This window comes from Rousettus aegyptiacus, unplaced genomic scaffold (assembly GCF_014176215.1).
Source record: "Rousettus aegyptiacus isolate mRouAeg1 unplaced genomic scaffold, mRouAeg1.p scaffold_m13_p_10, whole genome shotgun sequence".
In the NCBI taxonomy this organism is placed as follows: domain Eukaryota; kingdom Metazoa; phylum Chordata; class Mammalia; order Chiroptera; family Pteropodidae; genus Rousettus; species Rousettus aegyptiacus.
The window spans coordinates 13,636-84,241 of NW_023416285.1; the positions used below are offsets into that span (position 1 = coordinate 13,636).

The 70,606-nt window shown below is 51.2% G+C and overlaps 2 protein-coding genes and 1 pseudogene across 6 annotated transcripts; 2 read left to right on the forward strand and 1 right to left on the reverse strand.

The window, feature by feature from the left end:
• The first annotated feature begins 17,640 nt into the window (after positions 1 to 17,640).
• Positions 17,641 to 19,617, forward strand: LOC118608631 (annotated as a pseudogene).
• Positions 19,618 to 33,172: 13,555 nt separating this feature from the next.
• PIGG (phosphatidylinositol glycan anchor biosynthesis class G) lies at positions 33,173 to 56,341 on the forward strand. Of its 5 annotated transcripts, none has more exons than XM_016159308.2 (13): positions 33,173 to 33,565; positions 34,430 to 34,635; positions 40,050 to 40,259; positions 41,494 to 41,682; positions 42,567 to 42,708; positions 44,185 to 44,397; positions 48,210 to 48,427; positions 48,764 to 49,045; positions 49,772 to 50,229; positions 51,028 to 51,219; positions 53,412 to 53,721; positions 54,696 to 54,859; positions 55,917 to 56,281. In XM_016159308.2, the coding sequence occupies exons 1-13, from the start codon at positions 33,412 to 33,414 to the stop codon at positions 56,155 to 56,157; spliced, it is 2,979 nt and encodes a 992-aa protein (XP_016014794.2). In that variant the 5' UTR covers positions 33,173 to 33,411; the 3' UTR covers positions 56,158 to 56,281. The 5 variants fall into 5 exon arrangements, with proteins under 5 accessions (XP_016014794.2, XP_016014795.2, XP_016014797.2 ...); XM_016159309.2 differs by having other exon boundaries at positions 33,412 to 33,565; positions 56,044 to 56,341; XM_016159311.2 differs by lacking the exon at positions 33,173 to 33,565 and adding an exon at positions 33,572 to 33,806.
• A 9,764-nt stretch (positions 56,342 to 66,105) lies between these two features.
• TMEM271 (transmembrane protein 271) lies at positions 66,106 to 68,059 on the reverse strand. The gene has a single exon (XM_036227350.1). It carries the CDS (start codon positions 67,965 to 67,967, stop codon positions 66,855 to 66,857), a length of 1,113 nt encoding a protein of 370 aa, XP_036083243.1. The 5' UTR covers positions 67,968 to 68,059; the 3' UTR covers positions 66,106 to 66,854.
• Positions 68,060 to 70,606: the final 2,547 nt, after the last annotated feature.

Genomic DNA, 70,606 nt, shown 5'->3' on the forward strand with positions numbered 1-70,606 from the left:
CAAAAAGCTCACCAGATGGCAGCATTGAATAAATTTTATGATAAGCACTTATGTGTTGTTTTGAAAATACCTATGAGATGGCAGCAGAGAACACTTTTCATGACTCTCTCCTGTGTTTACCAAAATGCACATGAAATAGCAGCAGCCAAAAGTTTTCATAACATTCCCTAGGGTGTTATTTCCAGAATGAACGTGAGATAGTTGCAGAAATAACATTTTATGACATGCATTGTGGTGTTATTCCTGAAACGCCTACCAGATAGCAACAAGAAAATCTTTTTTGCATACATTCTGCTATCATTCCTAACATGCATATGGGATGAGGGCAGAAAAATATTCATGACTACCCACACTCTAGTGTTATTCCCAAAATGCCCACCAGATAGCAGCAGAGGATGACGAATCACATTTCATGACCTAAACTCTGGTGCTATTCCCAAAATGCACACCAATGGCAACAGAGAATAGCTTTTCATGTTGACGTTCACTTTTGTTATTCTAAAAATGCACACGAGATGGCAGCAGACAAGAGCGTTTCCCTGCCTTAAGGACTCTGCCCGCTTATTCAAATAAAGTTCTAGATCCTTGGTATTAAGCTAAGAAATAAATCCTGTTTTAGGCTCTTCCCACGCCTCATCTAACCTACTTCTTCCATTCGCCAAACGAGGCAGGAAATATATTATCTCCACTTTACATGTGTTTAGATTGAAGACTGATTCTATCACAGTTCTGAGTCCAGGATCCTAACCTAACACAGGATCCTGGAAAACTAGAGTAATCCAAATAGCACTTGCAGCTTTGGGTTGAATCTTGGTCATTCTCTTTGAAGAAAATCTGCACAAACCTAATGGTCCAGGTTGCCATGTACTCACCCAAGCTAGTTTTTGTAGTGGGACTTGGACAGGAAGCTGGGAATGGGGACAGATGACATGGGAGAAGGTGGCCCGAGCTCTCACTGGAGTGCAACCAGCACCAGATTCCTATAAGAACAACTTCCCCACCTCCACTTGCTGCTGTCTTCCAGACTTTGAAAATCTTTTCTTTTTTCAGTCTAGAGAGCTGGCTGGCCTTTGCTCATGTGCCCTTCCTCTAAGGCCTCAACTGACAGCAGCTTCCAGGCTGCTCAGAATGCAGTCGAGGGTGGCAGTTTCCTTGCGGAGGAGTGCCTGAGTCCTAGACAGGCGCCGAGCTGACTCCTGGCCCCACCACCTACTGCTGTGTGACTTCAGGCAAAGAAATGGAAACTCGGCCTCCTCATCTGGCAGATGGAGACAACGGCTCCTTGTCAGGGGGCTGTGAGGGTTCACTGGGGTGGTGACGTCAGCTCCTGCCCAACATGCGATGAGCACTCAGTCTGTTGAGATCTTGCCTCCAGGTCTATCTTCTCTTTGGCTCAAATAATTTTTTATGAAAATTCTCTGCAGGTTTCCATGTTCTTACATCGATAGAGACGAGATAATCTTGAAGGATCCAAAAGTAAGGAAATATCAATAAGAAAAAAAATTACATGAGATAGAAAAATGTCCAAAAAAAAAAAAATCTGAGCCTATGGAAACAGCCCTCAGTAGCCAAGCCTCTGGGCTTCAAGATGTCCTTGCTGCATTTGCCTCCTCGCACGCTAGACTATTTCCCCCTCTCATCTCAGACATGCTACGTCACAATTCTGCCTAGGCCAGTCGAAGACTTCCCGCCATCTTATAAACATCTGCCAAAATGGATCCAACCGGCATTCTCAGTCACAGACACAAAGATCTATGCAAAATCATGTCCGCTGTAGTTTTTTTAAAAAACAGAGGGCTGGAAATAACCAAAATGTTCATTTTTGGGGAATGTGATTAAATACATGATGGTATATCCATGGAATGGCAAACCCTGATGTCTTTGTAAAGAGAGGAAAGACTAACAGTGTGTGCTGATGTGAAATGAGCGCTATGCGCTGAGTAGAAAGAACAAAGTCCAGGGCAGGGTGTGTCATCTGCAAGGTGCGTGTAACACCCACGTGCACCAGGGTGTCGTGAACGTAAGTCAAGGGCAGTGCGACTCACAGGTGGGGGCAGGGCTGAGGCCACAGTCTGGGTGGGAGGAAAGATACTGCGGCTGCTCTTCACCCAGAAATGGTGATAAGGAGACATGTTCTTCAGGGGTAAATATGGAAAATGTATATGGAAGAGGCATTTTAAGAACTTGAAAAATATATCAAAAGAATAATATACACATATGATTTATAGAAACCAGACAGTACCAAAAAAGTATGTAGTAAGAAAAAAGCCCAGTTCCCTCCTCAGAGACAGCGGCTGGTCCCCCTGGCAGGACCCATGTTGTCCCAGTGACTTCTCCACTCAGAGATGGGCTCGCTTTGCACCATCTGCTCCCACTCATGCCCAGCCCCCGTGATCAGTTGGCCAGAGGTCAAGGTGTCATACATGGTGAGGGAGTTTTCTCTCTGTATCTGAGTGAAGCCCAGGTCTGGTCCCCTTGGCCTCACAGAGGGGCTATTTCTCTTCCTCTGAGTCTCTGCTATCTTTCCTTCCTCTTTGAATGAAAGGTGGGCCTGGGCAAAGGGAGGATCGTCCTACATTAGGGAGGAGGGGAGACAAGCAATAGCTTAGGAAACCAGGAGAGGGGAACCTTGGTGATAATAAACACCCCATATTTACATAGAACTCGAAGGATCACCAGTACCTGGACTTGCTGTGTGGTCTTTTGTTAACTGCCAACCTCTCCGCACAGTCTCATCTGCTTTTAACATTGAGGGAGAGTATCTAACACTCTTGCTCTTATAACAGCTGTTACAAATCATTTTCAAAGCAAAATACAGTCCATGAACAAAACCCCACATCCTCTCCAGGCCAGGACCCGTTCTGTAAAAACTCATGCGGCGTCATCACTGCAGATTCCCCAAATCAGAGGCGGGTCTGAGTGGAGAGAGCTGCAGCAGCTAAGGGTACACCCTAAACCCCCTCCAGCTCCTTGCGGCTCAGTCGGGCAGGGTTCTGGGCTTCGGGCCATTGCTTTCCAACCTGTGGAAGAAAAGGACTTCAGGCCCTTCCGCGAGGACGTTCCCATCACAACCCTGCGGGGCACGAATTATGATCTCATTTTACGGACTGAGAAAATAAAGCTCAGAGTGAGGAGACAGGTCACTCGTGGCCAACAACTTCATGGATAAAGTAACGGAGGGGCTTGAACATAGTTCTGCCGCCTACAGCGCAAGTGCCTCTTAACCACTCCACGCTTCTCCACGACCCCTCAGACTGTCCTGGCCCAAAGTATCCTCTACACCCCTGGACTGCCCAGGGGGCTTTAACGCGGGGCTACAGCGGAAGTGCCAAGAACCCCAGCAGGCCCCGCCCTCTGTCTCCCTGCAACCATGCAGCGTCTTCGCTGGATGGCAGATGGGAGCCCGGGCACAGCGTTGGGCTGGGGGGTGATGCCTGGGATGCCCTCTTTGCCTCGATGTCTCTGGGTACAAATGGGAGGTATGACCACACCTCTGTCACAACATGCTGTGGGGTGAAATGAGACGATGCACAGGAAGCCTCTGGGGGGCTCCCGCACACACAGTAAACCCTCGATCTGTCCACTCGCTACACGGTCTGATGGGAACCCAATGCGACCACCAGGCTCAGCGCCGCCTCTGTGCAGCGTCCGCCCCAGCGGCAGCTTAAGACCACCTGTGCCCTGGAATGACTCCCAATTACTTGCTAACTTTAGAAAATCATTGAGATTCACTTTTGCCCCCTGCTCTGATCACCCCCCCACATGCACAGTCCTCCCCCCATACACTTGGAAGGGAGAGGTTTCTAGCACGTGGCCCAAAGCTAGGGAATTCGCCTGGAGACGGCCCTAACTCAAAACTCAAGCTACCCAATGAGAGCCAAACCCCAACACATGACATGACCTCGGTTAGCCCCTTACTATCCATGGACCTCAGGGTTTTCACCTCTGAAACGAAGATCTGGGTTAGATCCCTGAAGTTCCTGCAAGCCTGAGGCGCCAGGAACGCCTCCTTCACAGGTGCACAGAGTTGAGGCTGCCGCGCATGCCACACCCACCGGAAGGAGCGCCCAGGCCTCACCTCTGCATAGATGGTCATGCCAAGAGCAGGGCTGTGGCTTCTCTTCCTGCATCCAGACTGGAAAGTCAGAGGGTAAAGAGCGCTTAACTCCAAATCGAGAAATGCCTTGCTCCGCATGAACGTGAGGGGTCCCCAAAGAGACTCAGTGCCAAAAAGTCTCTGAAGCGATGGGCTCTCCTATCCCCAGGCAGTCTTGGTTTTAGTGTTCCAGAGAAGGCATAACAGACTTGCCTGTGATAAGACGTTTCTGAACCAGTCCGAGCTCAGCATCCCACAGCCACACACCCCTCAGACAAACCTAACACAAATACTGCTTCAATCCATGCATCTCTTCAACACACAACCCCCCGGTACACAGTCCTGGCACACCCTGGACAATCTGAGCACTGGAAATTATGGAATACAGAGGCGCATTCGGTAGAGTCTTCAGAACGTAATGCCAGAGCAGGTGGCCATGCTGACCATCTGTATGCCATGTGGCATGTAATTCACATATAGGTATCTCTTTGGCAGAACCAAGGTGATTGAATGGCTTATCGGAAAGAGGGTGAACGAAAACTGAAAATCTGTCCTAAGCCTCTTGCCCGTTTGACCCAAACACCTGACCCCCGACGTGCTTGTTCTCAGGCTTCCACGGCTTGGCCGAAGCCTACTTCCCACACAGCCACGTTGGGGTTACGGATTTAAAATGTGACTTTAGCCTCGGGAATATTATTTTCCCCACTCAAGGTGAAAAGGCCACAGACACCAGGGCCCATGACCCCGTGGCTCCAGGGGCACGCGAGCGCGGCACGCTCGGCCTGGGGCAGGATTCGAGGGGACTCCACACTTTTATGACATCAATTTCAAGCCGCAATGGGAGATTTCTGAGAAATGTCTCACTTGCTGCAAAAGTCAGGCTTTCCTGGGGCCCTGATATACGGAAGGAAGGTTCAGTCATCTGCGCTCAGTTTCTGCAGAACTTGAGGAGGATCATATATATTCATATATATTCATATATATGCACATATATATATGGTGGATTTGATAAGTAAAAGGCCCTATTGCCCATGGATCTTGTAAAACATGTCGGCTGCTCACACTCTCACGGTTGAGTCTGAGCTGGTCCTTGCAGTGCTTTTCTACACATTTCAGATGGAAAATTGAGCCTCAGAGAGGTGACCACCAAGGCCATAAATGACATAATGAGAATTCAGGGCCACAGCTGTCTGAACTCTGCTGAAAATATCCTCTTTCGTCCAGTTCGAGGATGCCACTGTGTCTTTTCCTCGACTGGGAGCATGCGAGTTGGGACGATGCATGGGGCGCCGGGCATGCCTGGGCGGGCCCGCTCTGGCTGTCTTTGAATCCTTCCTGAGGACACAGAGAGAAGTGGGATATGATAGGACCCCAAGGAGCCCCTTGATTCGGCGAGATCCTCCCCAAGTTCTGCAGAAACTGAGTGCAGATGACTGAACCTTCCTTCCGTATATCAGGGCCCCAGGAAAGCCTGACTTTCACAGAAAGTGAGACCTTTCTCAGAAATATCCCATTGCGGCTTGAAATTGATGTCAAAAAAGTGTGTTTTGCGCGAGCTACCATATATATATATGGTGGATTTGAGAATCAAAAGGCCCTGTTGCCCACGGATCTTGTGAAACATATAGGCCGCTCACACTCTCACGGTTGAGTCTGAGCTGGTCGTTGCAGTGCTTTTCTACCCATTTCAGATGGAAAATTGAGCCTCAGAGAGGTGACCATCAAGGCCATAAGTGACAGAATGAGATCAGGCCCACGGCTGTCTGAACTGTGCTGAAAATATCCACCCAGGGGTACGGGGGAGGAAGAGAGACCTTCCTCGCCCACCTCTCTTCACACCTGGCAGTGCAGTCAGGCCTTGCCTTGCTCTAGGCCAGTCACCTCATCCTGCCCTACTTAGAGATAGAGCAGTGAGGTCACTCTGCAGCCCCTCTGCTCCTCTCCAACTGCTGCATGACAGGGGACCGGCCCCTGCCTGCAGAGACCGCCTGGCGGAGTTCCCGGAGATGCTGGCTCCAGCTCGGAGCCTTTGTGCTAATCCGGGTGCTCTCTCCAGCGCCCCAGCCATCCTCGGGCCTCTTCCCCACAGCATGGCATGGACATGGGCTACTGAGCCGGCTGCACACTGTCTGGTTTGACAGGTCAGGCACCCTCACCAGCCTTGGCAGCGATCAAGGATCTAGAAAAGTTAACTCGGACTTGCAAGGGCACGAGAATTTGTGGTCAGATACGAAACACAAGAAGTTTGAACTCGTCCCGGGGCTTAGACCAGCTGGTGAGACTGGAAAGAAATGAGGGCACGAAGGTGCCATCTGGGGCGGCAGGAGCGGCGCTCCGCCCTCCCCGCCCCCTCGGCAGGCGCTGTCCTGCACCAGACGCCCCTCTGCCTCCCTTCTTCCTCTCTCCCTCCTCCATGGCCAGAGCCAGGGCGCTGATGGACAAAGGACAGACGGGGAAGGCTGAGGATCCCTTTGAGAGGACAATCATCTGGTTCTCTTTGTCCCTCGGCTCCGAATGGCTGTCCTCCCGAAAGCATTTTCAGACTAGCTGAGAGCGACCCTCGCCCACAGGATGCCGTACTTGATTTCTCCTGGTTGGCAAGCTGCTAATTTCTTCATAAATTGTCAGAAGCTCCTTTGGGCTGGGCTCTGTGAGGAGAAAAGCACAGGACGGAGCTGCAGAGCCCTCCACAGGGTGCCCTGCCCAGCCAGGCGTCTGCTTGCGGCAGCCCCGCCTTCACCCCTGGTGGCCCAGACCTTGAGAACATTCTAGAAAGCAAGCGGGTTCGTGCTCTTTCCCAGGTCCTCAGGGGCAGCACCCACCCCGACACAGCTGCTCCACTGCTGTCCCCCCACCTGCCCCTGCACCTGAACCCGCATGCGGGGACGGGCTGGGAGCAGGCAGGGGCCGCCCCAGAAGGCACGACCGGGGGGAGGCCCAGCACCCACCGCTGGCCCGGGTACCCACAGGTCCTGAAGCTCCCAAGGAAAAGCGGGTGCTGCTCGCCCAGGCACACGCTGCCCAGTCAGGTGGCAGCACCCTGGGGCCCTCGACTCACCTGACCGCTTCCTCCTCCTCCTCCACACACACAAGCCGGTGAGGCTGCCGAGCGTCAGGGTGAGTATGAGAAGCAAAACGGTCACCAAAATGGAAAGAGAGTAGACTTCTGGGAGATAAGGAAGGCACGAGGCTGAGGGCTCAGCCCTCTCTCTCCTCTGTCCCCTCCAGCCTGCTGCAGGGCCGGCCTCAAAGCACACGCTCCTCCCAGGGGTGGCTGGTCTCCTCACCCTCGTGAGGTCGCCATCAAGGTGGTCTCCCTGCCCAAATGGATGACCTCCCCCGAGTGACACTGAGAGTATCTGACGGGCTGGGCCCAGACTCTAACTCTGCGCCCTCTGCGCCCTCTGCGCCTCTCAGAGCCTGCTTCCTCACTCGTAAGGAGATGAGATCATCTACATATGAGGATTAATTTCCGATCTAATCACAGTGTAACGTCTGGCACAGTAAATGTTACGTCGATCCGTTCGTTTGTTGTTAGCGCGGCAAACGTCTCTAGCACGCCTACTGTGTGCCAGGCCAGTGTTCCTGCCTCCTCCGCTCTGCCTCGCACGAGCATCTGCGTTTGACGTCTGTGTCACACGTGCAGCCCGACACATGTGCAGTTAACGAGGGGAGAAGGGACAGGAGGCGAGTGTCCAGAGGCTGGCCGCGGTTCCTTATAAATGCCACCTCATTCGATCTGGAACAGTAACTCGGGTAGGTGTTTCCGATGATCATTCCCATTTTCCCAAGAGAAATACTGAGGCCCAGAGAGGTCTATGAATCTGCCCTAACCTTCACACTAACCAGAACAGCAAATATTAACGACCATATAAATAAAACTACCCAACCTCTAATTTTAAAAATGACCCTAAACCTGCCAAGCCACCATCACCTTTTGATAAACAATGACCTTGAGTCTGACACCTAAACACCTTGACACCCAAAACACCTAACAACCTATCCTTACACCTAAACTAACCTCCCATACGAATGCAAACTTTAATTCTATCCTGACCTCAGAATATTTACTGCAGGTTCATAACCCAGCATTCCAGAACCTTTTTTACATCGGGGAACATTACCCTGTGAAAATCTGATGCCTGATGATCTGTCATGGAGCTAAGGCGGCGATGCTGGCACCGGGGACACCTGCAAATACAGACAAGGCTTCCCTTGCTCCCCTGCCGCTCGCCTGCTGCTGACCCGAAGTGAAACTGGCACCATTGCCCCAACTCTCATCCTAACTGTGACCTGTGACCTTCCCCAACGCTTAAAGAATCCCACCACTAAGCCGACACACACACACACAAAAGAGCCTACTTCTAAGCTTAAACATGTCTAGGACCTTCCACCTAAGTAAATTAAAATCATAAACATAATCAGAAACTAAACCCCAATCACTGATTGAGGACATCGATGTAAACTCCTTCCTAACCCTAACTCTGAACCAACCAAAACAAACATCAGCGCTACACTATACAAAAACACTAACACTCTCAGTAACTTTTAATATTGAGTCAAATAAAAATCTTCCAATACACCCTCATCCTCACGTTCAACCTGAATTTTCAACTCTAAATTCAAAGCCTAATACCAATCGCTTTAATTTCTAAGGATAAACCTTAGCCGCTTTACCAAAACTGAATGCACTAAGACTAAGCCTTGAACCTTTTCAAGGATACCTATAACCCAAGACTAAGCTACCCATAGGAAACTAAAAGGATGCTGGACACCGGACAATGGAGCAGGGACACCGACCACGGAACGCCCGATGCCGAAACACCGGACGCCGCGCCCGGACCCCGACGCCGGACCGGAAGCCGGGCCCCGACCGCGGACGCCCGATGCCGGACACCGCACGCCGCGATCGGGTCCCTACCCTAAGTCCAATGCCAGACATCAGAGAAGCCAGAGTCCAACGAGCTGCCGGTGGACCCTAACCTCTAACAGAAAGTGATGCTCTAAAAAAAAAAAAAAAAAAAAATGGGTGCAACAACGACAGTAGACAATGTACGAGGCTCCTGCCTCACACTGTTTTTAAACTTTATCGGAGTGTACAGGCTGTAAAAGACAATGTTAGAATGGCGTATATACATTAAACAGTAACACCCGCTTATTGATGTTAAAGTTTTACTTACTGTTCTTTTATGACTCAGCATAACAGGTATGTTTTCACCTGCACCACCAAACGTGAGGCTGATGCATTGTACTGACATGTAAGGTTGTCGCCCTCATCTCAAAGTATGAAACCTTTTTAGATTTTTTCATGATTTCATGGAGCTTACATTACATGTAGTCTGTCATTGACTGAATCACTACATGACATGATAATATACGTACATGTAAATAGAACTAAATTAAGAGCCCATAATTAATACCAAATAGTTATGATCAATTAACATTACATGATGGAGGACGACTTTATATCGGGTAAGAATCGTTTTTTTCAGTAAATTGGGCTAGGTGAAGGACTATCTGCCAGCAGTTTAATTGAACCCTTAACCCACACCCACATATGAACGTTGACTCCAAATTGGTTAAGAACCTTAAATGTATTAGGAGAAATTTTAAAATTTCAACAAGGTAGAAATAACTTCATATGTAGGATTTAGCCGTGGTTTCTCATATCGGACAACGACGCGAGAGCGATGCGAGGAATAAAAACACGTCCTCGAGATTACAATCTTTTTGTGCCTCTAAGGAACCTACCCAGGGAGTAAAAACACAAGCCATGAAACAGAAGAAAAAGAATGTGTACATTTATGAAAAGTTTCCAAAATCAATGTACCGAGAACTTGCACAACACATTGACCAAAGACTAATGACGAAATTTTCAAAATACACTTCTATAAACACTCTCAAAAACACAAAGAAATGGTCCACGGTCACACATAGATATTAAATCTCAAGCGTGAAAATGAGTGGGAAAACCAGTAAGATGCCTTCTTCACACACAGGATAGCTAACTGAAATTGAGGGGGAAAAAACCAGGCAATGACATAGAGACATTGTAACCCTTAAATCTTGCCTCTACAGATGTAATATACAGCATGCTGTGTGTACGACAGTTTGCCATTTCCCCCAAACCCTGGATATATACCTTAAGAAACTGAAAATGGATGTTGTAAAAAAGAACTTCTCCATGAATATACATAGAAGTGATACTCTCCAAGGAACAGGTGTTAAAATGATTTAATTGTCCATCCAATAGTGAATGAAGAAACAAAGATCAATTCTGTAAAATTACTAAAGCAAAAAACTGCAGAGTACGTAGAAAATGCTATGTCAAATCCACAAACGTAGAATTACTGTAGGATATGGTGGTTCCATTTAGTGTTAAAATGCCAATATTTGAGATGTGAACACATCTCTCTACAGCCATATTCATTGCAGCATGATTCACAATAGCCAAAAGGTGTAAACAAGCCAGGGTCCATTGATACAAGGACCAAATGTGGTATAAACACAGAGGATTAGTATTAAGCCTTAACAACTCAGGTAATTCTGCCCCAGGTTAGAACATGGATGCACCTCGAACTCATTTTAAGTGAGATAAGACCACTGCAGACGAACAAATATTCTATAATTCCCCGTGTCCACCGTAACTACAAATATCAAAATCCCAGACATGAACTACAATGTGGTTTACAGAGACTAGATAAGGAAATGAACAATTACTATTTCTTGGATACAGGTACCCCGGAAAAAGGAAAAAACTTCTGAGAATGGATAGTGTTGATATTTTTACAGCATTGAAAATTCATTAAATGCAATAAACATGTGTGCTTAGAATGCTTTAACTGGTAAATGTTTTTTATGTAGTTCATCAGAGGGGAAAAAGCAAAATAAAATTCTGATAAAATTTACAAAATACTAAAAACATCCAAAGTAAAATGAGCTAACCGGAAAACACCACTCAGTCATTTACAAACCATAAAGATTGGGGAAATAAGTCTCAGGAACCACTTCGGAAAAATAAAAATGGATCAGGCTGAAAAAAACCACTTTCCACGTTGGGACAGGTGTTGGGAGTTTAACAGGTAATTAGGTGGCAACCACAATGATGTCACCATTGAATCACGAGATGACACCCTGGGACGGCACACCTGTTTTGGATAAACCAATAAACCAAACGGGGCTCCTGTGTCTGAAAGAGCAAATCTAGAAAAGCAAGGACAGATGCAGAATCTGAGTGCAGAAAAAAAATTATCTACACTGCTATGGAAAGCTCTCTAAACTATTCATTGGTTAGAAACAACCGTGCCAACGCCATGCCAGAAAACCAGAAAAGGAATTACAGAAGAGCAGTGCGCAGACGCGGTTCACTCAGGCAGGCGAGGAAGCGACTCTCTGGCTGCGCCGCTCATGCGCACTGGGCACACCTGCTGCTGTATCAGCAGCCCTGGACCATGTTGTGGCACGATTAATTCTAAGACCCACAGAGCCAACTGCGATGAATTATGAGCCTGTGTTAGCCGGTGACTGATTCTCTCCACCGCACAGGGTCAGAGGAGGCGGCTTAGAAAGCCTGAAGCGAGCAAGCAGATTCCAACAGCAGAAGTTGGCTGCTGGCGTCTGGTACAGACACCTTGTTTCCGGGGGGCTCTTGAGTCTTACAGCAAACAGGGCCTGGCATACAGTTTTGTAATCTGCCTCCTGGCGGCGATGTCGTTTTTCTTGGGAGCTGGCGCTGCAGCTACGCTCCGTGTCTGTTCGTTGCAACTGGCGTACTGGAAGGGTGTTCCACGCTCACACCAGGTGTCGGGGCGAGCGCCCCAGGATGCAGTTCCCACGGCGCAATGTTTCTACCACAATATTCCGCGGCCCGGCCCCCGATCACACACCAGCCGTGGAGAGAGGGCGCTAGCGCGTCGCAGCAAACACGGAGCCCGAACCGAACCCGCAGCGTTGTCGCCGGGGGTGCCGACGGCCACACGAGAAACGACACTGAGCACTAGCTGGTGACCCAAGAAAACCTTTCCACACCAGCCCTTGCTCTACTAGGGCCTCGGAAGACGGGTACTTCTACGCCAGCCTCTCAGGACTATTCGCACATGGAGAAGCTTCTCCCCACCTGTGCCTCCTGCAGCTCAAACTCCCAGGAAGATTCTGAGGTAAACCAGGTACAGACGCGGTGCCACCTTATCCCAGAAACTCGGCACCACCAGGACCGACGCTGCGCTGACGGAAACCTCCTCAGAACTGCGAGTCGTCATGGCAGCTCTCACCCGAGCCCCGTCCGCGAGCCGGAGGCTCTCGGGCCGGTGTTGCAGAAACTTCTCCCACAGGAAGTGCTTGCTTTAAGTTTGGCCTGAGGTAATAAGTCAGAAAACTGATCTGAAGTATTCGCATACACCAGCCGTGAGAACTCCACGGGCTTGAAGTGTGACCCCTACTCTAGGCGCTCCCGCAGCGCCCTCTGCCGCTCACACGGAGCACAGCTGAAATGGATCCGTCAACTCTAAGGTTAATCTCAGCCGTGCCCCAGGATGACCCCTCTGCCAGTTACAGGTTTGGGAGAGGGGAAAGGACCTAACGACCCCCAAGTCTCACCTAGTCCCTTACACGAGGACCTCCTCCGGCCCCACAATCTGGCAGAAGCCAGGATGGAGCGTGCCCCTCAAAGTCTCTTCTAAACCATTTTTCCAGGACCTTCTAGGTCCCTCACATACCAAGTTTATCCACCAAAAAGAGTCTGCCTCAAGGTCTCTGTCCCCACATTTGCCAGCACCCCAAAGCCCTTCACACACTGGGCTTGTGCGAGACTGGAGAAATCGCCTCCAAATCTCTACCGCCTTGTACTCCAGGCACCCTCCTCCACTTCCCCTCCCTTCCTAGAGCATAAGGCTAAACTAATGATTAAAATGTTACATCGAGCTATATTCAGAGACTACAATATGGTCATCTGCAGTCGGGCCTCGAGGGCACCTGCGGAACAAAGGAAGAGTTCTGCTGGGATTGCTGACAACCCATTTCCCACACTGTGAAGGGGAAAAAGGAAAAACTGAGCCTTTTAAGTGGCAGCACTACACAAAATAAACAGTTCAGTCCCTGAGTCTAAAACCATAGAGAATCTGTGGATCACAGGTTGGGAACTGCTGATGCAGGACAGGGCAAACTTCCCCCAAGTGATGTGAAGACCACGCCCTGTGCCAAGAAAAGAAGAGGATCCTTTGGCGGAGAGTGAAGAAAGAATTCAACACACACACCAAAGTCAGAGTCAAAAGGAAAGTTTATTAGAAAGGGGTTAACACTCCACAGACAGTGTGGTCTCCTCTCAGAGGCAGACCGTGAGTGGGACAGGGAGGGGCACAGTAAAGGCACTAAGAGGGACCAGGAGTGTCCAGGAAATTCAGTTTAAATGTCATTCTTTAGTTCCCATTTCTTCACACTCAGTGAGGAAGGGGAAGGGTATGCAGTGTGAACGGCAACAATAGGTAGAGTGAAAGGCCTGCTGGCAGTTCCCAGCCTTTAATTCTTCGGTTCCCATGGCTTTAGCCATAGGGAATGACTCTCGGTCCATGTTTTGCCCTTCACAGGTGTGGGGAATGGGCTGTCAGCAACCCCAGCAGAAATCTTTCCTTGTTCTGCAGGTGTCCTCCTGGCCTGGCTGCAGGGCTGACCAGCACATTGCGGTCTCTGACTGTGGCTTGATAAATATTTTAATTCTCTTGCCTCCTCCCTATCTTATTCTCCCATCAGAGATTTTATTCCCTTAATCTTAAAGGGATGTTGAGGGACGAAGGTCTGTCTTCTGTAATTTCTTCAAAGCTGAGATGGGGATGTAGTCCCTACCTACAGGGAATAAAAATCTCTGAAAACCTATTCTAAAAGCCCCGGAGGCAGAGAATGTGAGGTTGTTCCAGCATGTAGAATGGGTAGGAAGCCTGACAGCCTAGAACATGTAAACTTAGCAAAAAGACTAAAAAGACAAAAATCAAAATTCATATTAGAAGTAATTGACAGAGAAGTTATTTTTTTGTGGTAGTTTGTTAATTTAAGGTTAAAAAAATCTAGTGAAAGGAAATGGAATCATTCTGAAGAGAGTAGTGCCACAGATACTGGGTTAAAAGGATAATTATTCAGAAAACTTCTCTGATTCTCCAGGACATGTGGATTTATCTAATTTCAGGAACAAGAGCTTAACATCTTCCACAGGTCACACTTCCCGGTTCATTTTCTGGAGGAACCTGTGCGGACGCCTCCCTACATTACTGTCAGCAGGCTTTTCATGCTACATACTCTTATCCTTCCTTGCTGTTTGTCCCTAGCAAAAGAAATAAGTAAACAAAGTCTTTAAACTGTAACTCACAGGAACCAAAGAATGATATATAAACTTGACCCAACACACAAGGGGCTTCTTTCTTCTCTTGCCTTTTTGTCTTTGCTTTCTCTAGTCTTTGCTTTTCTCCATATTTTAATAAACTGTCCTTGACTCTAACTTTGGCGTGCATGTTAAATTCTTTCTATACTCTCCGCCAAAGAACTTCTTCTCTCAGGGCAGGGGCTGTTCTCCCCCCACTCAGAAATTTGCCCTGTCCTGCAAAAAAACTATAACCATAACGCATTCCCCATATTTGATAACCATAAGCCATAACCAACATAAACATAACCGTAAACCCTAAACATAACCCATAATCTATCACCACAAACCATAAACAGCAAACATAAACCATAACCAAAATGTAACCCATCACCTAAACCCCCCAAAATCCATCTCAGCCCCAACCCTGATCCTAGCCATGTAAATGATTAACATCTTTATATAAAACTTCATAAAAAATAAAAAATTAGATCAAGTAAATTATTTTGGCAGTTACACGACAAAATATCAATAAGCCACTGTTTACTCTTATACATGAGCAAGGAATAATTTCAAGAAGAATTTAAGAAAATAATTCCATTTTAGATAACGTCAACATTAACAAAATGCTGTGAAATAGATTTAATCAAAATGCCAGGCTCAAACACTGAAAATTTAATCCATCTCATGGCGATGGAAAGAATTAACACTGTTTAGAAGGCAATACCACATAGCTGATGCACAGATTCAATGTGATTCCAATGAAAATTCCCAAAGGCCTTTGGGGAAAGTGTGCAAGCTGATCCACTAATATAAAATTTCAAGGGACCCCAAAGAGCTGCAACAGTCTTCAAAAAGGAAATCAAAGTTGGAAGCTCATACTTCCCATTTTTAATTCTTAATACAAAGCAACAATGATTAAAACATTGTGATACTGGCATAAAGAGATACAGATAGATACAGATAGGTAATGAGCCAAAACCAGTCTTTTCCGGCCTAAATGCCATCTTTGGCCAAAGCAAAACCTTTGGCTAATTATAATATCATTATAATCTCATCCACATTACTGCAGCTCTCAACATGCACCTGACACTAAGATAGTCCTGGAAATATCACATGAGAAAGGAAAAGCAGAGTACCAAGTCCCCCACCCACTGGCAAAAGACGACAAGACTCCATCAGCGCCAGGATTTCCCAGGCTCTCCAGGAAGAACAAAAAGTTCCTAACCAGCCATCTTGGCGAGACTTTCTCACTCAACCTCTCTCACCTCCCCCCTCCCTCCTTCTCTCTCTGCTCTCTCCCCATCCCTTCCTCCCTCTCCGTCTCTCGAGTAACCACACACTCCACCTCCTCAAGTGTGTACTTTCCCCTTAATAAAACTTGAGCTTGCCTGATTGCTATTTATCTTGCCTTTGGATTCTTTCTTGTGGAATAAAAGCAGAATCTGGTCATGGGACCCACGAGATCTCCAGCTGTTCATCTTACCCTGGAATTCTTTCCAGGAGAATAAGACAAGAACATTTCCATTCTTGTGTTAAGTACATAGCCTCACAAATATTTTTCTCATGTTGATCTAAGTATAGATGAGAGGAAAAGGACTTGAAGCACTACCAGTTTCTACCAAAGACCACAGAAATAGATCAAGAAGGCTGACCGGCTAAACAAAAATAATGTTTATTTCTGCCAGTGGATGACCATGATCTCTCAGGTACAGGAGTTTCCAGGAGCTAGCGGTATCCCAGCCATTAATTTTCCTGCTGAAATAACAAGATGGAAGTTTTCTAGTTTTCAGAAATCCGTCTTAAGCACAAGGAAAGAGGCAGGACCTAGGACCTAAGGAAGACTGCAAAATCTTCAAATCCCTTCGTTCAGGCAGAACTCCTCCAGGTCAATGAGCATATGTATCTATGGAAGGAGCTGCTGGCGGGGGGGGGGGGGGGGGGGGGGAGGGGGGGGCGGGGACGACACGGGGGGGTGGGTGGGAATGCAGGCTGGAATTAAGGAAGAGGTAATTCTCTGTTACATGTAGACTAACAGACCAAATATCTATAACATGAAGCAAAAAACAGACGCGCACATGTTCGGCACTCCTCGCCCTCACTACGCTACACCAAGGAATCAAGGAATTAAAGAAAAAAAGAATTTCCCACCGGAGCCCGGCCCTCTGCTGTGTCAGCTGAAGACAGACAGCCCCTCTCCCCACACTTAGCACTCCTGGCACAAGGCTTCTCCTCGCCTTCCCTTTTCGCCCGGGGCGGTGGTGCAGCGCTAGTCTGCTGAGACTCGAGGACTACCACGCAACGGCCCCACCGGGAGCCTCAAGCGGTTTCTCTCGGCTCCCTGGAAAGGCAGAGCATACCCAGCGTGGGCTCACGACAGACCGCGTAAGCGTGACGTGGGGGCGGCGGTGTCCGCGCCCGCTCCCGGGGAGGGGCGGCGTCACGTCGCGGTCCACACACGGTGGAGACCACCGCCCCCGCACCCCGAGGACCGGGTGGGAGTAAGGGCGACCCAACTCTACCCTGATTGGAGACTCGCCCCAGACCCACCCCTGGGCTCCTCCCCACCAGCTCTCAGCACCTCCCTCAACCTCACGCTGGCCCCACCCTCCAATACCTGGACCTCGGCCTTTTTGGAGCCAAGCGGCCAATGGCCGAGGATGGGAAGGCGCGGGTGAGACCCACGCTGTGTGGGCTGCGTGCCTGGGCTGAAGTCCTGCGGCACTAGGGGAACCAGTCCGTCCCCAATCTTCTCCTGGCAGAGGAGCCAACCGGGCGGAGTTTATTCGGCGCAGGTGTCAGAGACATCCTTCCTGACTCGACTTTGGAAAATCGGGTTTTTCAAGCATAAGCTTTTATCGTGGAAGACTTAGTAGAATTGTGTACATAGGTTAAAACAAATTACATAATAATTTTTGAATAACTAAGTTAATCTTTTAAACACCATTGATATAAAATTATAGGAATGTTAAAGATGCTTATAAGTCTTTTTCAGAATGTCTGTATTTGCTCCTGTGCCAAATCATGCTCTTCTAATTAAGCTTGCTGCATTTCAAGATATGACCAGCTGGGAGGAATGTGAGTTCATTTGTCATGGCATTTTGTTTTCTCTTGTGCTTAGTAACAGGGGCCTCTTGAGTTAGCGACACCGAATTCAAAGTCATTAGGGGGAACCACCGGCAGTGCCTGAGGAGGTGTCATGGGGGGCCACCGCCGCAGAGCAGAGCCCACGCTGCAGGGTAAGGAACATGACAGTCACGGGGACCTTTCCCGAAATGCATCCACCGTCATCACCATCACCACTGGCGCCGCCACTGCCACGTGCATAACAGAGGGATGTGGGACATTTGGATTTGAGACACAAATTTATTTGAAAACCCACTTTGGATTTATGAATGCGATTTCTGATTAAACTAGATTGGAAAATTTTTCATCCTCAATGTATATATATATTTTTTAATTTTGCATTTGACTTAAAACGCCACAAGAAAATTTGCGTATTGCAAGGTAGTCCTAGCCACCCCCTTGATTTGGGAACTCTCTGGTAGGTTCCTGCTGCTTTACTTCAGTGGATGTGCTAATGTGATGGAGGCAGGGGGAGAACTTCCTGCTGGGGCCAGGAAGAAGGCCTCTGAAGGCCCTGGAGAAATGGGGGAAAGAGGTCATCATTCCTAAAGAGGATCAAGAAAAGTTGAAAGACATGTTTAAAATTAATAAGTTCAAGTAAACAGCCAGTGAAATGATTGCAATCAACAAATCTTTACCAGATGTTAGATTAGAAGGGTGTAAAACAAGGGTGTATCCAGAAATCTTCCTACAACAAGTGTGGTGACAGTTTGCCACAATGAGGCTTTGGAGCACAGTTCTTTGAATTGTCCATAGTGTCATTAATCAGTCGCCAAGACACATGCTAAAAGAAATTGTTCTAGTACATGATGCCAGTGAAAGAGACTTTATGAAAAGACCCTAGAGAGTTATGTGAAAAAATTAAAAGTAACAGTGCATGTAATTTTAATGGAATAATATTCAAAATCAATCAGAGCTAGAATAAAAGAAGCTGCTGTCTTTATAAAATAATATTGAATGTAAAGTCTACTTCAAGAAATGCTTTAATTTTAAAAATAAATTAATTTTAAAAAAGACTAGTAAAACAGTAGTATGCCCTACCATTCATGTGATCAGAGATGATACTTTTGAGTGTATTGCAGATTCCTATGATGGATTCGCCTGGAGCTCAATTTTTGCTGATATCCAGTTCCCTGAAGAGAAATGGACAGAAGGAACATTGAACAGACTCTTCCTGTCAGAATACCTACAATGGCAGGAGGCCTTTTTTTCAAGAGGCAGAGATCACTTTCAGGAAATTGGAACATAAGAAGCTGGAACGAATATTTGAGGGAGAGAAAACATAGAAAATTCCTTTAGGATTTGGCAGTGTGGAGGAACTTAGGAAATCGTTTCCTGCTCATGTGCTGGACATGTGTTTAAGAAAGCTACATCTTGTATGTTTCCAAGAGGCATAGGGAAGATTGTCAATATAAATGACAGATGATTTACAGAAGTATAGATGATGAATTTCAGAATTTCTTCTATATCATTTCTCAGGGTGTACAAAGGTAGATTATGAAGACAGAATATCAAGACTTGGTCTAAGACACAAACTCCAATGGAAAACCTTCCTCTTGGTACCTAGAGGCTATTTATCCTGATCCCCAGACTCTACCTCACGATTTTTCTTTGGGAGAGATAAGAAACATGGAAACAAATCAGTGTTTAGATAATATCACGAGAAAAGAGAATGAAAAAGTGAGAATTTTTCACTGTCACAGTATAAAAGGTAGTCAGGTTTTCTCTTATACTTCCAACAAAGAAATTAGAACATACGACCTTTGCTTAAACATCTACAACCTTAATGGCCCAGTCACAGTGCTCAAATGTCACCACATAAAGGCAACCAACCTTGCAGCATATGAACAGTAATTGGTGCCTGGACGAAGTCACAGAAGAGGACAGCCAGGTGCCCAGCATTAGAGGCTGTGATGGAAGCGAGTCCTAGCACTGGCTTCTTCAAAGTGTTATTCTTCCAGAAATATTCTGAGACAAAACTTAGGAAAAAATAAAAAAAAAATAAGGGCTACCTCTGCATACCTTTCTGCCACATTCTTACACAATGAAAACAGGAAAAATGCTTCCCTTATACAGGACGTAAGGTTTCTCAGACACTAAAAATTAGACTCCACTCACTTCTCAACTGTGAACTGGCCTTCTTGTCCAAGATGTGAAATGACAATGTAGCGAGACTGTGTACACAGATGTTTACAAGATTGGAAGAGTCTTTCGTCATTGTAAAGAATATTCAGATGATGAAACAATTGACAAAATGTACATTCTGGAAAGCTGCACCTCTTACAGTTTGTTTACACATCAGCAATATTTGCTAAATGTGCTGTTGTAATGAGATTTCTAAGATTTTTTTTGTCTGATTAGAACTGGTAGCCAGTATATTAAATATTGATATAAAGATATAATAAAAGAACTATAGCTGGATTCAGAAACATGAAAACATGTTTACAAATAAAAATAATAAGACAATATTAAACAGAGTTTAAAGGAAATTAGAACTATGTGAAGTACAATTTGTTATGGTATAGTATCCAATTTCCAAAAGGATTTTATATCTCAGTGGAGAAAAATAATTGATTCAAATTACATTCATTTTGTTTTTATCCATGATAGTCATGGAATTTTTTATTTGTTTTTCCTTGTAGTGCTGAAACTGAGCTAGAAAATGGTTCTTTAACAGTAGTTTTAGTTGCTTTCTGTGATTTTAAAAATTTGTTTTCGAAGGCGATGAGGTGGGATGAAGAGCTCACCTGAACTGGAAAAAGGCTGAAAGAGAGGGAGATTAATGAAGGGTAAAGGGCAGGGATGAAGAGTGTGAAGCTGCTGGAGAAGAACAGGCTGAAGGCTCACACAAAGGGAGTGTCTATCTATTGGCTTGGAAGGAAAATAACTGAGTGAAGGAGTGATAAGGAAGGAAGAGAGAAGAAGGAGGAAGGATTGACCATGAGCAGGAGCTCAGACTTGTCAGAGAGTGAGGATGCAAATGTAAGAGCACACCTTGAATCTGGTCAGGTATTAATGGTGAATGAGGTAGATGGTCATACGGTGACTACAAGGGACAGAAAATCTAGGATGTGGGGTGTTTTAGCTGCTTTCAGCCCTGAGTGTGGCTATGGGTTTGGGATCTCTTGGGAGTAGCCTTGGCTGAATGTTCACTGTTTTCCCAGGTCTTCCAGATCCTGAAGTTACTTCTGAACCTGAGAGTGGTTTCAGCCTTGGAAAAGACACCTTATGACAGAGGGAAGCTGGCGAACTCTATCCCCAACCCTCCAGACAGGTTCATTCACCACAGCTGTACATGAAAGTGGCAATTCTACCAAACTTCCCAGTAAGCCTGGTGTTCAGTGCCTCTTACAAATGCTGCACTTGGAGTGGAATCTCCAAAGACCCTTCAGCCCCAACTCCCAGGCCAGAGTCTGGGATCCCAGTACACCCTGCCTCCCCAGCTCTCCTTGGGGGCTGCAGTCTGGCTCTTGCAAACTTCTCTATGGTGTTTTTATAACCAAGCTTTCTGCTCTCAGACCTGAGTTCCTATTCGCCTGGTCCTCCTGGGCTGCCTCTTTTCATGCAAAGTATTTCACCCTATACGTGGTGACTTATGGAGGCTCTCTAAGCACATTGTTAGTTAAAAACCTGTTCTGGGAAAGAAAGGGAGCCAAGAGGCAAGGATGACATAAGGCATGTATAGGTAAGAGGCAGATGAGAAGTCACTTGATTCAGGTTATGCCAAGTTTTGACCAGGTTTTACCTCGAGGAATTCACATTCCAGTGGCAGCTTCCAGGGAACATGGGACTGCACATGGCTTTGGGTCTGAAACATTCTTTATTGGCTCAGAAGTCTTTGGAAAGAGATTTCCTGGTGATCTACACTCAAGTGTTGTTCCCATAGCAGAAGAGAATACTTTTTCTTGTGACCTGCACTCATGTGTTTCTCCCAGGATGCACGCTAGATGGCAGAGAAAGAAGTTTGTAGTAGTGACCTCCATCTGGTACTATTCCCAATTTGCATACTAGATGGCAGCACACAAGAGCTTGTAATAGTCAACTCCACTCAGGTGTTATTCCCAAGTTGGACACTAGATGGAAGCAGAGAAGAGCTTTTCCTGGTGACCTCCACTAAGGTATTATACCAAAGAAGCAAACAAGATTGCAGCAAAAAGTAACTTCTCATGACATACACGCAGATATTATTCCCAGGATGCACACTGGATGGCAAAAAAGGATAACTTTTCATGATAACATACACTCAGGTGCTATTCAAGAGATGACTATTATGACAGCAGAGAATAATTTTTTATGACATACATGGGTGTTATCCCTAAAATGCCCACCAGATGGCAGAAAAGAATAATTTCTTATTACATGTGCACTCAATAAATGGAAGCAAAAAATAGATTTTCATGACATACATTTGGGTGTTATTCCCCAAATTCCCACCAGATGGCAGCTGAAAATTTTCATGATGAAAGAAACTTGGGTGTTATTTTCAAAATGCACATGATATAGCATGCACTCAGTATTATTCCTAAAATGCCAGACAGATGGCAGCAGTGAATTAATATTTATGACGACAGACACTAGGTGTTATTCCTAAAAAGCCAACCGGATGTCAGCAGAATAACTTTTTCTTACATGCTTTCTGCTATTAGAACAAACTACACAAGATGAGGGCAGAAAATAAATTTCCATGGCATACACTTGAGTCTTAGTCCCCAAAATCCCCACCAGATGGCAGCAGAAAATAAATTTTTCTGATGACATACATCTGGGTGTTATTTTCAAAATGCCCACGAGATGGAAGCTGAGAATAACTTTTCATGACATGCACTCCTGTGTTTTTCCCAAGACACACACAAAAATGGCAACAGATAAAAATGTTTCATAATATGACCTTGTGTGTTAATGTCAAAATGCACATGAGACAGCAGAAATAACTTCGTGACGTGCACTTGGTGTTACCCCCTATGTGCCCACCAGATGACAGGAGTGGATGAATAGTCATGATAACAAACACTGCCCACCAAATGGAGCAGAGAAACATATTTTTTTACATATACTCTGGTGTTATTTCAAAGATGCACATGAGATGGACTCAGAAAATAAATTTTCATGACATACACTCAGACGTTCTTCCCAAAATGCCCAACAGATAGCAGCAGAAAATAAATTTTAATAACATACACATGGATGTTATTTTCAAAATACCCACTAGATGGCAGCAGAGAATAACTTTATGACCTGCGCTGTGGTGTTATTCCAATATTGACCACCAGATGACAGCAGAGAATGAATTTTCATAATGACCTACAGTTGATGACATATACTCAGGTGTTGTTCCCAAAATGCACACCAGATGGCAACCAAGAGTAGCTTTTCATCATGACATTCACTTGGGTGTTATTCTAAATGCACACAAGATGGCAGCAGAGAGCTTTTCCCTGCATTAGAGGCTCTGCCTACTCATTAAAATAAGAATCCAGATTCTTGGTACTAAGCTCACTTTGAAATAAATCCAGCTTTAGGCCTTTCACATGCCTTATATAATGTATTGTTTCCATTTGCCAAATGAGGAAAGAAATGTACTATCTCCATTTTACAGAAATTTAAACTGAAGACTGATTCTAATAGTTCTGAGTCCAGGAACCTATACTACCACAGGATCCTGCTTCCTATACTAAAAGAAGCTCCCTCGCTAGAGCATGGCTCTCCCTTCTAGATTGGAGCTCCCAGCCCCCAGAGTGGAGCTCCCCCGTTGAAGCAAGTCTCCCCCCAGAGCAAAGCCCTCACTTAGATCAGAGCGCTTCCACTAACTGTGAGGCTCTGCTAGGAGTGGGACCCCCATAAAAGGTGGTCTCCCCCACAAGAGTAGGGTACTTTAACAGTGGTTGTCCCCCAAAAAGCAGGGCTCCCCACCTGAAAAGGGATACCCTTCTTTGAGCAGAACTCCACCTTATATAGCAAGACTCACCCCCATAAGAGCATGGTGTCCTACTTAGGGTGTGTCCCCCCCTTCTAGAGTGGGACTCAACCTCTAGAGTGAGGCTTCACCCCCTACTAACAGAGCTTTGCCACAGGAAAAAGGGGCTTCCTTCTGAGAAAGGGGGGGAGCCCCTCTTTATAAAAGGAGACCCTCTCTAGGGTGGGAGCTTGTCGGGCCTGCCATGGACTTGAGAGTAGTAGTTATCTTCACCCAAGGCAAAACCTAAAGTAGGCTTGGAGGTTGGCCCCTTTCCCCAGAGGGGAGTCCCTTTCTCAGGAAATGCAAACCTATAAAACAACTATAACATAACTCAGGAAAAAACTAAATGACCATATATACGACATTGACTTTTTAGATAGAACACAAAATGCATGATTCATGAAATGATTGATAAGCTAATTTTATTAAAACTGCAAAATACTTTGCTCTACAAAAGACAATGCAAGAGAATAAGAAGACAAGCCACAGACTGGGAGAAAATATCTGCAACAGACGCATGAGATAAAGGACCATCATTCAAAATATACAGAGAAAGCTTAAAACTCAACGGTAAGGAAACACACAACCCTATTTAAAAATGAGTGAAAGACCTAATAGACACCTCACTAAAGAAGATATGAAGATGTCAAGAAAGTATATAAAGTGATGCTCGATGTCATCTGTCATCGAGAATGTGCAAATGAAAACAATGAGATACCAGCGTACACCTGTTAGAATGGACATAATCTGGAAGACTGGTAACACCAAATAAATCATGGTGAGAATGTGAACCAAAAGCAAGTCTCATTCATCGCTGGTAAATCACAACACGGTACAGCCACATTGGAAGATAGTTTGGCAGTTTATTACAAAAATAGTTTCACTTCTACCTTACGATCCAGCAGGCACACTCCTTGGTATATACCCAAAGTAGTTGAAAAGACATGTCCACACAAAAATATATATGCATGCAAAAAAATGGGTGTTTATACTACCTGTATTTACAATGGCCAAGACATGTAAGTAACCAAGATGTTCTTCAGTATTTGAATGGATACATAAAATGTGGTCCATCCAGACAATGAAATATTATTCATTGCTAAAAAGAAATGAACTGTGAAGCTATGAAAACTTATGGAGGAACTTTATACTTCTATTACAACATGAAAGAAGCCAATCTGTAAAAGTTACATACATGATATCAACTATATAACGTTCTGAAAAAAGCAGAACCGTGGAAGGGTAAAAACACCAGTGGTATCCAGAGATTGAGGAGGGCGATGAATAGATAAAGCAGGAGGACTTTTTAGAGCAGTGAAAACACCCTGTATGATACTACAGGGACAATACATGACTTTACACACATTTGTCCCAACAGCAAGAGTGACTAAGACGTGTCAGTGTAAGTTCATCAGTTATGAAAAAATGCACCCCTCTGCTGGGGGATGAGATGCTGGTGGAGGCGAGCCCGTGTGGGGCAGAGGGTGTACGGCCGATTCCTTCCTCTCAGTTATGCTGCGATCCAAACTCTGGTAAAAATTAAACCTTCGAAAGGATATTTCTAAGAATACTAATTGCTGTGAATAAGCTCAGTTCATTGAAAGAATATATACATTACACTGTGATGCACAGAATAGACTATGTAATGTTACATGACTAAAAGATATTTCATCAGGTGGCACCTGGTCCAGTCATCATTCTTTATCCACAGGGAATACGTGCCAAGACTGCCAGTGGAGGCCTGAAACCGCAGGTAATATCAAACCCTACACAGACTGTTTTTCCTATACTTACATACATATCTTTTCACTTAAAGGAAGCACTTTAAGGCTTCTCTTTGGCACATCCAAATTGCCAGCTTCCCCACTTTGGTGCTTTGGGGCCGTTATGAAGTACAATAAGGGTCACTTGTAGTGCTGAAATTGAGCTAGAAAAGGGTCACTTGAACACAAGCACTGTGACACCACAATGGTTGCTGTGACAAGCAAAATGGCTACTAAGCGACTGACGGGTGGGTAGTGTACAGAGCACGACTATGGACACAAAGTTTAATGAAAAAAATAACTTGGGCTTTGTAAAATTAAAAACTTTGTAAAAGACCTTGTTCAGAGATCCAAAAGAAAAGCCACAAATTGGAAGAAAATATTAGCAAAACACGTATCTGACCAAGGATTTCTGCTCAAACTATACAAAGGAGTCTAAAAACAAACAACCGCACTAAAACTGGGTGAAGATCTGAACAGCTGCCTGGCCAAGGAGGAAAAGCAGTCTTGAGAAGAAGAGGGGTTCTGTGGAGAGGGACCTCCTGGTGATCCGATCACAGGTCCCTAACTGGGAGTATCATGGTGGGTCGTCAAACCCCAGGTGTGACTTCTTCACTAGGAAGCTTGCCTCTGCCTTAGATAAGCCCTGTCTACTGTCTCTGTGCATCCAGGTGACACCCTTGTGAAATGCCCCCTCTGACCCCTCCTCCTAAAGTGTGACAGTATACGATCGGCACTAGTTTGCAATCCAACCCTGGCTTTGCTTTCCCTCACCCTCATGTCATCTTGCTTACATTCCCTCCTTAAATCCAAATACATAAAAGAAACTGCAAAACAGACGTTCTCTGGAGAATTTGAGAGCTTGCTCCCAAGCATATCTCATCAGTTAGGCTCAAATAAACTCATAGAAAAATTCTCCACATGTTCGGATGTTTCTTGCATCAATAACAGATAGCGAACAAGCTCAAGAAAATGAGCTCAATATCATATATCCTTAGGGAAGTACAGATTTACACAACAACACGCCCCTGCACACCTATCAGAACTATTAAACTCCAAAAAAAAAAGAAAAAAAATGACACCGGCCAGCTGCTGGGCGGTAAAATCTATCGGCACCCTCATTCGTTACTAGCGGGACACACGGCCACTTTGGAAGGTAGCTCTGCAGTTTTTCACAAAGCTAAACAGCTCTCTTCGTAGGGTCTAAAAATCATGCCTCTAGTGTTTATGCAACTGCTATGAAAAACTACGTCCAAATAAAAACTAGCATGCAATTATGCACAGCAGTTTTATTCATAATGGCTCAAAACTTAAAGAAATTAGGATGTCCTTCAATGGAAGAATGCATAAACAACTTGGGGTACATCCACGTGAGGGGGAGCAGGACATGTCACCCCAAAATATACCCCTTTGGCATTAAGGATATTTTGAGCTAGTTAATTTTTTAAAAAGAGCAGATACAGGAGAATCTCTGAAAACTGAGTACAAACCGCCCTTTTGTGAGGGTCGTGCCCGGCACGGAGCCCCAGCCTGCATGGCCAGGTTCAGAGCACGGCCCCGGGGTGACCCGGTATGTGAGCGGCTCCATGGCGACCGGCATGCGAGTCACCCTTGAGACCAGGGCCCGAGGGCCATGGGCTGTGGCCGTCCTGCAGCTCACAGTTTGGGGGCCACTTTCTTTAGGCGAGTTCACAACGAAAGCAGGGGGACCTGGAGTTTTCTAAAAAACGGGGCTGCAAACATAGCTTTTAAGTCATCTAGAAAAGTGCTATGGAGCATCCCTGCGGAAGAGCCCTGGCCTTTCAATGAACTCAGAACACTGGGGACAAAAAAACAGGTGACGAGGTGCGATGAGGCCCGTCAGGCAGGAAAACATTTTAAAGCCACCATTATGACCATTTCATTGAATCCAGGACACCATCTATTGTAAGGTGTACCATCCGCTCACGAACCTGTGCCTTGGGACGGCACTGGTGCGGGATTCGCAGGCATGAAAAAAACAACAAACACGCAAGACATCGACCTAAAAACACATGACTTTAAAAATGCAAAAAGTTGGGGAAAGAGAAGCCTTTTCAGTGAATAGTATTAAAAAAAAAAAAAAGGTAGTCATCTATGGGAAACTTGGAGCTCTCTCTCACTCTGTCACATATACACAAACACAAATTCCAACTGGACCAAAGATGAAACAACATAACAATTGTAGGGGTAACAATGTATAATTTTATATTATCAGGATAGGGAAGGCCTTTCCAAGCATGTCACCAATAGAGAAGCCACACAGAAAAGACTGACTAATAAATCCTACTGCTTAAAAAAAAAAAAAAAATACAGAAACCAGCTGTAAGGCAAATGCTGCGGCATCGTCAAAGTGAAAAAGACAACATAGAAGCTGGGACAGCACGATGTCACACCACGAAGACGAGGGATTCCTCATTGAAAACACTGTAAAGGAAACGTGCGCGAATGCTGTGAACCCCAAAAGGAACACGAGGGCTCTCAGGCCTACGAGAGGGACGCCCCGTCTTTTAGAACGACTGGGACCCCTGCCCCCCTAGTGATGGGCCTCCTTTCTCCACACCCACCTGGATCCCAGGGCTCCACCTCTCCAGATAACTGGCTTGGCCCCTGGGAGAGGACAGGCCCCAGAAGACCCAAGTGGACAGAGAGCAGAGTGGAGGATAAAGGGTCAGGGTGAGAGTGGCAACTGCTCCACCACAGTGACAGGGAGGCCACCGTGGCAGCAAACAAGACAATCGAAAGGGCTAGGCGTGGCAGAAGGGCTGGGGATGATGGGCCACCCAAGAGCCAGGTGGGCCTAAGGGTGGCGGGGATGGACCGGAGTGGCAATGGCAAAGAAATGGTCGAGGTTGACAGAGAGGAAGGTGGTAGGGTGCCGAGCCTCAAAGGAGGATGGTGGAAACAAACGGGATTGACAAAGGGTAAGGAAGGGCCAGAAAGGAAAGTATGGAGCTGGCAATTGAGAAGAGCGGGCTGAAGATGGACACGCAGCGGGCGTCCATCTTGGCCTGGAAGGAGAGGATGAGTGAAGAAGTGATAGGGTGGAGGGGAGGACAGAGGAGGGAGACTAACCAGGGGAGGAGCTCAGCCTCGTCAGAGTGAGGACGTGGGGGAAAAGAGCGAACCTTGAACCTAGTCTGACGAAGAAGAACACTGATGAGGAACGAGGGAGAAGGCTGGGCCGTGGCTGAGCGAAGGGGAGAATGCAGGGTTGTGGGCCTGGGCTGCCGCCAGACCACGGCGACTGACTGCACGTGGCCGACGGGTCTGGGATCTCTTGGGGTAGCCTTGGCTGAATCTTTACTGTTTCCCCAGATCTTTTACATAAGCCTTTAGGCCCCCAGAGCCTGAAATTCCCACACCAGGCCACCCTCTCAGCCTGAGAGTGGCCCCAGTGCTGCCGAAGCAAGACTCTACCCCAGTCATCCAGACAGGTCCACTCAGCACAGCTGTGCGGGCGGGGGGCGGGGGGACTGTTCCAGCACAATTGCCCAAGAAGCTTGGTGTTCAGCTCCTCCTCCAAGTGCTCAACCGGGAGTGGAGTCCCCAAGCCTCCTTCAGACCCAGCCCCCAAGCTAGAGCCCAGGCCCCACAGCAACCGGCCTCCCCAGCTCCCCCTGAAGGCTGCAGTCTGCCTCCTTCAGGCCTCTCTGTGGTCCTTCTACACCCCAGCTTTCTGCTCTCAGACCTGAGTTCCTTTTAGTTTGGTCCTCCTGGGCTGAAAAGTAAATCTTTGGCCTGCACCCCATTGCCCCCAGATGCAGTGACTTACAGAGGCTGTCAAACAAGTGTTACTTCAAAAACTGCTCCGGGGAAGTTGCAGTGGCGTGAGGCATGCCCAGGTCGCACAGGTGAGAAAGCAGTTGATTCAGGGTGTGCCAAGCCCTAGGCCGGGTTCACCTTGTGGACTTCATGTTCCAGTGGGCAGCTTCCAGGGCACAGATGGCTGCACCTGGGGCACCACCTTGGGTCTGACACCTTCTTTGTCTCAGAAGCCTTTGGAGAGAGAAAAGATTTCCTGGTGACCTCCACTCTGGTGTTATTCCCAAAATGCATAGTAGATGGCAGCAGAGAACAAATTTTCCTGGTAATCCTCATCTCGTGTCATTCCAAATACACTCACTAGATGGTGGCAGAGAAGAGAGTTTCTTTGCAAGCTCCACATTAAAATGAGACTCCAGACCCTGGTACCAAGCTCATCGTTAAGAAAAATGTTGTTTTAGGCCCTTCACCGGCCTTACCTCAGCTACTGTTCCCATTTGCCAGATGATGCGGGTACCATTTCATAGTACTTAAACCGAAGACTGATTTTGACACCACCGAAAGTCCAGAACCGAGGCCTGCCTGGGCCAGAAGAGCATGCACACATGGAACCCTGGACAGAGTGATCCAAGTTGTCCTTGCAGCATTGGATTGAACTTGGTCCTTCCATTTGAAGAAAATTTGCAAATAACCTAATGGTCCACCTTGACATACACTCGCCCAAGCTGGTTTTGGGGGTGGACCTTGAGCACATACAGACAAGGACAAGTGGGAAGGAGGGAGGTGGCCTGGGGCCTCACAGGGGTACAGCCAGCACCAGATTCCTACAACGATGACTCCAGACTTCTACATCTACCTGTCCTTTTACATCTGCTCTTCCCCAGTCCAGGGCACAGTCTGCTTCTGCCCATGTTCCCCTCTTCTGGGGTCCCAGCTCCCAGGAGCTCCCCGGCTGCTCAGGATGGAGTATGTGATGGCGGTTTCCTTGTGGGGGAGTGCCTGAGCCCAGACAGGTGCAAGGCTGACTCCTGGCACCACTACCTACTAGCTGTGTGACTTCAGACAAAAAAAAAAAAAATGGAAACTCAGTCTCTCATCTGTTAGATGGGGATAACCGCTTCCTGTCAGGGGGCTGTGAGGGCACGGTGAGGTGGTGATGTCAGCACCTGCCCAAGACGTGCTCGGCACTCCCCCTCCCTCTTTCCTTCCCCGTCCTTCCTCTACTTTCCAGGGCCAGATAAATGAAGACTTTAGCAAATCGTCTCCTTTTGGCAGAATGAGCTCTCCTATGGGTGCCCGAGTAGTCCAAGCCCCCCTAAGTGCTTTGTCCACAGGACGGCACTAACCACAGCCCCTTTCTGGACTCCATGCTCCTGGTCCTCTTCACACTCACAGCTCCTGCCTCAGCTCCAGACCTCTCACTCGTCTCCCTCCTTCCTGTCCCTCTCTTGTCCAGTCCAACCCCATACTGTGACCAGCTTGATCTTTCTCAATTAGGGATCTAATCCCGTCACTTCCTATGCATAGAACCACTCACAGGTTCCCACGGCCTGGAGAATAAAGTCTCTATCATTGGCACAATGCAGAGACTCCATCAGGCTCCGGTTTCTTCTCTCGGTCTTGATTCCTATCATGACACCCCAATTCTGTCACCAGTACCCCAGCTGTCAGCACTAACCTCTCTGGTTGGATGGGCAGTGAGGGCTTTAACAGACAGAGGCACCAGCACTGGGACGGAGCCTGAAGGCAGGAACCTAAACGAAATACGGACTTCTGTGAGCAATAATGAATTGAAATGTGTTTATTAATTCTAACAGTCACGTAAAATACTAGAGAGAAGAAATTAAAAGTCAAGAGTAACATATTACATCAAAGAGGAAATGGGTGATTTCTTAGTAAAAATACACATTAATAAAACAAACCCTAACATAAGGAAAATAGAAACAGACCAATTAATCTTCCAGGGATCTCTTCCCCACTGCAGGCTCTCTCACTGTTCAGGTCTTTCTCTCTCCCAGGACAGGGGAGGAGCAGGGACAAAGTTGATGGGTAGCTCCCCTAAGACCGGACCCAACCCAGTGTCCTCATCTCCCCCACCTGGGCCATGCCATACAGAGGGAGTCTCAGAAATTACAGACTCTGCTGCGTCTGCTAGCACTTTTTTTGATTGCAAGGAACTAGACACACTTACTGAAGTAAAATAAATTAATAAGGCTCTTACGCTGTCGCAGTGGAATCTGGTCCCTCACCAGCCCTCCATCCGAAGTGCCTTCGGGTGGCCCCCGTCACAGACACGATTTCCCTCACTGTCTCAGGAGCCTCCAGTCACCCCAGGCTGACACCCACTCGCCATCCATTCTGCCAGGAAAGGTTTCTTCTTCCCTTGGGTTCCATGAAAAGTGACAGTTTTAAATGTCTTTGCCCTGGCTTGGGCAACATTTTCATCCTTGAACCCATCAGAGCACCCAGGAGGCGGAATGTGAGATTGGCCAGATGTGGGGGCAGCCCTCTGAAACTGTTTGGGCTGGAAGCAGGCAGTATGAGTTCCCAAAGGGAAGCTGAGGCACTGGCCTTGGGCATGAGAACAGGTGTTGGGTCGGGCTGCAGGTCACTGACGGCCCCCTGCACAGCTGCAGGGTCTGAAGCCCACGGGAGAAAGGGGCTCATAGGGTCAGGGCTGCAGCGCCCTGAGGACAGAAGACAGAGGCACTGTCCTCTCACTGTCCTCCCACAGTGGAGGCTCAAAAACTATTCCGTCACCTGGAATCCACTGCTGGCCAGGTTTCCGAAGGCCACGGGGGCTGAACCATGGACGCACGTGGCTCTCCGAGTCCACGAGACCTCAGTATAAAACCACACAATGGGAGACGGTTGCTCCCATATCAGGCAGTCACATGGGTTCATGGGGAGGGTCACCTGGATGTCACTGGGGGTCATACAGGGATCACGGTGGAGTCACACAGGGGACATGTTATGTGGGATCATGGTAGTCACATAAGAATCGCACAGAGTTGGTTGCTTTAAGGTCACATTGGGTCACATGGGTGTCACATGAAGAGTTTGTGGTGGGGTCCTGTGGGAGCTGTGTGGGGGAGGAGGTCACAGGGGAATCACGGCGCCAGCCCAGGGCGTTCCTCCTGGAACTGCTGGACCTGAGTGTGAACAGGAGACATTAGGCAGACCTGGGTAGGTGTCATCTGTACCCTTTATAGCCATCAATGTGTGAAGGCGAGGGTCGGTCTGAGGAACAGCCCCAGGAACCCTGGACCTGAGGGGAGGAGGGTCCTTCGCACAGCTGGGGCAGGCGCGACAGGCGAGATGGACCTGAGGACGGGGTCATGATGCAGAGACCGCGGCGACGTCATTTGGGGCTTTGCCGCCGGTCTGTGGAAGTGTCCCGGTCTGGGGCGCAACGTCCTACAGCACTTGCGTGAGGCGGCACATGCGGCGAGCGCGGGCGGCCGGGCATCCGGCGGCGGAATAGCGAGCACTTTCTACTGCGCGGCCACTGCCGGGTTTCTGCGTGTTCACAATAACTAGAAAGTGCGGTCTTCTAGGAACATCCAGGTCCGCTCCCGCGTCATGAGGCCCTCGCCTGACCGGGGTCCGCCTGGCATCGGAGGCCTGGCGAAGACCGCGAGGCCCAGGTGCGCGGGGACCGGCCCCGCGCCGTTCGGGTTCCGCTGTCCACACCCGGCCCTCCCCCGGCGCCCACGCGAGCTTCCCGGCACCCTCTGCCTCTCTCCTCAGGTTTACGCCTCACTTTTCCAACCTTTTCCTCACACGACTCACCTTGACGGGGAGGCGTCGTGCCCCACCCCTGGGGAACGCAGGCGACATTTCACACATCGCCATGGGCGGGGCCTCACGGGGGGAGGAGCGGGGCGTGCGTTCGCGGCGGCGCGCGGTGGGCGGGGCCTCACGGGGGGAGGAGCGGGGCGTGCGTTCGCGGCGGCGCGCGGTGGGCGGGGCCTCACGCGGGGAGGAGCGGGGCGTGCGTTCGCGGCGGCGCGCAGTGGGCGGGGCCTCACGCGGGGAGGAGCGGGGCGTGCGTTCGCGGCGGCGCGCGGTGGGCGGGACCTCACGGGGGGGGGGGGATTCGCGGGCCGGCGCGCTGGACGCACGTCAAGGAGCGTCAGAAGTCAGGGCCGCTGGGCGCCGGGAAGTGCGCGCTCGTTTGGCGTATTTCTGGTGCGCCGACTGACGTGGGACTCACGGCGTTGGCACCTGTCAGGTCCATCAGTTAGCGTTCGCTCTGAGGCTCTTCCTTAGAGCCGGAAGCAGGTGCCGCTGGGGCGAGTGTCCGACTGGCGCCAGGATTCCCGCCCGGCGGGTGGGCACGATGCGGCTGGGCTCCGGGACCTTCGCTGCGTGCTGCGTAGTGATCGAGGTGCTCGGGGTCGCACTATTCCTTCGGGGATTCTTTCCGGTTCCCGTTCGTTCCTCTTCCGGGACCGAGCACCAAGCAGAGCCCCCAGCGCCTGAACCCTCGGCTGGTACGAACACTTTCCCGGCGTCTCCGCTCCGCGGGCCCAGTTTTGCCCGGAGGAACCTCCTTCTGAGCCCCGCCTCTTGAACTTCTTCCCGGGCCTCCTGGCTGGTCTCTTCCGTTCTGGTCCTCACCCCCAGGACCCCCCCCCCCTTCTGACCGCTCCAGCATCTTTTTCACTATCCTACAAGTCTGTGGCGACCACCCCTGTAAGCCCTACTTCGACCCTCCTCCCTGGTCACCGAAAAGTAAGCTCTTCACACCCGGGCCTCGCTTCTCCAGCTCAGCTTAGTCAGTGACACCCCCAGTTCCTTCCCTGAGTAGGCTTTGAGCCATTCCCTGCTCCTGACATCCTTTTTGCTCAGTGAGTCACAGCAGAAGTTCCTGCCGACTTTTGGCTTTTTTTTTTTTTCCTATGACATTCCTCGAAGACTCCATTTTTACCAGTAGTTAACACTGCATAGACACCTTCCTAGTTCTCATCCACCCAGCAAAATGTACTACGTAAGGGTACTCCGGTTTTGGACAAGGTCCACACAATACCAGCTACTAACCATGTAAACACACTGTAAATTGCTCACCCTTCCATTAAGCAAAGTAATGTGTTTACTTCGAGGATCCTCATGATGGGACTCCCCTGTCCCAGTACTACTCACCATGCTACAGGCAATTAAAACGGACTCCCTGAGCTTACTCGATGCCCCACTACCACCAGCAGTGTCTAGCAGGAATCCACCTTTTTCTTTAGGTCTGTATGTGTAGACATAACAGGGTATGTGCTGGAGAAGTAGGTAGAAAGTAGATTATAAGGTGCCTGAATGCTAAATAAAGTTTAAAATTCAATTTCCTTTATTCTTTCAAATACTTTTAGGAGCCAGTTCCAATTGGACCAAACTCCCACCACCTCTCTTCGGTAAAGTTGTTATTGTGCTGATAGATGCCTTGAGAGATGATTTCGTGTTTGGGTCAAAGGGTGTGAAATTTATGCCCTATACAACTTACCTCGTGGAAAAAGGAGCATCTCACAGTTTTGTGGCTGAAGCAAAGCCACCTACAGTTACTATGCCTCGAATCAAGGTAAAGAGTTTGATGTAAAAGTTTACGAATCATGGTTTGGCTCTTTCAGGGGTTTAGAAGGGCTCTCTGTAGTCTTTTTCTTGGAGTCTAAATAAGTGGTAATTAGTTTGATGCTGTCAGCCTGGCTGGGGCAATAGAATGCTGAAGATGCCTCTCAAGTGTGGTGGAACTAGCACCATGATTCGTGTCCCTGTGGAGGTAGCCAGAGCTCATGCTTCACGGGAGCGCAGAAAGGCTGTAGAGCCAGATCGTGCAGGCCAGCCTAGTCTCAGAGATACCATCCTCCTTGCTTACCTGTTCTTTTCTTTAATTGTCAGTAGTCTGTTTCAATCCTGGAAGGTGCCTGAAGGGTTATCTAGTTCAATCTCTTGACTTTATAGGGGAGGACTTGTCCAGCACTGTAGTATACACAGTAAGCAAACCAGCAAGATCTGGCCTCGACGGTTATCACTGTTTCCACTACAGAAACTCGGTTCAGATAGGTGTTCAGCCTAGCGAGAGTGGCTTTGAAGTACATAGTGCTTTACCCAAGAACTACGGATAAAAGAGTAAAGCTTTAAAACTATTTATTGAAAAACTACTCTGTGCTAATGTTGTAATGGATATACAGTTGAGGGAACGTAGTGTCTCTGCCTTCGTGGAGATTTTAGTCTCTAAGGAGAGAAATAGCCATTAAACAAATGAACATGCGAATAAATGTGCAGTTGTAAAGTGTGATTAATATCTAATGAAAAAGAACAGGATGCATTGCTCAGTGCCAGTAGGAGGGCTCAATTTAGATTCCGGGGGCGGGGAGTTAGGGGGGGTCAGAAAAGCCTGTCCAAGGGAGTTACAGTCAAGTTTAGACTGGAAGGATGCGTGTAGGGGTGGGGGCAGAAAGGGACAGAGGAGCTTAAAAATCTGTGAATAGATTGCATGGTCACTCATGTAAAAGTCTCTGAGCCTTAGTCTACGGCTGACCATGTGACCCCTTACTATTGGATGAAAAGGAGCCATTTCCTGATTTAAAGCTAGGAGGCAGCATTTAGTAGGTGCTCAGTAAATGTTTCCTGGAAGAACAAAACGGGGATTGAAGGGATCGACGCTCCCACTCTGCCACTTTTGGATGTGGCGTGTCCTTCATTCAGCAGTATTTATTGAGCATCTGCTATGTATCACACACCATACTAGTTAAGAGGGATTCAGTGAAGAACCAGAGAGCAACTGTCCTGTCCTCCTGGAGATTACTTTCTAATCGAGGGGACAGAAAATATGTAAGTTTACAAATAAGTAATCAAGATAGTTTCAGAGAGTGATACATGCAATAAGAGAAATAATGGAGGAGAATGTGACAGGGAGTGATAGGAGTGGGGGAGGGTGCCTCTAGGCAGAGTGCTCAGGGACAGCCTCTCAGGAATGGTCACTCTGCTGAGCCCGCTCCCATGAAAGCCAGCAGGAAGGACTCAGCTCCCGAGCTCTAGGAGGCAGACTGTCTGTCTGCTCCATCTGCGCCATCAGAAGTGTGGAAGGAGCCCATTTCTTCTTTGTTCTGGTGAGAAAAGTGCAGTCAGGAGTCTGGGCAGATTTGTAAGGAAACGTGTGCGTGCTTACGCCCAGCTTCTGCTCAGACCTGCACATCAGCCAGTGTGCTTATCAGGGACCCCCATCTCCAGCCTGTTTGTTTCAAGTCACAAACCAGTGTTTGGTTCCATTTAGTTTTGTTTTCAGTCTTTTGCAGGCTCTTGCTCCTCATTCCCCTTCAGGAGAAGCTAAAAGTAGAAGTCTGTGCTGTAGTGAGGGTTAGGTAGGGTTCAGTGGTGTCAGCTAAGGAACGTGTCCCCTGCCACTCTTCTAGTTAGGGCAGGGACTTAGTCACCTTGAGGTGTCAATACAATTGTCATGAAACGCTGATCTTAATGTCTGAAGACTATTGTCGTAGCACTTACACGTTAGGGGCCTGCATTAGCTTCTTTATAAAATTATGTAACTAATTTTCAAGTGCCTTTCTCTTCGGGAAGTTTATAGTCACAATAAGCAGCAGGTACTGACTGCTGCTGCCGTGAGTGCATACTGCAGGCGTCACTACACGCTCTGCCATGGTGGCCATGCGAGCTGGGCTCCGTGAGATAGGCACCACTGTCTTACACACCTTCCCAATGGGGAAGCAGGCTTCAAATGGTAATGTCACAACTGGAATCAGAAACTGGAGTGTAAGGCCGCTTTTGGTTCCAGAGTCTCAGTTGGTCACACTGTGTTAAGAGCAGTACCACAGAACAGAGTCAGCAACTCACAGCCTTCTCAGGAGTCTTTGCAGAGCCTTCCTTAGTCTCCAAATGCAAAAACAAAAACAAAAACAAAAACAAAAAAAAAACTGTTCCTGAGGCCATAGCAACTGTGGGGAACCTCCAACGAACTGATAGGCTTGAGCTCCCAGTTACATTTCCTAGGGCTCCCAGCTAAAACTCACTTGCTGCTTGCATGCTCCCTCAGGTGAAGGGGATGCCATGTTGTTTCTGCCCTCCTTCAAAATGTCAGTAGGAACCCAAGCCAGTGTGAGAAGGAGGGGAGTGCCTTGTAAAAGCCCCAGGAGAATGGATGGACAGATTCAACTACATGAAAACAGAAAACTTTTATGTGGCAGAAGACATTATAAACATAGTCAGCTGACAAACCGTGAACTGGAAAAATCATTTACAGTTGACATAAAATACTAGATGTTAAGCCCATGATATGCAGAGAGGATCCAATCAAGGACAGAAGTCCAGTGGCAATTGGACAAGGATATAAAGAAACCCACAAAGGAAGAAATTGAAACAGCCAGTAAAGATGAGAAGACTCTTTACTAGCAGTCAGAGCAAGGCGAACAATGTGTTAGGCCAGTTTTTGTCTAGCACATTGTAAAAATTTGAAGGTCGATGGTAACCTGCTCTTTCACATGAAATGAGGTGAGCATGTGTCTTAATACTGTTGGTATGACTGTGACCGGACTGGCACCTCATGGCCACCACCCTCGTCCAGTCTACTGCGGCCCCCAGCATCTCTCCTGCCCAGATCATGTCCTAGGACCAGTCAGCTCTCTGCTCTTAATACCCGCCGTGGCCTACGCTCTCCCTGGTATCCCAGGCTTCGGGGCTGTGTGCTCCTGGCCCCGTTTACCCTTCCACCCTCATCCAAGCTGCTGTCTGTCTCACCGTGCCTTGTTCACATGGTCATACGTGGTGCGGGTCCCCGAGTGCACCGCCCTCCTCCTGCCTTGGGGCCTTGGCAGTTTACTACATTTCCACCTAGAAAGCCCACCTCATCTCACCTGGACAGCACTTCAACCTTCAGGTCTTAGCTCACTTCCATTGAAAACTTTAAAATTAATACCCATTAAGACAGTTTTGATTAAATATATTGAAGACCCGAACACTGGAGCACTTGATAGCTGTTTAAAAAAATGAAGTAGCTGTTTTCTGGAGAAAGACGTCCATGATCCATTACTAATTGGAAAAGAAAAGCAAGTTGTAGAGCTGTTTATATAGTTTGTTACTATTTTGGTAAAAAGTGGACCTTTGTCTATCCGTGGTTGTACATATACGTGCAAAAGTAGAAAAGGTACGAAAAGTAACCGGTTATCTCTAGAGTAGAATTTGGAGGGAAGAGAGTGGCTCACATTTTTAAAATAACTTTATTGAGATAGAATTTTTATACAGTACAGCACATTTTTACATGTACAGCTCGATGAGATGTAACGAAGGTGTATGTCCGTGCCACCCCACCTCCCCCGGAGATTCTGATCCCCACCCTGGAGCGGTGAATGTTTTTGTTGCTACTATGTCTGTGTGGTGACTTTGCCAGACTTGTTCTGGAGAGTTTGTCTCCCCTTCGGTGTGCAGTAACCGATGTCTCTGCTAAGTTATGTGCTTAATTCTTCTCTCTCTCTCTCTCTCTCTCTCTCTCTCTCTCTCTCTCTCTCTCTCTCTCTCTCTCTCCCTCCCTCCCCCCCCCCTCCCTCTCTCTCTCTCTCTTTCTTTTCTTTCTTTTTTAGCTGGCTTTCTAAGGGTCAGCCTGGCTTGACGGGGCCAGATTTTACTCTGCAGGTGCATGTGTGGGTGGGCTCACACTCACTGTCTGGCGTTTAGAAGTCTGCCCTGACTCTCGCTTTCTGTTTGAGCAGGGCATCCTGCTCATCCTAGAGGGCCAGGTACCTTGGCGCTCTCTGGTCTCTCCTGAATGTGCATGCAGCCCTTCAGACCCCAGGAACAAGTGGGGCTTAGAGAGGTCGGCTGCAGCTGCCTCATTCCTCAAATCCCCCTTTTAAATTGGGGGTGGTCTCTTACCACAACCAGCGTTGAAGCCTCAGGTGCCTGTGGTGTTGGCCTTTCTGTTGGTCTCACATCCTTGGCATGACACTTGTCTGTGGAGTTCCCAATCAGGTGATCCTCCTGGTCCTCATGGCCTTTGCTTCCCAGATTTGGAGGGTGGGGGCAGCCCAGTCACAGTGGCCCCGGCGCTCACAGCTAGGGTTTAGCAGTTAGTCTGGAATAAGAACCTCTAGATTCATTGTACGTTTTTGGCGACTTTTCAGAATCCAGAAATGGTTGTTTCTGACAGTTTTATCTGGTTTTATTGTTGCTCTTGAGGGGAGGATTTGTTGAGCTCCTCACTCACATTCTAGAGGTCCCCTTAATTCACATTTGCACTTATTTGCTGTTAATGAAGTCTTGACAGAATTGTCACACCTTTGGTGTGGTGCAGATTCCTGCCTATTTCCATTGCATAGGTTCCTGGACACTAGTGAGTGGGCTATTGGAAAACCCAGGTCACAGAACCATGACCCATCGTGTGGCCTCTTAGAGTCTGCTGAAATGCGGAAGTCTTCGACTCAATCCTAGGTCAGAAAGGTGTGAGGAATGTCACCCCCACGCCCTCCTCCCAGCAGATATGGTGCCACCTTGGGGTCCCCCCGGTGTTCCGGGCCATGGCACTGTGCGAATTCCTGTGATCACGCTGAAACCACCTTCCTCCCCGGGCAGGTGAGACGCTGCCCTTTCACTCGGGTATGGGCGTTGGAGTCTCTGGGTTGTAAGATGAGTAGGTGGCATTTGCTGGTCACTTGGAGCAGTTGGAAGCTCAGGTGAGACCCAGATCGTGGATTCTCCGCACATACCACACTTGGCCTTTTGCTTCAGACCTCATAACCCAGAGACACCACAGCCACCTCCTTACCCTTCCTTGAGGGAAATAGGGTCAGGTCTTCACTTCTTAGTTTTTTGGCTTTGCCCAGAATCGGGGTGAAGTGTTCCCCCTTTATCCTGACCCTGACCCAGCCTCCAGTCTTGGGGATGCCCTCAATTAAGGCTGTATCTTCCATCTGTAAAATGATTTTCAGCACCCTTCCCACGCTGCACTTCGGACTCTATGGGCTAATCTGTGAATGTTTACTCTCGCAGGCCTTGGTAACAGGGAGCCTCCCTGGCTTTGTAGATATCATCAGGAACCTCAATTCTCCCGCACTGCTGGAGGACAACGTGATCACACAGGCAAAAGCAGCTGGGAAAAGAATGATCTTTTACGGAGATGACACATGGGTGAAACTGTTCCCAAAGCATTTCGTGGAATATGATGGAACAACTTCTTTTTTTGTGTCAGATTACACAGAGGTCAGTTTTCCCAGTAAGAAACACGTGGCATGGGAGTGGGTGCAGGACCCGGCGCGTTCAGTCAGGAGGAGGCCGCGTCGTTCCGTGTGGGGCGTTTGTTTATGTGCTGGGAGTAGTGTGGAGACGCCGTCGGCCTTGTCCGTTCCCGTAATCACTCACAACCTGGGGGCACGAGCCCTGACAGGTGTGAGGAGACTCTCTGGAGCCCCGGGGCTAGAGCAGCCGAGCACTCTAGGTGGGGCCCGAAGGGTCAGGAAGGGCTTCCCAGCACAGAGCCATGTAAACCAAGTTTTGACAGGGGAGCGGGGACTTCCCACGTGGACAGGATGGGGTGGCAGCCTCTGTCCGAGGCAGAGCCCAAGGGTCCGTGTGCTGCCTGGATCCTCGAGGTTGCTGCTTCTTTGAGCAGGACGGTGTCTGCACCGGGAGGAATGAGGGCAGCTGGTGAGCTGGGTGGAGCCTGGTCCTGAGGGGCATCAGCCCCAACAAGGGAAGTGCGTCGTTAGGGCCATAGTTATGGGGGGCCCGTGGGGCAGTAGCGCACGTGCTTGGCGTTGGCCTTGCACCCCTCCATTTTCTGGGCCTGGCAAAGCACCTACAGTCCGCTTACATTAGCGCCCTCTGCTGCGCTGGCCTGTGCAGACACAGTGGCCACTGTCCAGCAGTGACTGGGGCCCCCGTCCTGAATACAGTCCCTCCGTGGGAGGGAGGGGGACTCGGGGTAGGGCTGAGCAAGCCAGCGGCTGTGTTGGGGGCTGCTCGACTTCTGACCACTGAGCGCTGCGTGTCTTCCCTCCAAGAACAGCCTCGCAGGACACAAGTAGATGCAAGGTCCTGTTCTGTCTTAGTGAGCTGCCCTTAGCCCTTAGGTACTTCATGACAACTTAGCACCTGTTCAACTCAGTCATTTGCCCAGCTAAGCCCCAGTAGTGATCTCGCACATTTTGTTTTTTGTTTTTTGTTTTCTTTGGTCAGAGCAAACCTTGCTCATTTAAATTATCTGTATAATACATTCTGTCTGTTACCTGGAGACGTTAAAAAAACGATATTAACTTGATCTACTGCTACCGTTTGCTGAATTTTTCATGAGGTTTTTTTTCTTTTTCAAGCTCCCACAAGTCCTGTTACCTAAAATAAACCCCCATAATTTATAACAAGCATATCACTTTTTCCTTGGGGGAGGTGAAGATCAAGGGGAGTTAGAGCTGTTCATGTGGACTTTTCCCCTTTGAAGGTGGATGACAATGTGACGAGGCATTTGGACAAAGTACTGAAAAGAGGGGACTGGGATGTGTTAATCCTGCACTACCTCGGGCTGGACCACATCGGCCACACTTCTGGGCCCAGCAGCCCGCTGATCGGGCGCAAGCTCAGCGAGATGGACGGTGTCCTGGTGAAGATCCACACCTCGCTGCTGGCAGAGGTGAGGTGCTGGCGTACCGCAGTGCCACCGCTTCCTAGAAATAAAGCTGCCGACGTGAACGCGGGTCGCCCTGCGGGACCGTGTCCCCCCGTCCCCCACCACTGCTCAGGCAGCATGTGCACACGCGGGGCGCGTTACGACGCCCCCCCCCCCCCCCCCCGCACTGCCTGGGTCTCCCGGCAGCCCTGCAGCAGAGCGGCTGTGAGCGTCTCTGCCATACCCGTCCTCCAGCTCACGGTTCCTGAATGCCTCCTCTCTCGCCATTCCTGTCTGGGGACCGGTGGAGCTTCTGCTCTAGCCAGGAGGCAAACAAGAAGCATAGTAAATGAATACCGAGTATTCTTGATAGCGATTGGTGCCAGAGGAAAACGTCGGCCAGGAGTGGGGAGCAGCATCGGAGAGAGAGGATACAACTTTAACCAGCATGGTCCGAGTAGCCGCGTGAGGTGTGAGCAGACACTTGGAGGCAGGTGTGCTGTTGCCAGGTGAAGAACAAGGGCCAGGCAGAGCCTGCCAGGCGTGTGTGAGGCCGACCAAGCCCATTGGTCGGAGCCGCAGGTGCAGGGAGGCGGCGGCCACCTTGGACGGTCGAGGGGCCGCCTGAACGCTGCTGCCGTCATAGGCAGAGCGGAACCAGACCTTCCGCCCCGAGGGCCCCGAGCATGAGCCTCCTGTGCTGTGCGGCCTCCACGAGATTCTGTTTGTTTTACGTATGACCTTATTTGACCTTCACCTTTTGATCTGACTCCAAGCTCATAGATTTAAAAAGAAACTAACTCATTTAGAAAGAACTACTACTTATAAAATGAAGCTAAAGCAAAGCGTAACAAGGTCATGTGCTCTCGGTTTCAGTGTGGTTGAAATAGCTCTCCTTTGCCTTCCAGGAAAGGGAGACTCTTTTGCCCAATTTGCTGGTTCTCTGCGCCGATCATGGCATGTCTGAAGCGGGAGGTCACGGAGCCTCCTCCACGGAGGAAGTGAACACTCCTCTGATCTTCATCAGTTCTGCGTTTGAAAGGAAACCTGGTGAGAACGTAGGGCTGTTTAACCTGTTGGAACCGTATTTCATTTGTTTTCTGTCGTCTGGTTGTAATTTTAAAAACGATTTTGTAAGCTACTTTTGAAATATCCTGAGCAAACAAGAAGTAACGGGGCCAGGATCAGTCAGGAGGGGAGTTTAGGCTTCTTGCCCTGATTCTTAAAATACAGCTATTCTTTGTGAGAACATTGCTGTGTGAATGTGACTGCCTAGAGCTGCAGGTAGAACCAGAAGGAATGTAAATACTTAAACTTATTTTTAAAAGAGCCATTATTTGAAACTATATATTGAGTAGTATATTTGAAACTATATATTGAGTAGGACTAGTCAGAGCGGGCTGAACAAAGGACCCGTCTGTCCTGGTTGGCACACCCCAGCTCTCCCCCGAAGACACACGGCCCCTCTGACCCATGCGGCCTGCCTCTCCCCACACTGGAGCCTGGCCTTCGCCTCCTCAGCTGTGGCCCCTTGCCTGTCGTGGCTGTCGTGAGGCGTCAGCTGCACACTGACTGGGGCTCCCGTCTATCTCTCGGTGTCTTTATTATGACGCATCCATGTGCTTTGTGTGTATCCAGTTTGGAGTTTATTTAGCTTATTGGATGTGTAGATTCATGTTTTTCATCAAATCTGAGAAATCTTTTGTTTTTCTCATATTGCACAATTTTTATCAACTTGTCCTTAAATTAGATTATTCTGCTATTTTGAAATCTGCTTCCGAGCTACTACATTGAGTTTTTCATTTCAGTCCTTTTTTATTCAACTTCAGAGTTTCTACCGGACTCTTTTTTTGTAGTTTCTGTCTTTTTATTGATGTTTTCTGATGAGACCTTGTTGTCATGCTTCCCTTCACCTTTCACGCATGGTTCCCTTTGGGTCCTTGAATGTGTTGGTGACAGCTGCTCGAGAGACTGGGTCTCACAGCTCTGATGGCCAGGCCTGTCACAGGGAGGTTCTGCCACCTGCTGTTTTTATGTTTGGGTCGTACTTTCTTGTTTCTTTGCATAATTGCTCATAGTTTTTAATAAAAACTTAACATCTTAAATAATAATTGTATCCAACAATTCTGGATACTGATCCCCTCACCTCCAGGCCTGTCGTCCTTGTTTGCTCTTTTGTGTGTTGAGTGACTTGGCGGCACCCTTTCAGTGATGTCTTTCCTTGCAGTGAGTAGTCTCGGCTGCCACTCCTGTGAGGGCACAGCCACTTCGGGATGACAGCATTCTTGGTTGTGCTGTCCTTTTCTTTGATGGCTCTACTAAGCCGTTGCCTCTGTTGTTGTCACACCGAGCTGTTAGACTCTCTTAGTTTTGACAATTTATAGTAAGTGTGCTCCACAGTCTGCTCTCATTATATTGGGGCGCTTTTGCAGAGGTGATGTTCAAGGCCAGTTATAGGTCAGATTCGAGAATGACTAAATCATGGACGGCCTAGGGCCTGTCACCTAAACTGTTTTTTTTCCCTAGGTGACATCAGACATCCAAAGCGTGTTCAGCAGACTGACTTGGCTGCAACCCTGGCGGTGGGGCTCGGGCTGCCCATCCCCAAGCACAGCGTGGGCAGTCTTCTGTTCCCCATCATAGAAGGAAAGGCAATGAGAGAGCAGCTGAGATTTTTACATTTAAACACAGTACAGCTTAGCAAATTGTTGCGAGAGAACATACCGTCATTTAAGAAAGGTGAGTCCATCGGCAGTTGCCGACGTCATCAGACCATCTGCCTGCCGTTGTCTTCTGTGCACCTCGTCTGTCTCTGCCTGCGTGGAATTGTGTCGCTGTCTTCCGAGACCCCGTCTACTACCCGTTGGCAATACCCACAAGTGCTAGAGTCAGATCAAGCTCTTTCATTAATTTATTCATTCCACAGATGTGCACTTTTTTTCATAAGTTCCTGTTTGGCTTTTAAAAGCGTTGGAAACAGCAGCATGAGGGCTCTGCCTCGGGAGCTTATTACCTTCGAGGACAGGGAGAGAGAGGGAAGTGGCAGTCAGTGTCAGAGGGTGACAGGTGCCTTAGGGAAACGTGAACTGGGCAGGGGGTGGAGAGTGCAGGGGGCGAGGGCCGTCAGGCTGGCCTGGCCTTTGAGCCTGGGGGGGAGCATGGTGGCAGGTGCAGGGTCCTGTGTGGGGGACGTGCCCACACATTCAAGGAGTGACCAGGGGCCAGAGGGGCTGGAGCATGGCGAACTCTGAGGAAGGCAGAGGACATGAGGTCAGAGGGATATGAGGGCCTCTGGGACACCGGGTGGGCGGGAGACTCCTGCAGGCTTCCCTGCAGAGCCCGGATCTTCCACTTGCATCTTCCCAGGCTCTCGGACCGTGCAGAGGGTCCTGCCTGGCACTGCAGGAAAGGCGGGGGCTGCTGCGGAGCCTCAGTGAGCCCAGGTGGGAGCCCAGGCAGTGGCAGTGGAGGTGCATCCAGGTGCGTTTTGAAGGTGGCACACGCGCTATGCACAAGGCACGAGCAAGTCAGAGGCGTAGAAGTGACTTGGGGTTTCCAGGTGACCGGCAAAAGGTGAAAGAGCTGAGTGATCGTGGCCAGGGCGGGGCAGCCACAGGAGCAGCAAGCCCCGCGGTGGGTGCTCGTGGGGCAAGGACTTGGTGTTCACGAAGCCACGAAGCCACGAAGCCAGGCAGAGAAAGAACTTCAAGACGGGGCGAGGAGCTGTGTCGAGTGCTGCCCATAGTAAAACAAACTGAGAGTTTGAGAATCAGCCGCCCATCTGGCAAGCAATGCTTCCAGTGACTTGAGAACAGACTACGTGTGCAGCACTCGGACAGAGCCTGTCCAGCAGAGTGCAGGTGCGGGACAGGGCACAGGTGCGGGACAGGGCGCAGGTGCGGGACAGGGCGCAGGTGCGGGACGGCGCAGGTGCGGGACAGGGCGCAGCGGTCGCCGCGGCTCTGCTGGGAGCAGGGGGCGGGCTGTTGTCTGAGGTGGAACATTTGGATTTTAATCCAGGAGAAACCAGGGGGTGTTTCGCTGGTAGGGATGTTCCATAACAGGGGAGAGCAGCTCCCTGGAACAGTGCTTCGAGGTGAGGTAGTCTGACCTGTCCGGGTGCGTGCAGGGTGATGTGTGCGACACTGGGATGGGACTTGCCTGGGGACCTAGAGGGGGTCAACTCTCAGTCGGAGGTAGCGCTGAATGAGGTGTTGACGGGTTTTCTATTTGAAATGGTGGGTACGACCTAGTAGAGGGAAGCCTCTGGGTCTGCTGAGAGGTAAACTGACCGTGAGTTGCTTGTGGAAGACAAGCCCCGCCAGCAGGGACCGACTGGGACCCCGATGTCCTAAGTGGCAGGTGGACTTAGGGAGCGCCAGCTCTTTGTCAAGGTGGGACCCGGCCACAGTGGACATCTTAGGCCAGGCCGGAGACGACACTTATCTTAGTTATTTTCAGCAGTGACTTGCGAGCCCAGCAGCTTTCGCAAATTCGTTGTTGCTAGTAACGTGTGTCTTTCCTCTTGTGCTGACAACCAGTAGCGAGGACACCAGAAACACAAGAACGGTGGGGGCCGTTTGCTCATTTCAGGAGCAGCCAGGTAGGGAGCATCGAGAACTGCAGGGTGTGGCCAGAAATGAGCCTGTGAAATGAGAGCACAGCCCAGGCCCTGGACTGAGAACACGTTCGCGGGCCTTACGCCTCCCTCAGTCCGCACCGTCCGTGACCGCATGTCCCGAAACCAAACTGCGGACGCATCTGACGCTGAAGTACGTTTCCAGCCCTCGTGACGTCCAGCCCGACGCGACACAACTCGCCGCCACTCGTCTGACTTCCTATTGGTTCACATGAGGCAGGCCTTTCCCACCTCAGGACCTACGCACGTGCCAGTCCCATTGACTGGACATTCTTCCCCTGTGTTCACCTGGTGAACGCCTGGGCACCCTTCACATTTCAGCTTAAATGTCCCACCTTCCTCGTCCCCTACCCTCAACCCCAGTCAAGTCAGTTCCCTCTCCACTACCAGGAGTCCCGCGTTATTCCCGTCCTTTTCCTCCGTGGCATTTTCCACAGTCTGCGATGACGTGCATCTGTGAGAATCCTGCTGGCGCACCGGCCTGAGCAAGCCGGAACGACGCAGCACGTAGCACTGAGTCAGCGCTTGTTAGCGAGTGTTTGTTTGGATGTTCACACAGGCGCCCCCTACGTCTCTGTGACCCTGGGAGGCGGGGGTTAGATAGAGCAGCCCCCGCGTCTGTGACTCAGGGTGGTAGCGCGTAGCAGGTAAGGGTGCTGGCCTCGATCCAGACTCCCCGAGTTTAGATCCTGGGAACTGGCATCCGAGTTGTCTGCTCTCTGGAATGGGTGTGGTAACTGTCCCTGTCTCATCGGTCACGGGGAGAGGACAGGAGTGAGGGACTAAGAGTCATGCCAGCATCCAGCACATGGTACAGGTGAGCCAGTGCCAGCAGCAGTGGGGGGGGGGATCTGTACTCCTTGGGCCAGCTGTGCAGGACAGGTGGTGAGAGTTCTGTCTTGGCTGTGATCAGGGCAGGCTGGGGTGGGTGGGTACACCACTGGCGGGCAGGGCTGGGCCCTCAGAAAGGCACAGCCACTTTGGAAGGGCTCTGCTGGGAGTCAGGAGCGCTAAATACCAGGGATCCCTAGAAAAGAAAGTCTTACTTCACAGAGACCAGTCAAGGCACAAGTTAAGTCTCGTCCGGCTCTGAAAGGAGGGAAGGCAGCCCCTTGACCTTGGGCAGCGTGCCACTGCATCTCAAAGGGGGAGCCGGCAGCAGCTGGGGCAGTGCGTCTCCCGGAGGCTGTCCCCAGTCCTGACTTTGCATCGGAGGCGGGTCCTCTAGGCAGTGTGGCACATTGGAGACGTGGCACTGCGTCGCGGCAGGAGGGGCTTGGCGCCTGCCATCCCGTTCCAGAGAGGCCTTGTGATCGCGGGAGTGGGTCAGAGGTGGGAGCCATGGGTGGTCGGCAAGAGGCCAGCGGCCCTGGGGGTGGGTGCGGTGGAGCAGGCGTCAGTGCGCGAGCGCTGGAAAGCTCGTACGGTCAGGGCCCGTTAACACGACGCATTCTTGAGTGTTTTCTGGGTCGCGCATTGAAGAAGGTGGAGGGAGACCAGAGGCGGCGGCGGGGTGAAGCCAGTGTGGGAGGTGGGGGGGCAGGAGCTTCTGCCCACGTGCTGCGTCACGCGTGCAGAGGGGAGGGGCGGGCTGGCGGGGTGCTGACCCCACCGCCCAGAACACACCGCCCGGGCGTGGCTTGTCTGTGCCAGGCATCAGGCTTTACCGCACGCCGTGAGGCCTGCATCCCCGGAGGCCAGGCGTGTGCGTGTCTAACGGGTTTACCGCACGCCGTGAGGCCTGCATCCCCGGAGGCCAGGCGTGTGCGTGTCTAACGGGTTTACCGCACGCCGTGAGGCCTGCATCCCCGGAGGCCAGGCGTGTGCGTGTCTAACGGGTTTACCGCACGCCGTGAGGCCTGCATCCCCAGAGGCCAGGCGTGTGCGTGTCATCCCTTCCTCTTCTTGTTAGAGCCTGGGTTTCAGCAGTTTAAAGTGGCAGAAAGATTGCACGCAAACTGGATCAGACTGTATTTGGAGAGCAGTAACTCAGAAGTCCTCGTCAGCCTGGGAGCCAAGGTTCGGCGGCAGTATTTGGACACCCTGAGGACCCTGAGCCTGTCCCTGAGCAGACAGGTGGCCCACTATGACGCCTACTCGATGGCAGTGGGGACTGTCGTGGTGTTGGAGGTACGGTGCTCGTGGTAGGTGACGATGGGGAGGGACACACACAGGCTGTCAAACTGATTTGATAACTCAGCCAGAACTTTCTAGTTTAAAGTACAGAGTTTCAGGAAATGGAAAACGATGAGTTTTCTCGCTTGTCAAACTCTTCCACTGTGTCCCTACGCACAGAGTCCTGTCGGGCCTCACGGGGCCTGCCCCCCGTGGCCGCGGGCGTCCATCCTCGGCACCTTGTCAGAAATGGTGTTTCTGGGGCTCCCTTCTGCTCCCGACACTGGAGCGGGCGGCGCGGGTCCAGAGCGGCCCGGCCATCGCGGACACTGCTGCCGTGCTCTGCTGCAGGTCCTCGTCCTGCTGCTGCTCAGCATCCCGCAGGCGCTGAGCAGCGAGGCAGAGCTGGACGTCCCGCTGTCGTCACCGGTGTTCTCCCTGCTCTTTTACTTGACGTCCCTGGCCCTGCTCGGCCTTCACGTCATGGTATGCACCTCGGCCGGGCGCTCCTGCTACTTCTGCAGCCTGCCGTGGCCGGCGGCGGGCGTGGTGATGCTGCTCGTCTCCGCCCTGCTCTGTGTGGTCGCGTCCGCTCTCGCCAAGACATTTCTGGATGGAAAGCTTCTGCGGAAGGTGAGGCTGGTTCCCCCAGATGCAACATCTTTGCTCATCAGCTGCTTGTGGGGGCAGGGTGACGACGGGGAGGGTCACACAGTCGGGGCCAGTGCCCAGGGCCTGAGGGACCCAGCACAAGGGCCGTGTGATGCCTTCCGTGCCTGCCCGTACCTGAGGAAGTCACATGCTGCCCGTAACACATCTTTCTCCCCGCGAGAGCAGAGGTTTCCCGAGGCCATGCGATGTTCTAGGGCCTGGCTCGTGCCTGGTGACTGTCTGTAGCACACTAGCTGCACGTGATCCCTAGGACATATGTCGAGTCGTTGTCGAATGACAGTCACTGAATTCTCATTTTTAGCCTTAGGTGCTTTAAGTTAGTATGTTTCAAGGGTAGTACTGTGATGCCAACTTTGTCATTTTGAAAGACTTAATGAAGAAATTAGAGGTACAGTTTGGTGGAAAGTACCCTTGGCGTTCTTTGGTTCCAAGGAGCTTGGCCGCTGAAGGCCCAGACTCCGAGAACGGAGGACGCGCGCTGTGGAGGGCTGGGTCCCGGAGCTGCGGCACGGCCGAGCGGGCCTGGGGCCGAGCATCTGTGGCCGTGCCCCAAGGAGATTGGCTGTGAGGAGCCGCAGGCGTATGTCACAGCACGTGGTGTTCCGTGAGCAAGAGCTTTCAATCCACGCAGCTAAGGTACACGCGATTTCAGAGTTATCCTTTACAAACACATCTTCCTTGTGACAGAGTCCAGCTGGTTCCGGCTCGAGGTGGTCAGAGTTAGAGCTTCTTATCTTGTTGGGGACCGTGGGCCATGTCGTGAGTCTGGGTGCCAGCAGCTTCATCGAGGAGGAACACCAGACCTGGTACTTCCTTGTCAACACCCTGTGTCTGGCTTTGTGTCACCAAGTCTACAAGAACTGCTTTCCGGGACCCGACCGGGGGCTCCAATGCTGCCCGCACATGGCCGACGTATGTGACTGTGTAGCAGCCACTCTACAGGGCAGGAAGCCCGGTGGAGACGGGGCAGAGCTCTGGGGAACACACGAGAGCCCTGCGTCCCTGGCCACGCGCCCAGGCCACGAGAAATGGGTGTTGCTGGCGAGCCCGTGGCTGATCCTCGCCTGTTGCCGTCTGCTGCGGCCCCTGAACCAGACGGGCGTGCAGTGGGCCCACCGCCCCGACCTGGGCCACTGGCTCACCAGGTGAGCAGCCAGTCCTTCCTCAGCCGACTGGCCATGCAGACACTCCTCTCAAAATTTAGGCCTATTTTTCATATTTGGGATAGAAATGATATTTGAGATCTGAAGTAATGGGAAAATATACCACAACCCATGAATTGATGTCGAAAGGTATATTTATCTGAGTCTATCCTAGTACGTTCGGGTTTTTATTGCTAAAAAAACTTGCTGTTGTTCGAAGACCTGCGAGTCTTCAGTGATAACCACAGCAAGAAGGTAATTCTGCCACTTGCCACCTCCTGCCAGAAGACGCAGGGCTGGGCGAGTGTGTGTCAGAGCCCCGGGGGCTCTGCCTCATGGCTCCCTCCCAGCTGACGGGCCTCTGTGCCGGTCATGCAGGTGGCTCTCCACCCACCTCCAAGCCTCTCAGAGTGGCAGGAAGACCTCATGGTGTCACGGGCGAAAGAGTGAGGGCAACGGCTAGGACAGGGAAGGTCAGCGTGTGGGCGTGGATGCGCTGTATTCGTGCATCGGTGCAGACTTAGAAAGCTAAAGGGCAGGGCAGGGTGCGAGGCGGTTTCCCGAGAGCGTGGCGGGCAGGGTCGCCATCTGCTGCGAGGAGCTTCTGTAGAAAGTGCCAGCGGGAAGGGGGCTCAGGGCAGGAGGAGGCACATTCCCTCCCTACAGGCGGGACCAGTGGGACTGACAGGGAAATGCTCAGGAAAGCCAGTAAGGACTCAGCGCAGCCCGCAGCCGCGTCGTGCGGACCCGTGACCTCAGCGGTCGTGCTTATGTGATTTTGGCGTTTCCGTCTCGCTTCAGCTCCGACCGCAAAGCCGAGCTGTCCGTCCTGGCCGCGCTCTCCCTCGTCGTGCTTTTCGCGCTGGTCCAGCGGCGGTGTTCCCGGGCCTCGAAGATCGCCATGGCGCTCGGCCTGCTGGGCGTCTACTGCTACCGGGCGGCCCTTGGAAACGTGCTGCTCCCATGGCGACAAGGCAGCAAAGACATTTCTCAGTAAGTGTGCTGGCAGACCTGACAGACCGTGTTAGGTCCGTTTGATGTTTTATGGCCTAAAATTGCCATGCAGTCTTTGGGACGCAGGAGTCTGTGATTTCATCAGCATTCACCAGACCCTCACTCAGGCGTCACAGTGAACTGATCCTGTTACCTTCTTTGTTCTGGTAGGAGAGAGAAAAATAACTTGGGAGTAGATGTTTGAGGTTTATTTCTTAAAATAAGAGGTTCTGGAAAAACACACTCTAAAAGCGATGAGGGCGCTAACAGCGAGTGGGAGCTTCCCAGCAGTGGGGAAGCGAAGCCGAGCCCCAGCCCGTGCCGTGTTTCCGCCGAGCCCCAGTGGCGCAGGGAGCCGCGTGCGGCTCCGTCGTGAATTCGCCTTCTGCTTCTCTTGTTAACGGCGAGCAGAGGCCATTGTGGAAGGTTAGGAACCACGTGGGGAACCTCCAGTGCGTCCCACCCTCTGGCCCCCGCAGCCCACATCCCGTTAGGGAACCGATCTCCAGACGCGACAGGAGACGGGGCCTGAGCTTGGGGACGGGCGCGCTCTCTGAAAAACAAGCGTATCAGCCGGCAGGCTGGGACGAGCCTCGAGTCACGCGAGAGCTGCGTGCTGGGGCCTCGCGGCCAGTGAGCACTCAGGAAGTAGTGTTTTCTTTAGAACACATGCAGGTGTGGACCAGTAGGCTGCGCACCTATGGAATGACCTGAGCTTACGAAGAACGTTCATAGTTTTCCATGTTTATGTGAAAGACTAAGATGTGTAACTAGTTGTGATTATATATAAGGCGTGATCATGGGTGGATTCGATGTTCCTTTTCCACTCATTTTGGTATCACTTTCCTAATCAGAGAAAGAAAAACAAATATCTTCTTTTATAAGGTCAAGATGAAAGCTGAGGGCCGTGCCAGGCCATGTGGGTGGCCAAGGGGCACAAGGGCACACCTGTGACAACCCGCCACTTGGTCTGAGGAGTCAAGGTGACGGCAGGGTGGTGGGCCTTCACCTGGACAGGGAGGTCGGATGGGGAGAGCATGGTGTGCAGACATCTCCACGGCTCTTCACTTCAGAGTTTGACACTGGGCAGATGTCAAGACCGGAAATCACATTTCAGGGTGTTCAATGCAGGGCTGTTTGTTTAAATCTCAAAGCGTGATATGTGGATGAATTTCTCATTTCCTCTCAGATCGATGCATCTAATTTCAGCATCAATCACTTCAAAGTTTGGATCACTCACATGACCTTTCAGGGTACAGTGGTGTGTCCCTTGTTGGTACCCCCATCAGAGGCCAGGACAGCCTAGTATTAACTTACACAGCTCGGTTCGCACGCTTCTGTTTCCCGCCCCGAGCTACCTGGCTCTAGATCCATCCTGGTTCCGGATCCACCCCCGTCCTAGAGCTGCCCTTCGTAGCTGCCTCTTGCTACCCTAGTCCCAGATGCTGCAGTGCGCCACTGCCCGAAGCCCTCCTTCTAGTGGGAGCCCTGCTGGCTTTCCCCCCGGAAGCCCAGGCTCGGCTGGTGTGGAGGCTGGTGGCCGGGGTCCTCGGTGTGCGGGTGCGGCACTGGCTGGGTCGGCATCCGGTGCTGTCCTTGTCCGGTTTGCCCGTCAGCCTGCCCTGCGTCCCCCAGAGGTAGAGCCCACCACTCCCTCAGGACCGGCTCTCCTTACTCAGGCCTCTGCTGAGTCCTCCGTTAGCCCCGAGGGGCCGTCATGCGCTCAGCTCCCCGCGTGGCTGTGGGGTCGCGCCCGGCCTCGGCTCCTTGGCCAGGCTGTGGCGCTGTGGCGGGCCGTGCACTGGGCTCGTGTTCCATGCTGCCAGGCACACGATGGACAGTGGTCGGACTGTTCCAGTTAAACTGATTGTACCAAAAGCAGTAAAATGTTTTTTAACACATACACCTTCCTAAGAAAATCCGAGATAGGAAAATTCATTTTTTTTCAAAAACAGTTTATGTTATTGTGGTTATTTTATTAAAATATTTATTTAGCATTACTTTAAATGACCAGTTTTTCTAGTATATATAGAATATTTGATTTACGAAACACCTTGTCTCCATGGAGTTCCCGATGGGCAGCGCTGTCGCTCGCCTACTTGGCTAAGTAGACACGCAGTCTTCGTGGGGAAGCACGTGCATGGATTTCTGTAGCTGGGGCTAACGAAGCTCGTTTGCTTTGCCTTTTCCAGGGGTATTGTCGAAGCTCGTTTTGTTTACGTCTTTGTCCTTGGCATTCTGTTCACGGGCACCAGAGACTTGCTGAGATCCCAAGTCACCACTGCAGACCCCAAAGTCAGGGCCGCGGGCTTGTGGGAACTGCACAGCGGGCTGGTCCTCCTGGCAGCACTGCTGCTGCGGCCACACAACCTGCCCGTCCTGGTGCTCGGCCTCCTGATCCAGACGGTCATGGCCAGGTGCATCTGGAAGCCGCTGAGGCACGACGCAGCCGAGGTCACCATCATGCACTACTGGTTCGGTCAGGCGTTCTTCTACTTTCAGGTACGTTGTCTTCATCGTCACGGGTGGAAGGCGACTGACTTTTTATGCGTCACTTGTCTTTTAGTTTTCCTTTGAGAAGGAAACTTCCCTTTGGAAAGTTACATTTGTTCCGTGAAAGGACCATCAGCGGGTTGCGCGTGAATCCCGCTGCGTCCAGTGAGATGCCACCCAGCGGCCTACGTTAGACAGACGTCTGCGTGCGGAGCACGGGCAGCTGGGGCAGCACGTCGCGTCCCCGCGGCCGCGTCCGAGGAGGACGGCGCCTGCGTCTTGTGCCTTTTCCAGCTGTCAGCACTGGACACTGGGGCCCAGCGTGTGTCACATCTTCTCCCAGTAGCCAGAGGAGGAGGGCGTGGGGTTCGCAGAGCCACCAACGGCAGCCAGGACTGTGTCCTGGGTGGTTGGACAAACTGCCCTGCACAGGAGCCTCGGCTGGGCAGAGACACGCTTGCGCTGTCAGATTTGCGAGTGTCCTGACCGTCTGAGGGAAGGTCACCAGGTCCAGTACAGAGTGGAGAGGGGCTAAGCCCAAGGCGACCCTTCCCTTGAGCCAAACCCTGCCCTCTTGTGCAGGCCAGCCGCGTGGCAGCAGGTCACTTGCCAGGCCTGGGCAGTGACCAGCCAGGACCTGGCTTCTGGCACTCACCCACACGCCAAGCGACAGAGCAGCCGGCCCACCTTCAGCCTGCAGCGGCGCCTCCCGGGGTCAACTGTGGCCCTCGGATGGGGCCCCTGGGGAGCAGTATCTTGAGTAGGTAGATCTGAGGGAATTCGGCATTTGCCCCAGTCCATCAGCAGAGTTAGGGCTGTGGTTTTTTGGAGATGGGCAGGTCAGGGACAGCTTGTCCAGGGCCGGCACGGGACGGAGAGGCTGGGAGGCCACGGCTCCGATGCGTCGACACCGCCGTGAGCACAGCTGTCTGTACCTTTTCGCGGCCACAGCAGCCGCATCAGCGCGGTTCTCCGTGTTCCAGGGAAACTCCAACAACGTCGCCACGGTGGACGTCTCGGCAGGCTTTGTGGGCCTGAGCACCTACGTGGAGGTCCCGGCTGTGTTCCTGACGGCGTTTGCGACGTACACGGGGCCCGTGCTGTGGGCCAGCCACTTGGTGAACTTCCTGAGCTCAGAGAGCAGCAGGTAGAGCCTCTCCGTCCTTCGCCAGAGTCTGCCGCGGGGAGGCCCCAGGCTGGGAGCCCAGCAGTGTGGACGGCAGCAGTGGTCCACACTGTAGGTCTTCTGTCCGTTCCCCTCAAGTGCAGGTCACCGTCCTCTGAGGTTACAGGCGTGGCGACCCACTGGGCGTGGCCACGGCGGGCCCCTGTCCACTTCGTGAGACTGAGATGCAGGGGGCAGTGACCTGGGGGCAGTGACCTGGGCACTGCCCACCTCACCGTAGTCAGGGAGGGCACACCTCCCGAGTTTCCCTTTCCCAGGCGTTGGTGCAGTGGCCCCAGGAGGTGAAGAAGTCATGCCTCAGGACCCAGCTCCCTGGGCGCCCCCTACCTGGTAGCCTGGAGCCCTAGTGGAGCCCACCTGCTCTGTGACCCGCTTCCTAACAGGCCATGGACCAGTAGCGGTCCATGGCCCGGTTACTGGGGAGCCCTGCCTCAAAAGATAGGTTAGGTTCATGTGATGGTTGTGTCGATGGTTTGAAAACAGAGGGAGGAGGTCCATGTGCTTTGAGGGGTGGCTCCCATTTCAGAAATACTCTCCCTCCCTGTTAGTTTGGCAAACACTCGGGACAGTGACCACAGATCAGATCAGACCAAGCAGATGCTCCATTCACAGCACAGAGAAGACCTAAGACTCGCACCTCATTCTTGTGTGCTTTTCCTTTCATTGTGGATATTTTATAATATATGTGATGTAATATTATAATATATAATATACACATAATTTTTAAATACATAACCCTGCAGAATTTGGAGGTGCATTTTTCAGAAATACTTTGCAGGCTGCGGTGGCACTGGAGAGTGACCGGAGGTGCCTGCCTGCACCTGTTGTCCCCTCGGGCACCTGCGTGCCCGTCCGAAGCACGGACGCCCCTGCCACCAGACTGACCAGATCCAGATGGGGGGCCGGAAGCAATGATTACCCAGTCGTTTCCAAATACGAATTTTTATCACGAACATGTTTCTGCCTCACGTGGCGCAGAAGGGTCGTCACTAATGCCCACTTTCTTCTCTGTCGACAGCGGCTCAGCGCTGCGTCACGCTTGCTTCTGCTACGCACTGATCTGTTCTCTTCCCGTTTCTGCGTATCTCGTCTTGGTGACTTCCCTGCGTTACCACTTGTTCATATGGAGTGTGTTTTCTCCAAAGCTTCTCTACGAGGGAATGCATCTGCTCATCACAGCTGCTGTCTGCGCATTCTTCACAGCCATGGACCAGACCAACACGAAGTCTCAGCCAAGCTCTCAAGACCCTGGAAAATAATATATTTTTAAAGTCTACTATTTACTTCATGGATTTGATTAATAAGAATATGTTTAAAGGCAAGATGATTTTTTTAAAAAGACATGAATTCTACAATTCTGATGGGTGGCTTCAATATCTTTGATTACCGTACTTGAATTTAGATTAAATGGTAAGTAGTTTAATAAAAGATCACTTTAAAATACTTAATTTGAGTGCTCGCTTAGGCAGCACATATACTAAAAGACTTAATTTGAATATGAATCATATTCCCCTTTTGACAATCACTACAGAAACCTCTGAACTTTTCACTTCCTCCAGATAAGTCACGATTTGACCCAAATGTGTGTGTTTGAATCGATGCATAAAAGCTCGTGGGTTTGTCCTGCGGCACCTTCAGAATGCCCCGAGAGCCCCGAGAAGGGGCTTGTCTGCTGCTGGGGTTCCTCTTGCAGAGCTCGGCAGTCCTAGAAACCACTGGGGTTACCAGGGAGCTCTAATTTCTGGGAGTTATATCTGTCAATATTAATGGTATTTGAAAATAAAACTTAAGGCATTTCAAAAAAATTTTTTCACTTAAAAATATAAATATAACCCTGTCGCATGTTAATATAACATTTTAAGGAAAAAATAACTATATTTTATAAAACAAATATTTAGAGAGAACAGTGGCATTGTTTTATATTTTTGCAAATCTCCTTAATATCTGGCTTAATTGAGGAAGGTTGGATTCTGCATTCAATCTGTTATGATATGTGTGTTTACGTGAAGTAAGCACATCTATATGGAGTTGGGAAAGAAAAGAGTTTTAATATTCTTTTTCTGATCATTGTGGATGTTCTTTTTTTATACTGCACTAAAACTTAACAAATGATAGTTTCTGAAAGGTTAGCTGGAGAAAAAGAAATGGGTGCGTGTAAACCAGGCGAGACCCTGCCGAGGTCTGCCGAGTCAACAGCACCAGCACCCACCATTCACCCACTTGACAGGTGCCGTGCTGTGTAAGTTGTCACCGGGTGAGCCAGGGGGTGGGATGTGGGCCTCTGTACTATTTTTGCAACTTCTTGTAAGATTTAAACAATTTAAAAATAAAAGTTATTTTTAAAAAAAGATTAGTTGCACCGTGTAATCTGTAACTGTTATCAATGAACTTTTATGTTCATTAAAATTCACTGATCTACCCTGCATCCTAAGTGGATCCTTTACCCAGGTGTGACTCGATGACACTGTCATTTGCAAAAGAATGATTCTCTGAGTTGCAGAGATTCCCCACACGCTGCCACGGTTCATTATTCAGTCCCCAAAATCACTAGTTATCTGGCCAGCAGTCTCATCAGAAAACTAACTGTTGGGCAGCACAGTGGCAGGTTCAAGTTTTCCAAAACTCTTTTAGCTTAACGTGAAAACTCAGATTTTATGACCGACAGCAAATACTGAGTGTTTTTCCTTTGCACTGACAGTCTCGTTTTGTTTTCAAGGGACTACCTGCCACGTACCCAGACCCAGACAGCCAGTTTGTCATTCTTTCAAGTAAGAATGGCGTCCCACGACAGGGCTTTTCGTGGGGACAACCTCACGGTGGGCCGCTGCTCCCCACCTCACAGGGCAGTGCCCAGCCGCACGTGGCCGTTCCCTGGCCATGCCGCCTGCGCTGTTTTCTCGACCTAGAACCTTCTTAACTGCTCTCACTCTCCCTTCCTCCCCTCTTCCTTACTTCCCCAGGCTCCACCCTTTTTAAAGAAATAATGATATTGTTTGTAATTTTTAAAACTGTGAATACTTCAAACAATAAACATTTTTAAAAAATATTTTACTTAATCAGCCCCCAGAAGCAATGATTGTTAATACTCGGTAAATACAATTCACGACACCTCTCTAAGGAAGGGAGCACTGGGGGGGAGGGGGGAGGGGGGAGGGGGAACACAAAGGAGGGTCTATATATTGCTATTTTAATCCAAAGTATTTAATGTAATTTTCTGAATCTAACAGAAACAAAGTGAAACCAAATAAAGTGCTGAAGGTTGGATAAATGGGTTTTTTTATTACAAGAAGTATTCATAACATATTCCTATAAAATAAAAAAAGCTTATAAAAATGTTGAGACTCGAATGTTGCGTTTTAAAAATTAACTACTCTTTCCTATATGTGTCCATAGCTATGCACTCCATGCTATAAAACAGGATAAACGTAGCACATTCTTCTCCCACTTACCAAATTTTCTTAAAGATTTATCATCACAATTTATAACATATGTTTTGCTCTGCAATTTACACAACTGATCGTTTTTGATTCAGTAATAAATGACACCGCCAGTTCTTTCTCCACTGCTTCTTTATTTTCTTTATTTCCAGGATGATTTTATTATCTATTTTTTCGAAAAGCATTCTTATATATGGATTCCAAACATCTGCATCTGTGGAACGCTGTCTGGTGAGGAATTCTTGCGCAGCGCTGTCGCCTTGGGACGGGCAGGCTGTCTTCTGTGGCTGAGAGTCTCTAAACCACGCCCACTCCCCTTACACATGGCTCCTTCCCCTGATTCTTTCTTTTTTTCTTCTCTTTCTCTCTTTCCTTGCTTCTGTCTTCTGTCTTTCTACATTTTTCAGTCCATTTCAAAAGTTTTCTGGGAGAGTGACTCTTCCCTTTTTTTATTATTTACTGTCTAAATAGTTTTTTCCTCCCTAGAATGTCACATAGCTGGAATCATGCAGTATGTAATTAGATCCATTATTAGCTTGATTTAAAATCAAAATATGTATTCATGTAATTTACCCCAGTAACATTAATCCAGAAAAAATATATGATCATAAAAATCGATGGAAAAAAGACATTGATAGCGTTAAAATTTAACTGAGTAACTTTGGAGATCAGTTTGGCCTTATTAAACAGTTCATGAACAAGGCTGCTGCTCACCTAGCAAGCAGAGGGCAAAAAAATTCTTAATTGAAAATAGAAGGAAACATTCTCAATGTATTAAAAGGTATCTACCAAGATCCAGGCAAAACCCATAGTTAACGACTTAAATCAGAAATAATACTTGTTCAAGTTTGTGTTGGAGATCTTAGTAAGAATGCTTGGACCAGAAAACATGCAGAGGGGGCGGGAAGCAAGAAACAAAATCACAGTCACTCACAAAAGATAAGGGAAATAGGCAAATTACTAGAACTAAAAAGACATTTTTGCAATGTTGCTGGGCACAAAATCAGCATGCCAGGTCAGCAATGGTCTTTAAACCAGTAATAAACAAACAGGAGATGCAGTTTAAAAAAAAAAAAAAAAAACCAATAGCCACAAAAACTAAAATACATCAAAGAGAAAGTGTAACAAAAGTCTAGCAAAGCCTTTACAGAGAAAAATATTAAACTTCATTGAAAAGTATAAAGAAGATCTCAAAAAGTGGAGAAATAGACCTGCCCAAAAAATTAGGGATGTCAAATGGCATTCACCCAAATTAACGTGCAAACCCAATGCAATTTCATTCTGCATCCTGGCAAGGTTCTGCAAGACATGTGACAATCTCACCTGAACAGTACTAAGAACAATATTTTGAAGAAGAAAGATATGGGATGTGTAGATTGATAGAAAAAAAATGTACATAGAAGAAAAATCGTGTTAAAGTGAGATATTAGTATGTGAGATAAGATGTTACAAACAGCTTAAAAATAATAGATTTAATAAAGGCACTAAAATAATTGGCTTAAGATGATAAAAAAAAAAAAGGTGCTAGAAAAATGAGCGATCCATACAGTAAAAGGTAAAATGATAAAGGGAATGAGTAGATAAGAGGGATGGATGATGGGTGGATGGATGGTGGATGCATGGATGAATGGCCAGTTAGACAGGTAGGTAGGTAGGCAAATATAGATGATAGATACAGATAGATGATAGGTGATACGTAGATAGATGATAGGTAGATAGATAGATAGATAGATAGATAGATAGATAGATAGATAGATGATAGATAGATAGATGATAGACAGACAAATAATAGAGATGTACACACAATAGACACAAATATATATAACGACGAAGGATAAAAAACAAGGTCTCACCTCATATATAAATTAAGACAAATTTCCTGATGGATTAAAGACAGCTGTAAAAGCAAAACTGCGAGACTTTTACAAGCAAAGGAAAACTAAAATACTGCGGTAGGGCGGCTTTCTTAAGCAAGAAACAGGAAGACACGTCGTAAAGGAAAAGATTAATACATGTGATTTACTTTTCGACAGATAACCACAAACAAATGACAAACAGCCACACTCTGGGATAAGGTGTTTGCAGACCTGAGATGTATGTATGTACCCGGGACTCCCAGAAATCGGCGGGTAAAAAGCCAGCAACTGGTTTAACGCTAGAGACTAGGAACACAGAAGACACGGAGCGGTCTGTGTGGGCGCTGCACTGACGCCAGTGGGAACAGTGGGGTACCGCTTTGCAGCAGCCAACAAGGGGGCAGGGTGCGGGGTGCCGAGGGGCAGGCGGCCCCCCGCGGTGAGGCCCAGCGAGAGCCTTACCTGCGGCCAGGACGCCCTGGAGGATGCTCGTTGCCGCGCTGATCGCTGATCGAAACGAGGAGAAAGGGAGAAGCCCGGGGACGCCTGGCGCGGGATCCGGACCCCGGAGGCGCGGGGCGCTCCGCGAACGAACCCCGAAACACAGCGCTGGCTGCAGGAAAGGTGTTCGCGAGGGTCGAACGCGGCGTAGAAACGCGCGAAGCAGCCCCGCCAGGCGCAGGGTCAGCGGCGACGCCCCGGGCACGGCCCGCGGCAGCCGGAGGCGCGCGGGGCCCCGGCGGAGGGGGCGCCGGCCGGGGCGCGGGGAGCAGCGCGCGTCCCCGGGATGCCGGCCTCAGGGCCGCGGGGAGCGAACGGAGACCCGGGCGGGGGGGCGGGGCAGATGCGGACGCGGACGCCAGGCCCGCCGAGGGGGGTCGGGCCGTGGAGCCTCAGCCGGGAAGGGGCGATGTCTAGTCTGGGGGAAAGGCCAAGTCTGGGGGCCTGAGGGACCCGCAGGGTGGCAGTGAGCAGTCGTCTGTCCCTGAGGGAGAGGGAGATTGTCACACTGCGCCCCGCCCCCGTGCCTGGTCCTGCCTTGTGGCTGGAAGAGGCAGGGCCCAGCACCTGGGGACACCGCTCAGGCCCTGCTCGCGCAGGCCCACCAGCAGCACAGTGACTGTCTTCAGGACAGAGGAAGGCGGTGACCTGGCCTGCGTGGACACAGCACCTGGTCCACCGTGAGCCCTCAGGACAAGTCAGCCAGCGACCAGCTGATGCCCACAGGTCTGGAGTGCTTGCTGGGTGTCCGCAGGGTCCCAGGGGCTGGCGACCATGGGCAGGCACATGTGGCTGGGGACAGACTGTGAGGGAGAGAGCTGGGGGCGCGCAGCAGCTCCCGGCAGCAGGTGAGCTGCAGCACCGGCCACCTAAAGTCACATATCTCAGGAAAAGAGACACTGACTTCTGCTTGCGGGCAGGAGAGATCCTCACAGGCAGGCCCACTGGACACGCCTGGAGAGCTCTGCAGCCCGGGCAGCAGAGCAGACAATGTCCTGCAGCTGAATTTGAGGGAGGCTCTCAAAAGGCGCCGTACCCGCTGGGTCAGGATACAAGGGCAGGAGCTGCATGACTCCCGGCCCGGAGGTGCAAGAGAAAACTGGCCGCTCGAGGTCCTGCAGGCGGCGCTGGGCCTCCGCCAGGACCCCTGGTCAGACGCAGGGCCCTTGTAGCAGCCTGGGGACCGTGACTCGTGGCCCTTCTGCCCTTTGCCTGCCCTCTCCCCACTGGACTAGGAGACCCCCTTCCCTGGGCACTGAGGCCACTTCTGCCCCAACTGGACATGGAGAGGGAAGCCGCGTGTGCCAGTGTGAATCGGTAAAATAATTCAGTTATTGTGGCTGTTACCTGAAAATATTTGCAAAACATAACTTATTTTCATAAGCTTTTCTCCTTGGGCAGTTAATTTTAATGTTTGAGCTTTTTTAAAGAATATTCATCTGACAGACCTATTCAGGGCCATGAGCATTGTGGTCTGACGAAGACTCCAATGGCTTCATTCCCAAGTGACCCTGGCCCAGGTAAGCGGCACCGGCCCTCTGAGGTCCTCAGTAGCCAGCCCGACGCAAGAAGGAAGGGGGAGCCACAAACCTCAACAGAGCTCTGCCCTGGGTTCAGTAGCGCACCCCACATCCCTTCCACCCAGACCATGGCCTCGTTTGGAAATAGGGTCTTTGCAGATCATACTGGATTAGATGTGGACCTGCATTCAGAGAGAGTGTCCTCACAAGAGACAGAGAAGGACACACAGAGTCATAGGACAAGGCCGTGTGTGGAGGCGAAGACTGGAATGACCTATCTGAAAGCCAAGGGCCGCCGGGGATCGCTGGCGGCTGCCAGAAGCCAGGACACAGTGGGGAATGGATTCTGTCCCAGAACCCAGAAGGAATCAGCCTGCAAAACCTTAACCTCAGACATCTAACCTCCAGAATGAGAAAGAAAAAATATTTGCTTTTAAATTTTAAGCAACCCAGTTGTTGGTCGTTTATGACAGCAGCCACGGGAAACTGACACGCGCCCCTAAAGTGTCCGGGGCTCGAGGCCGCCCAGGTCCCTGAGACGACACAGAACCCGGCCCCACCCTTCAGGCCCCATCTCATGGCTCCAGAGATGCATCCCAGTGTCCCTCCTCCCTCCTCCAGCCAATACCACAGCCGGGTTTTGCTCCCCACTGAAAACACGGGTCCCTGATATTTATCCAGGACACAGCCTCGGTCACATTTGTTTAAGCACTGGACGCAGCAGAGGGGAGCAGCTGTGCGACTTTTCCCCGGCGTCTGGGGACCCACAGAGAAGGCTCAGGCTGGGCCAGGTTCGTGAGGTTTAACGCTCCTTCGGGAAAAAGGCAATTCGTGAAAGTTTCCGAGTAGGAAAATGTTGAATCAGGAGTGGAAATGAAGAGGGGTCAGGCCAGTGGTTTAGGAAGTGTAAGGAGTAGGGCAGGTGCACAAGGCCCAGCCTGGAGCCCAAATGGCACACAAAAGGCAGGCAAGCTGGGACAGCTCTCTGGGCGCCGTGGACAGAACCCTGCCAGGGGCAGTGCACCTCCGGCCTCCCTCTCGCATCTCGGCCCTCCTGCTCTCGGTGCATCGTGGCAGATCCGGCCACACGGGGCCACACGCGGCCACACACGGACGGGGGGCAGGGGTTGTTTGGGGGAGAGCATTGTGCGTTAACACAGATTTTATTGATCCTAAAGTGACAGGAGTTTTACTGACATCCTGTTGAGGATGAGTGGAAGATAAAAAGGCAAAATAAAGATCAGGGCTTCTCTGGATGAAATTCGGGTGTGCAAGCAGATTCCCTGTAAACACAGAGATCTTAGGGAACTGTGACAAACAGCTCCGTGGTGGGAGCCACCAGTCTTTCTCCTGCCACCCTAGGAGATGCTTAGGAGAATTCACGCGGGGGACATGATGATGTATGTGTACTATTTTCCTAGGTTAATTTTTTTTACCATTTTGTTGCTATTTTGTTCTGGTCAATTACTGTGCTGAAAAGTAGCAAATTAATCATCTGGAAAGTAAACCAAGTGACATTAAGCCTCTGACTCCTTGTCATATACAAAATAGGCACACGAGTATATACAGTTTACACTCATTGATATGCCAGAATCCATTTTTCTTAAGGTCTCTATCATTTATCGTGTACTTTTGTGTTTATGTACTCCCGTGTGCGTGTGTGCGCTTGTACGTGCGTACCTGTGGACTCCTGTGTCTGCGTGCATAACCGAGGTTTCTGCCTGTACCATGTCATGACACCAGCCAGGAGTAAAAACTTTAATCACCAGCAACTTGATCTTCACCACAAACACCATCGGGTTTCTTAAATTAAATGCTTGTTTACTTGAATTTCATTCAAAAATTCAGTTGTATGATTCAGAGTTTTGTTGCCAAAGACAAAGCACCCCCTCTGACTAAGGGAAGGCAGGTAAATCCAGACACCTGAGACCCTGGGAGCATCTGTTTATCTTAACAAAGCACAGCTTGTTTGACAACTGTATCATGTGTTATCTTAATTAATCATTCCCTTAAAAGTAAACAACCTTTATGTTTAAAATAATAACCTACAAACTCAGCACTCAGCCATGTAAAAATGCCAAAATGTGTTTAAATTTGGTATTTCATCATCATAATAAACTTTTGATCTGGTCTCCACCAGGCCAAAGGTTTATTATCTGGAGAAGCAGAAAAGACCCATTTTAAGAAAGGTCCAAGAATGGGCATTATTTTCCAAGGAGCATAAAGAATTCTAAACAACGAACTTAAGCTTCTAAAAAAGTGAAATGCATGGGAATAAAAAGTGCCGCCATGACTGAGGTCACCTTGAAAGAACTGGGGGCGGTCGCCAGGATGTGGCCCTAATTAGAAGGAAGCTAGTATCCTTGTGACTCCTCACTCATTTTCCTGGATGCTGATCTTTGGAACAATTTCAGTTCAAGGGCATTTGAGACATTTTCCTGCAGTTAACTTTAAAAAAGAAAACCCTGGTATCCTGCATCATTGCATCAGCCTCTATAAAATGGAATTAAGAGTATTTGTAAAGTTAGAAACACATGTGCCTTAAAAAAACGTCACCTAGTTTTTGGTCACATAGAAGCTGGCCAGGGGGACACAGCGGTCCACATCCCCCAGGAGCCCCATCTGCTTCTGCCTTCTGTCCCACCGTGGGGAAATCTAAAACCTGAGACGTCACCGACTTGATCACAAACGGGATTCACAGGCATCTAATGCTTGAGCTGTACACATCATGGGAAGCAAGACATGGCATGTAGCCAGAGGGCCACGGAGGGGTCTGCTGTCCTGCAGCCCATGCCTGCTCCGCCCAGGAGCCCACCTGTGTCCTAGGCCGTGCTCGCTGAGCAGGCCGCCCCCACCACGCAGCTCGAAGACAGCTCTGCTCCGAGAACCGAGAACCGGGAGCAGCCCTGCTCAGGAAGCAGGAAACGGCCCGCGACGCTGCACTGATGTGACTCGTGTCAAAGAGGAAAAGTGTTTTAAACTCTCTTCTCCTGCCGCTTACATTTCCTGTTTTAGGTTGGAGGCCAGCAGGTTGGTGGCGTGAGGCAGGAGAGGGGCCAGGCCGCAGGGCCCAGCGGCGGGACTGGCTGGGCCACGCCCTCCCTGGCTGAGTTCGGAGGCCTGACATGGACAAGCATCTGAACAGGCCTGTGGACGGGAACCTGGTAAGCTGGCCACAAATGACCCTTTTTCCTCAGGTGGCATCAGCACAAGGAGAGGACACTGGCTCGTTGCCCTTTGAGAAGCACAGGGGAGGCGGGTTGGCACCTCCACGGCCCAGCCCTGAATGGTGACAGGTCTTCGCTCCTCTCTAGCAGTCTCTGCTGCAGCCTGGCAGCCCGGCCAGGTTCCAACGGGGACAGGAGCCTTGGTCACCCGTGCATCGGGGGACTCTGGCTTCGGGCACCTGGGAGCTACAGGGAGGCCTCACCCGGAGCGCGCGCCTGGAAACTCCTCTTCCGCCCCTAAACCTGGGGACTGTATACAGTAATGGCCCCCGAACACCACAAACAGCTCTTAGCTCTTCTCGCCTAAGTGCTTGCGCTGTGCTCGCTCCTGGCGGAGCACTGGGAGTGTCCTCACCGTGAGCGCGTTCAGAGTCGGCGGCACCCCCGCCTGATGCGGGTGCATGGGAGAGGGAGCCCACCCGGCTCCGGCGGGCCACCTGACTAAATGGAAACTCCTCTGCCATCCTCTTCCCCATCGTTCGGAACGCAGGTCAGAGCGTGTGTCAGTATGCACACACATATATGCTAATGACTCTAAAGTGTGACCTACACACCAATTAAGGGGGATATTTTAAATAAAATGCAATGATATTCAAAATTAGCAGATGAATGAATTGACAGGAAAATAATCTTTGCCAGAAAAACCGTGACTGTGATTTTCGAAAATAGGATTGGATTGTTCATATGTATTAACCAAAAATAAGCTCAGCTTTGCGGTAGAAAGCTGGTCACCAGTTTCCAAAACCAGAAATGTTCCAGGCCTGGCGCACAGTATTTGCTCCAGAAGGAGGCTGGGTTCAGCCGCTGGCCCAGGGGTCGCAACTGCTGGGACTCGCCGTCTGTCTGACCAAATTGAACCGGTTCCCCCCACACCGACCCGTGTGCAGACACCCTTCAACGTGATGAATATCTACGATAACATAGCAATTAATTTAATAAAGTAACTCACCAATTTTAAATTGCAATAAACGTACCAAACATTTCACGTTTGTGGAGAGCTTTACAGTAAGAAAGTGCCAACAAAAGCAGGCACAGCCGTGTACGAAGTGTCCCGGCGGGCGGCCTCGCTCCGGTCATCCTCAGGCCCGGCCGCTGTGTCCTCCTGCTCTCTCAGCGAGCGAGCCGAGCCGTCTTCCCGCGGAGTCGCCCTCGCCGGGGACGCTCACCGGGACCTGCAGGCGTGGCCCCAGGGCACGGACTTGCCAAAGAGAAGTGCGGCGGAGCGGGGCGAGCGAACCCCGAAACATTTATTGTAAACTTTAAAATGGAATCCAGATACGAACAGACACAGAAAAGAAGTAGGACCTCCCCAGACTCAGAAGTGGTAACGGCGGAGGGCCGGCGTCGCGGCGGGGCGCCCCCCACCCGCTCGCTGCGGGGCTCGCTGCGAGGGTCGGCGGGGGGTCGGCCCCGGCTCAGCAGGCACGGCTCGGCTCCCAGGGGCGCGGCGCCTCGCAGGGCGGCCGGCAGCAGTAGGGGTAGGGGGCGTTGAGGTCGGGGTCCGAGGGCACGTACCCCGGCAGCTCCACGGACGGGTGCCCCCCGCAGCACACCTCCACGCCCGCCTCGTCCAGCGCGCGCAGGACGCCCACGTTGATGAAGGAGACGGCGTGGTGCGCCGCGAAGCCCGCGCAGTCCCCCGGGGCCGCGAAGTCCGACTCCTCCGGGCACAGGATGGAAGCCTCGCTCGGGCGCGGCTGCAGCCGCCGGCCCCGCCGGCCCCGCCGGCCGCGCCGCGCCCGGGAGGCGGGCGGCTGCGCGCGGAGCCCCGGGGCGCCGCGGGGCCGCGCCAGGGCCCGGCCGCCCCGCCGCCGGCCGCGCCGGCCGCGCCGGGCCTGCGACGCCCGGTAGTTCTTGACCAGCAGGAGGCTGAGCAGGCCCAGGAGGCACTCGAGCGAGTTGAAGACGGTGGAGAGCACCAGGCCGCGCTGGTAGTCCTTCAGCTGGCGGCACTTGGCGGACGTGGCGCTGTCCAGGCCGCTGCGGGCGCGCGGCGCGCCGGGGGCCGCGCCGGGGGCGGCGGGGCCGGGGGCGGCGGCCGGCGCGCGCGGGGGCAGGCAGTAGTGGGAGTACTTGCGCTCCACCAGGGACACGGTGTCGCCGTCGATCACGGCGCCCGCGAAGGCGCTCAGCACCCCGAGCATGAAGACGAGGACGCCGAGCAGCAGCAGGTTCTGGCTGGTCGCCGGCCCCGGCGGCCCGGCTGCTGCCCCCGGCTCGCCCGGCGCGGCCTCCGGCGTCCCTGCCGGGCCAGCGGGGACCCCCAGCCCCGGGCCCGGCCCCGGCCCCGCGAGGGGCGCGTCCCGGCGCCCGCAGCAGAGGAGGGCGGCGCCGAGCAGCGACAGGCCGGCAGCCAGCAGCAGCCCCGAGTAGAAGGCGCCGGCGGCCGCCCCCAGCTGGAACGGCTCCCCGCGAAGCTCCGAGCCCAGCGAGAAGCACTTGAGGCCGACGGCGGCGGCGCTGAGCGCGCAGGCGAGCAGGAGGCAGGAGGAGAGCGCGGCGCAGGCCCCGCGGACGCTCCACTTCATCGTCCGCGCCCGAGCCGGCCCGCCCGCCGCCCCCGCCGCCTGCGCCTCCTCTTCATCCTCCCGCGTCCTCCCGGGCCCGCGCCGCCGCCGGAGCCCGCATCCTCCACCTCCCGCCGCCGCGGCCCCGCGCCGGGAGCCGATGCGGCGCGGAGGACCGCAGGGCGCGCGCGCCCCCTCCCCAGCCCGCGGCGCCCCTCCCAGGACGCGCCGCTCCCCGCACCCCGCCCGCGGCCCCACGCGCCGGGCCCAGGCGCCGCCCTCTCCTGCCCGCCCCGCAGCCCCGCAGCCCCTAGGGCGTCCCTCTGTCGCCTCCCCAAAGAGAGGCACCCCGCGTCGTGCCTCTCCGCCTTCCTCTGGTCGTGGGCGCCCCCGGCCTCCTTAGAAACGCCGCCCCCTACCCCAGGGCGTTCTCCCCGGACCCCCAGGCTCCACCCCCAGCACCTCCCACCTCCCGCGCCTCCGCATCTACGCTTCCCCCGCCACCCGGCCTGGGTCGCGCTTCACGTCCACTCGCTTGCCAGCGGCCACGAAGCCCGAGGAAGTCAGCAGGGGTGCGGGGAGACCGGGAGGAGGGGGCCCGGTCCTGGGGGGGGGGTGCGGGAGGAGGGACGAGCCTAGGGGTGGGAGGAGGGGGAGGGCGAGCCCAGGCGGCAAGGAGGGGACAGAGGGCCCGGGGCGGGGGGCGGGGAAGCCGGGTGCCGGGAGAGTGGGCCGGGAATCTGGGCGCCGGGGTGGGGCAGGAGGAGCTCGGGTGCCGGGCCCCCCGGCGCGCTCTGGGAAGGGCAGGCCCGCGGGCGTGGGAGTGGGGAAGGCGGTAGAGGCGACGCCTTGGGCCGGACCCGGGCTCAGTCTCTCTCCCGGGTGCGTGGTCCTCTAGGCGCGGGGGCTGTGAGTTAATTAATTCACTGGAAGGCGGTTCGCGGCCTGAGTGCCGTTGTGGGGTGCAGATCGCCCCATTCCGACTCGAGAACTCCAGGTGGGTGAGAGAGGGGCGTGGGGCGGGGACCACGGTCGCCCCAGGCCTCGCTGGGCCCTCGCCGTCTTCCTGCAAGGAGGCGCGGGCAGGGGGCGTCTCTGAAAGGCCTTCCGCGGTCCCCCGGGCGGAGCGGCGGCGCCTGCGCGCGGTCCCTTCCACGCGGCCTGTGTCGCCGCAGCCCGAGGCCGGGCGCCGATGACTCACCCTGCCGCCTAATTGCAGCGTTAAAGAACTTTGCGCTGGGTGCGGGAGAGGCAGGCGTGGCTGCAACGGGGAGACGCGGGCGCGCGCGCGCGCGCCGGGCGCTGCGAGAACACACCTCCCTTCCTGCCACCCACTTAGGGAGCCCTGGCTGTGGCGACACCCCCAGAGCGAGCGGCTCCGTGCCCTTCACGCGCACAGCGTGCGCTGGCGCCGCGTGAGCAGGCCACGGCCCCCGGAGGCCCCTCGCGTCTGGACAAAGCCGCACCCGTGTTCGCCGGGCACCCCGCGCGTGGGGGCCCCTCGCCCACCTGCACGGAAGCCATCTGCGCGCGAATCTGCGAGGCCCTTCCGCGGCGCTCCGCGCGTTTGCGTGGGACTGGCGAACAGGGACGGCTGCGGGCAGGAGCAGGTTGCGCAGTATTTTTAGCAGGGACTGCGGATTTTAGAGCAGCGGCCGAGCCCCCGTTCTGGGCTCCGCACGCGTGACGACTTCCCAGAACAGTGGGGCGACTGAACCGCTTTCACGTTTACGGTGCATGAGCTTTAAAAGGACAGTGTGTACATCGGCTTGTCTAATAGTCGTGGCACCCACGCGCGTGAGCCCAGTTGCCATGAGCTGACTTCCAATGGTTATTTCGGTTTCCAGGGCGACGAGGTTTGCAGCCACCTCCGTGGAGAAGGATGGAGCAGCCTCCCCATCCCCAGCGCCGCCGCCGCCGGATCGATGGGGCTGGAGGCGGAAGTGAGCTGACGTCGGCTCTGCCTCCGCCGGGGGCGGGGCGGCCGCGGGCCAGTTCCCCGGGGATCCGGCCTCGGGACCGGCCGCTGCCCTGCACCGCGGCCACCTCCCCGCGCCTCCCGCACACGCGCGCCGGTCCCTGCTGCGGTGCGGTCCCCTCGCCACATCTCACCCCGCTCCTGCCTCTCCTTCCTTAGATCGTGACTTCACCTCACTTAGTAACTCACTCGTGGGTGCCAGCTGCCCTCCGTGCACTGATGATGCTTTGCCTCATCCTCGGAAGCTTTCCACGGGGATGTCTGCCCTGTGGGACCAGGATTCACTCCTAGACTCTAGGCGGCATCCGGGCCCCCTACTTCCCTGCACCCCACTAACTCCCCGCTCTTCCCCCTCCCTGCACTGGGACAACTTCCTGCCCCTGGCAGAGGGCCCCCCAAAACAGCAGGATCTTCTGGTGTCCTGAATGTCTGTGCTCCCCACCAGGAGCCACCCAGCCGAGGCTGCGTGGATTGAATGCCTGAGCTGATGAATGAATGTGTGGCCAGCCAGCCTTGGGTCACTCTGTCCTGTGGCAGAACCTGATGTCAGTCGGGCTCTGCTCTCTGGGAGAATAGGGCCAGGTGACGCAGTGGGGTGGGGTGGACAGGACGGGGGAGGCACCATCTCCTGCTGTGCGGGAGGGCTCTCCCCTGAGGGAGGAGGTGCAGCTGGAGAGAAATT

Bases quoted from the DNA above. Each gene is read 5' to 3' on its own strand.
- PIGG (XM_016159308.2), top strand. From the start codon at position 33,412: ATGCGGCTGGGCTCCGGGACCTTCGCTGCGTGCTGCGTAGTGATCGAG. The intron at 42,709-44,184 runs GTGAGAACGTAG...TTTTTTCCCTAG, and splicing joins TGCGTTTGAAAGGAAACCTG to GTGACATCAGACATCCAAAG. The intron at 48,428-48,763 runs GTACGGTGCTCG...GCTCTGCTGCAG, and splicing joins GGACTGTCGTGGTGTTGGAG to GTCCTCGTCCTGCTGCTGCT.
- TMEM271 (XM_036227350.1), bottom strand. From the start codon at position 67,967: ATGAAGTGGAGCGTCCGCGGGGCCTGCGCCGCGCTCTCCTCCTGCCTC.